At 32.4% G+C, this 68,205-nt stretch overlaps 5 protein-coding genes and 1 pseudogene across 5 annotated transcripts; 3 read left to right on the top strand and 3 right to left on the bottom strand.

Annotated features, from left to right (window-relative positions):
- The first annotated feature begins 1,602 nt into the window (after positions 1–1,602).
- LOC129909966 (uncharacterized) lies at positions 1,603–6,363 on the top strand (annotated as a pseudogene).
- Positions 6,364–28,003: 21,640 nt separating this feature from the next.
- On the bottom strand, positions 28,004–31,952 carry LOC129909960 (uncharacterized). Its single transcript, XM_055987146.1, has 2 exons — positions 31,511–31,952; positions 28,004–28,116 (listed from the first exon to the last, which is right to left on the bottom strand). The coding sequence occupies exons 1-2, from the start codon at positions 31,950–31,952 to the stop codon at positions 28,004–28,006; spliced, it is 555 nt and encodes a 184-aa protein (XP_055843121.1).
- Positions 31,953–35,377: 3,425 nt separating this feature from the next.
- Positions 35,378–37,549, bottom strand: LOC129909952 (uncharacterized). Its single transcript, XM_055987135.1, has one exon. The coding sequence runs from the start codon at positions 37,547–37,549 to the stop codon at positions 35,378–35,380; it is 2,172 nt and encodes a 723-aa protein (XP_055843110.1).
- A 15,872-nt stretch (positions 37,550–53,421) lies between these two features.
- Positions 53,422–54,473, top strand: LOC129906580 (anaphase-promoting complex subunit 11). The gene has a single exon (XM_055982394.1). The coding sequence runs from the start codon at positions 54,081–54,083 to the stop codon at positions 54,336–54,338; it is 258 nt and encodes an 85-aa protein (XP_055838369.1). The 5' UTR covers positions 53,422–54,080; the 3' UTR covers positions 54,339–54,473.
- Positions 54,474–54,504: 31 nt separating this feature from the next.
- LOC129906569 (vacuolar protein-sorting-associated protein 36-like) lies at positions 54,505–57,631 on the top strand. The gene has a single exon (XM_055982381.1). The coding sequence runs from the start codon at positions 54,505–54,507 to the stop codon at positions 55,582–55,584; it is 1,080 nt and encodes a 359-aa protein (XP_055838356.1). The 3' UTR covers positions 55,585–57,631.
- An 8,894-nt stretch (positions 57,632–66,525) lies between these two features.
- Positions 66,526–67,890, bottom strand: LOC129906577 (uncharacterized). The gene has a single exon (XM_055982389.1). It carries the CDS (start codon positions 67,743–67,745, stop codon positions 67,212–67,214), a length of 534 nt encoding a protein of 177 aa, XP_055838364.1. The 5' UTR covers positions 67,746–67,890; the 3' UTR covers positions 66,526–67,211.
- Between the last annotated feature and the right edge of the window lie 315 nt (positions 67,891–68,205).

The raw sequence follows: 68,205 nt of genomic DNA, 5'->3' as shown, positions 1-68,205 counted from the left end.
CGGCGTATTTTTTGCACGGAATCTTAAAAGAAATGTTGAAATTTTGCACAGAAAAGATGATGGTATAATTTTTATACCATCTTTTTTGATAAATACACCATTTTATTCAAATTTCTCAATTTTACACCAAAATTAATGATTTTACACCAATTTATACACCAGTGTGCTACTTGAGCTGTTATTTTAACCGAGAAAGATAACACTGCCACAAAACACACACAAACATTTTCCAGAACGTTGTTTATCATTTATCACTAAATGGAGGGTGCTGATTCCGAAAACAACATTAGTTTTTTTCTAGCAATTTTAAATTATTCATACATGAAAAGGTATACAAACTCATAAAATTTTTTTGTTGTTAAATTAAATTAAAAAAAATTTTTTTTTTACTTACTGAACCGAAATATATTACATTTTTTATTTTTTTTCAGTGGGTAAGTGTTGAAATCTTCAAAAGATTCTATGAGGACCGAAAAACGCGTGCTCATAGATATGTGGGATCTTAACCACTAAAACCATCTCCTTCTCCACTAAAAATATTTCTTCGCGAACCGTGAGGATTCCAAGATCCCAGTGAAGATCTTCGTTTTTTATATACCACGGCGCATTTACAAATGATCTTAATAATTTATTTTCAAAAGTTTTTAATCTATTAAAATTTGTATCGCGGGTACAACCCCAGACAGGCTTAAATTGTTGCTTGTAAGCTAATAATTTGTTTTCAATACTAAAGCCTAGTACGCAGATCGCGCTAAAATTTATCTTTCATACAAATTTTCTTCAAAGATAAATTTTAGCGAGGATTTTTAGCCAGGTAGTACGCAGTTCACGCGCTAAATTCGAATTCTCATCTACTACTTTTGAAAAAAGTCTCCACTCAATTTAGCTCGCGAAATAATGCTCAGCGCATTTTTTCACAGATAAATTTTGACATTTTTGTGGTTGTTGTTGTTGCTGCAAGGAATAAGAGGCAACAAAAACCTTGGAATATATAAAAGAAGAGGAATAAAACAAAATGAGAGCGTAAAAAAGGTATTCTGCAGGTAAAAAAAATATGTAATTTAATATTGAATGTAAACTGGTATAAGTAAATGAAACTGTGATTCAGCCGTTATTTTTAGATTTAAATTTATCTTGGCTTTTAGCGAACGCGTGTAGAGATAAAAATTATCGAGATAAAATTTAGTTTAGCGCGATCTGCGTACTAGGCTTAAGTCTAGAATGTTGTCCGAGCAACCAGTACATTTCTCTTAATTTCATATTTAACTGATCACATTTATTTTTAACATGCGGTTTTCATTTTAATTTCGCGTCGAGAGACATCCCGAGATATTTTGCCTCATTTGCAAACGGGACCTGAGTAGTATTAATAAAAACAGATAGTCTATTTATTTTCTTATACGTAGAGTCCACTTGGACTGACTTAAATTCGTTAAGCACTATTCGCCATGTTTGTGTCCATTCATTGACATTATTAAGAGCATTTTGCAATTTACTTGTCGATTCGTTAATTGTTTTGCCTACTGCAAGTATTGCGGTATCGTCAGCAAAAGAAGCTACAATTGTGTTTGAGGTACATCGCGTGTGAATAGAAGATACAGAATGGGACCTAAAACATTACCTTGTGATACCCCAGCCACTATTTCCCTAAAGTCTGAGTAATCATTTCCGTGTCTAACGCGGAAAATTCTGTTTTCTAGATATTCTCTAAGAACGGTAAGGAGTCCTTGCTTCAGGTAGGACTTGTCTTATTGATTATATTAATTTGAGAACCTCGCTGAACAAATTTTCTTTTCTTCAAAAGCTTTCTCAATGACGTCGGTGATTTTATGCACTTGATCAATCGTCGAGTGCTTGTATTAGACGAGTATAAGTCGAGTTCCGGTATAAGACCTTTTTCTTCTATTATTGGCTGAAGAAGCTGGAAAAAAATATTCTCTTAAAGACCTTTGACACTACAGGAAGAAGTGAAATGGGCCTGTACGATTTGTTTTCGTGAGATGGTTTTCCAGGTTTCAATACTATTATTACTTCTGCGACTTTCCATTGGTTTGTAATATTCTAACCTAAGAGTGGCATTCATTATAAAGGTTTATTAAACCTTTCCTGGGAGCATTTTAAGAATTTCCGCAGTAATTAAGTTCTTTTTTTTACTTTAGCTTCTTAATTTCTTTGTTTAACCCTTTGTTCCCGGAGTAACTTTTTTTTTTATTTTTTCACAAAAAATTACAAAAATCTTGAGAAAAAGTTTTGATATTTTCTAATTATACACCAACACGAAAAAAAAATGATAATAAAATTGTATAAGGAATGTTTTGAGCTGAGAGTACAAGTTGAAGTCCATTTTTAAGTAAAAAAAAAAACTAAAAGATGGAAATGCACGTAAAAACCAACGTGTTTTACCAAAAAGTCTTATTAAACTACTAATAAGCAAAGGGTTTTCTTGTGATGAAGCTTTCATTTGACGTTATATTCATATTTATACTGTCATTCAATGCTTGCTCATTGAATGGTTTGAATCTTTCCTCTAGGTCATCAGCGAAAACGTTTGCTTTCTCTTTTTCGGTTCTTGCCCATTCATTTTGGTCTTTCATAATCGGAGGTGCTGGAGAAGCTTTGGTTTTTTCGTGGCCTTTATCGCTTTCCATAGAGAGTAGTTAGATTCTTTACCTGCCGTCGAATTTTCTAGGTAATTTTTAGCTTTGGGGTTCTTAAAATCTGATATCATCTTTTTAAGCAAATTACTGAGGTGATTTAGATTAGCCTTGTGTTGAGGAGCTCGAGTTTGTTGCCATTTCTTTTATCTCTTGGGGATATTTGCGTCTTTGTACCCTGAAATTTCTCTTTGGTAAGGGGTATTGTTCCATGCGGCTTTTTGAATAATATGCACAAAATTATCTATCGCTTTCTCAAGCTCAAGAAGTGTTTGTAGTGATACCCTTAATTCAACATTATCCTCAATATCTTTCTTAAAGCCTTCCCAGCTAGTTTTACCGTTTGTTAGCCTAGGTGGTATTTCAACTTTAACAAGACTTTCGCTCATTGTGAGAATAACGGGAGAGTGGTCAGAGAAAATATCAAAGCATTCCGGTATTTTAATTTTTTTGGTAATTCCCTGACTATAAAGAAATCAATCAGGTCAGGTATTTTCGCGGTATCGCCGGCCAATAAGTTGGTTTCCCAGTAGAATGAAAGTCACAATTATTCTCCATACCGGCTTCGTACACTCGGCCCTTTTGAGACATACATCTAGGGCCCGAAAACGTGTGTTTAGCGTTAAAATCGCCACCAATGATTAATTTTGGTTTAAGTGATTTTAGTAAGTTTGAAAATTCATTTTTATCAATTTTGTACCGCGGAGGGCAGTATGTAAATGAGATATTAAGTACTTATCGAGTGTTTAATACAATCTTTTATATATAATGATGCTCCGCCTCTTGCTTTGTTCGACGGATGAATTGCGTGGTAATCAAGAAAACCGTTGATATTGAAATTTGATTCTTTTTTTACATGGGTTTCTGATATCAGACAAATGTCAATATCTTTTTCCCGCATAACCATTTCTAATTCTCCAAGTCTTTGCCATAATCCAATGACGTTCTACATATGTTATAATTTTAAGCTTTTCCATTATTTATATTTTGTATAGTGTTGGATAAAATAAAATCTTTGAGTTTATAAAGCCTTTCAGGCATAAATTTATTAAGTTTCAACTGATCCTGGAATTTTGACAAAATTATAGCCAAGCATTGAGAAAATACGCCATTTCAGCGTATGAGTTTCCATTACGTTTCTTTGGAGACGTCTTTGATGTTGTTGGCGTTTGATTTTCTTTGCCAGTGGCGGGTTTTATTGTATTTACCCTTTTAGGGGTCTTAGAGTACAACGACGTCCTGAGCGGAAAAACTAAATTAGAACGTATGAAAATGTATGGGGGTGGCCACATACACCCTGAGTGGCAATCCTGAGCGGCTGAGCGACGTCGCTCAGCCGCTCAGCTTTGTTCTATTTTTTTTTTTTTGAAATCCTCACCGGCGAACTACATTATATTCTAAATTAACACGAACACATAACACATTTTAGTAAGTGAAAATTATGGTTTCTTGTGAAGAAAAATATTAAAAAATATTACTTTTTTTCGTTAAAATAAAAAAAAAAAAATAAATAGGCCCCAACAGGAATCGAACTTTAAAATTAAAAACAATACTGACAAGCTATGGAATGAAGAAGGCAGATTATATGTAATTGTTCAGGTAAGTTCTTTTTAATAAAATTAATACAAATAAGTAACATATAGCTAGGTATGTTAATGTTCCCACAAATATTTTGTAACTTCTTTTATTATATCCAATGCTGTTTGGGTGCTCCTGTTGGAAGTGGATGCACTGGTTTCTTGACTTTGTGTAGTTTCCTGAACTCCATCAGTACTCAATCGCCTTACGATTTCAATTTAATCAAGGTCACTGTCACCTTCTCTGGTTCGTACAAAATTATGCTAAATACATGCACATTTTATGAAGTTTATAGCGATATCTGGTTTCGTTTCGATGTTTTTTTTTTATAAAAATCGCCATTTTTGGGATAAAATTCCAAATGCGCATTCAGTACATTTTCTGGCTGTAGAAAGCCGGGCGTTAAAATGCTCATTTAGTGGTTTTAAATTTCTCCGAGGATATGGTCTCAGCAAATAAGGTTTTAGTGGGTAAGCTTCATCTCCTATTAAAAAATTTGGCACAATTACGTTTGAGCCAGGCAATGGTTGCGGGGGTGAGACATTAAATTTTTCAGTTTCTAGCAATTTAAATAAGGTTGATCCGGCAAATGTTCCACCGTCTCTTTGCTTTCCTCTACCTCCCACTTCTATTGCAATTAATTTTTTATCAGCATCGGCCACATCTTGCAGTACAATTGAAAAATAATGTTAATAATGAGACCCAGAATTTGGAGGCCATTTAATTTGACAGTGCTTGCCATCGATGCTGCCAAAACAGTTTGGAAATTTCCAACGCCTGTAGTAATCGTCAATTACTTTTTTTAATTGATCGTTTGGGATAGTTAAGGTTAAGTGTAAAAAAAAATCGTTTATAATTTCAGGAGCAGCAGCAAAAGCTAAATGGAAAAATGTAAAGGACACTTTCAGAAAAAATCTGAAGAAGCTGCCAACATCTAAATCTGGTTCTGAAGCCATTCCATTGAATATTAAATGGACATTTTTTGATATGATGTCTTTCGTAAAAGACACAGTTATCTCTGATCCCACTCAAGGGAACTTAGATGATGCAGATTAGAGCTGGGAAAATCGTTCATTTCAAAAGATCGAATCGTTCAAAGATTGATTTCACCAAAGATTCGGTCTTTTCTATCAATCGTTCTTTCGTTCATTTAATCGAAACCATTTCTTTTTCATTCATTTCGTTCTGAAAAATGAGAGAAGAAATAAGAAATCGCGTATAACCTGAAATATTAACATTTCAATGCAACCATATAAAACAATTTTTCGTTTATATTTTCTATGAGAGTTTTTTTAAAATCTAATTATCTCCGCTTTTTTTTTGAAAATATATTTTAGGAAAATTTTAATGGTAAATTTGATTATTAGTAAGGCCCTATGTCTCCGCCAAGTTCAAAACGTCGAAATAGATAGATACATCAAAAATAAAAAGAAGTCAAGGGCATATATTCGATAGAAATTCCCAATTGAATCCGATTCAATTCAAACTCTGAACCTGATTATATAAACTTGTATCAGTTGTATGCATTGAATCGAAATGATAATTGAGAATGAATGGAATGAACGAAATCCGAGTTCTGAGAGATTTTTTAGATGATTTTTGATTGTGAACGATTTGGATGAACGAAACGTTCTTTCCCACTTCGTGGTTTTTGATTGTAAACGATTTGGATGAACGAAACGTACTTTTCTACTTCGTACTTTCTTATTTTATGAACGAGATTGATATAAGGATTGATTGATTTGGTTTATAGTGATTGCAATCACTCAGAATTTTCGGTGAACGGGTCAAAAAGACCGAATCAATCACGATTGACACAGCTCTAATGCAGATGATACCATCGTGTTTGAGAATGTTCTCCAAATGTTTCTATGTCTCCTCCTAATATTCCTACATACACAACTTCAAAAAAAAAATCACTTCAACTAAACGTAAAAGAGCAAATACAACAGATGTGGAAAAAGAATTACAAGAAATTGAGAGACAACGCCTAGAATTGTTAAAAAAGGACATGAACAAAAATGAGGAAAGTGCAGATCTCAAATTCTTTCAAAGTTTATTACCATTTATGGAAAAATTGAATGAAATTGAAAAACTTGAAGTTAGAAGTGAAATGCAAAAAATATTGTTAAATAAATTATGTACAATTGAAAAATTAATAAAATTTAATATTGTAATTTTTTTTTTATTTACCTTAATGTTAACACGAGTCTCTGGGATAGCCTTTCCATGTTTATTAAATTTACTACGCACTTTTTCCAGTAGGAAATCAAAAGAATTCTACGACGAACCGCGCTGGGTAAAGGCATTTTGACAACTTCAACTTCACAGCCTCTATAGCTTGCCTTGCAATTAATGCACTTTGCTGGACTCTTGCTATTTCCGGTGCAATCTGTGGTTAAATGTTTTTCCGCGCATTTCACACACCTAGGTTCTTTTTTACAATAGGTTTGCGTGTGGTTGAATCCTTGACAGCTTTTACACTGAGGGACTTGTTTTGTACGTTTTTTTAGAGGTTCAATCTTAACTACGAGGCTAAGTATTGTTTTGATTTTGTAGATTTCCTCTAGTTTTTCTGTTTTATCAAACGTGAGTATAAATAGTGGAAGACCACGTTGTACCACAACTGTTTCTTTATCTTTTTGTTGTCTTTCTTTCTTGATTATGTTTTCAGCGTCTAAGATCTTGTAATTCTTTTCTTTAGGATAATTAATGTCGTTTTTTGGCATGAAGAGTGTAAGCACCTAACCACGACGCGTAGAGGTCTTTCCGACTTGTTTTCGTGTGTGCACCATACCACTCTACTTTTTTTGACGTTTAGTCTTCGCGAAAGGAGACGATTCTTTCCACTTGTTGTTATTAAGGGAGATAACTTTGAGATTCGTCGGCGGTAACGCCTTTAAAATGGTTTGTAATTTATTGAACTCCGCAACTCCGACAGCTTTAATCGGTGGCGGTGGCCTTATTTTAACAGGTTTTTCTTTGTTGTTTTTATCATTTTGTTTATTTTCTTCTACATTCACTTCTTCCGTTTCGGAAGAGGATGCACACTCTGGTGAGGACAAAGCTTTTTATATTCGTGAATATCCACTTGCTGTGGAGTTGTTTTTGTTTCTTGACATATGTGTTCGAGCTTTTTTTAATATATCATTTTCATATTTCATATCATATTTATTAAGCGTTCGAATTGGAATAACTGGCTCTCCACAGAATCCATAGAGTCGACCACCGAAGAGGGTGGATTTTCGAGAAAATCTGAATTGCCACCTGGGGTATTATATGTTTCTGTTTTATTCATTCCATATTTTTGTATACTTTATTCTCAGTATACGAAGGGTGGATTTAAGTCGCCTCTTACGACAGGCATGCCTACCTCGGGTATATTCTTGAACCCCTACCCGAAGGGGTAGTAGTTTTAGTGAATATATGCTAAAATAGCCAGACCTAACATTTAAAATATGAATTTGCAGTTGAATTTGAAAATAATATTGGTGGTCAACATTCATTACATATTCACAACAACCATTTATTAGCATACATGCACCTTTCTTCAAAACGGAGTCGATGTCCTCTCCGTTGCGAAAACTGAACGGACATTTCACCTCGACTGGAATTTTGCCACAGCACTCGCATTCAAAAATGGTGCGACTCCGGCGCAGCGTAAAAACTCTTTTCCTTCAGTATAGATTCCGCAGGCAGTCATTTTAGAATTCAAATGCATTTTTCCAAGAAAAGCTTCTACATACTTAACTGCCTGCTTTGCTGTGCGTTTTCCATAAGCTGTTGCGGCTGTCGACAAAGTTCTCGGTTCGCAGATCTCTGACAACAGACTCATGGCAGGAATTTTTTTTGTTCGTTCTACACACTTCCTTGAAGACTGACGCAGTCACTCTCCCGATCCGAAGTTTTTGTCAAATATCATCGGGAGATTGGCTTTGTAGCCTGGTCAGCTTCTCAATTCTCTCCGCAGACTGAGGCGAAATTGAAAAATTTAAATTTTTCCCTAACTCCTACAGACTTCCCTTGGAATAGTGTCTGTACTCTACTTTAAATAAATTCGCAAAGTAAAACTGGACTAAAAAAAATTTTGTTTCTGAATTGTCAAGGACGAATTCATTATAGCAAGTGGCAGCTGCAGGTAGGTATGCGCTATTAATAGTTTTTAGCATTTCCAAAGCCTTTTTGCCGTCGATGTTGGGACGACAATTTGGCAATGGGTTTGATGGCGGTTGCTCCTCCTCTGAACAATTCGTCCGCTTTTGTAAGGCTATTGCTGTTTTTATGATGGTTTCCAGTGTATGCCGATGTACCTGCAATTAGAAATTCATGTATTTTAGAAAAAAAAACATTTAGAGGAAATTCTTTCGATTTGAAAGAAAACAAATATGAATCCTTCCCAACGTCTTCTATTTTGTAGATATAAGGAGTTTTCGTTAATGGATCCAAATTTTTACACCAAAAAAAAAAAGACAGTAAGAGATATAAAACTAACATTTTTGAGTGACAAAAGTCGTCAAACAATTAAAATATAAATTTTGATATTATCATTTCATTTTGACATTTTTTCAATATTAGATGGACAGTGAAAATTTCACAATTAAAATATCAATGTTGACTAGATGATACCTATTTCTTTCTTTTTCTTTTTTATTATTTTTATTGTTTTAAGAATTTACCTTTTTTCAAAACATTACTGAAAATGACTATTCTTTACAAAATAGTGGTTATATTATTTTTTCTATTATAGCTTGTTTTGTTATTTTCTCCCAAACTATGTAAAATCTTATTGCCGATCTAATTTTCTCAGTAAATCAAACATTTTACTTCGAAAAAACACAAAGTGCCTTTTCAAAAATGTGATATTTAAATATCATCCTGATAATAAAAATATTGTTTTAATGTTGTAATTATCATAAAACTTATTTTATAGAGCATTTTTTGCTCTTTTTTCGGTGTAGCATATTGGGAAATCTCCATTTTTGTCGAAAAAACTTATCCGTATAAAGAAAGAGATGAAAAGATTGTATCGGCCATACAAAAATTTTAACGTTCAATGTAAACAATCAATGTACAAACAATGTAAATAAACAATAATTCATTTTTGATATTCGATGTAATCTTTCTCTCTTTTTCTTTAAGCATATGAATAGGGAGAGAAAAATGTAGACCAAAGGTGTTATCCCTTTCTTGATGTGATAATTTTTTGGTTTAACCTTTGTTTTCCGTTATAACAGTAAGAAATCTCCATTTTCGCTGTTCATTTTTTAAAGTTTTTATTACATTAAACAAACATTAAATTCAGCTCAATTTTTTGTTATAAATTGCAGTATTTGTGACGATATTTTAATTTTTTAAAGTAGCCTCATTGAGATAAGAAATATATAATAATATATGAATATCAGCTCAAAAATTAACTTTGTTATTAATGTAGTAATTAATAATAGTTTCTTTTTTTCCTCCTGGCGTTTAATGAAGAAATATTAAAATATGTCTCATCAAAGTTTTTATTTTGTATGAAAAAAGTTGCCCCGGGCAAGAAATTAATATAAAAATTAATTAAAATAAAAATAAATTGTACCTGCCGAAAAATATTTAAAAAAAAGTGCACTCCAAATTTGTTTTTAAGTTTTTTACGTATGCAGTTTTCAAATCTATCATCTCTCATTGTGTATATTAAATCTTTAGATTAAAAAAATTTTTACCGGTTTTTGTTTAATGGCATCAAAATATTTATTCTACCTTCTACTAGGGGTGCCAGACGCCTCGATTTAGGCGGAAAAGTCCCGACTTTTGGACCCTGTCCCGATATCTGCCCCGATTTACAAAATGTCCCGATTTTGTCGATTTCGTTCGAAAACTTTGGGGAAGAAAATAAAAGTGACTGGTATATTTTTTTTTTTTTTTTTTTTTATAATTAACGCGCACTAAAGGAAGTTAAATACCCTTAATATGTTAAACACAGTGCGAGCTTCAGGAAAATAGGGAGGGATTTAAAAGGAGAAACCGATGCACATTAGTTTTAAAGCTCTGGACATCAAAATGGCAGGGAAAAACAGAGGCGGGTAATATATTCCACATTCGTGTGGTGCGGCTAAAGAAAGAATCTCTGTATTTGACGGTACGTCCGAAGTTGGGCTCAAGGGTAAACTGATGAGCATTCCTAGAAGCGCGAGTATTACGGTTAAATTTTTTCAGGGGAGGAATGCAACTAGCTATTTCATCTGAACATTGTTTATAAAAATAGCGATAAAACAAGGAGAGACATGACACATTACGTCGGTGGTCTGGGGACGCAATTGTCTCAGTTATCGATCTATCATCTATCATTTTGAAAGCACGTTTTTGTATTCTGTCCAAGAAACTCAAATACGTTATCGGAGCACCAGCCCAGATGTGACAATTGTATTCAAGTTTTGGTCGAATGTAAGCTTTATAGATTACAGCTAGATCAGAAGATGAGAAGAATTTCTTGCATCTTCGGAGAAAACCTAAACATTTCGCAGCGTTTTTGGCGACATCGAATATGTGTTCGTTCCACAGAAGGTGGTTTGTTACACTCATACCCAGAATGGAAAGTTTCTCAGTTTCCTCGATGCAAGTGCCACTCATTGATAGTGGCATGGGTGGAAGGTTCCGTTTTAATGATAGTAAGCAGCATTGTGTTTTTGATGCATTAAATTCTACACGATTTCTTATTCCCCATTGAACAATGCTGTCAAGGTCAGAATTTAATGAGCTTATCATATTTTGTCGTTGAAAATCCACATCCGAAGGACATGGGTGTGAATCTTCAAACGAATATGAAAAGCTGAGGGTACTATCATCTGCGAAACAATTTAATGGATTAGAAGTTTCAGAGAGCAAATCATTAATGAAAATGAGAAAGAGAGTCGGAGACAAAACGGAGCCCTGGGGCACACCAGCGTTTATTTTGTGGGTTTCAGACTTTAAACCATCCAATACGACTTGTATTGAACGGCCCGAAAGGTTATTTCTAATCCAATGAAGAAGAGAATCATCGATACCGAATGCATGCATTTTCGATAAGAGAGCTTGATGCCAAACTCTATCAAATGCCTTTGAAATATCAAGCGCAATAATCTTGCTTTCTCCAAAACGATGCAAAGATTTGTTCCACTGTTCGGTGAGATATACCATCAGATCACCAGTGGACCTATTGCTACGAAAGCCTTACTGCCGGTCATTAAGAAGCTTCCGTTCTTCAAGATATTTCTTAAGCTGGAAATTAATCAGCGTTTCCATGACCTTGGAAAGAAGGGACGTGAGTGCAATTGGTCGATAGTTGGAGGGTGAGGAGGATTCGCCTTTTTTAGGGACAGGCTGGACAAATGCGGTTTTCCATCCACTCGGAACGAGTCCAGTAGAGTAGGACAGATGAAAAAGCTTACGCAGTGGTTTTGCCAGCGTGGAAGAACACCTCTTCAGAACGATGGGAGGGATACTATCCGGGCCAGCGGATTTGTGTATGTCAAGGTCTTTCAGGACTCTTGCCACTGTACGAGTGCGAAAGAAGATTCGTCCCATGGAACCGTTTACACACTCAAGTACTGGAGGAGTCATGACACTATCTGGCAGTGTAGAGTTGGTAGCGAACTGCTTTGCAAGGAGATTAGCTTTCTCAACAGAGCTTACAAAGGGAGTGTCATTGAAGACAAGCGTTGGAACCGCAGATGACGAAGAGTTTTTAATGTTTTTAGTAAATGACCAAAAATTTTTACTCCTTGTGGGACATTGAAGTATTTTTTGTCTTAATTTTTGATCATGCAGGAATTTGGTTCGTCGGATATGGGCGTTGCTGACCTTTCTAGCCTGTTTGAACTTTTTCCGGTTTTCCTCAGTGGGATTGGCTTTATAACAACGGAAGCTTACCTCTTTATTCCTGATAACCTCTTTACAGCTCGAGTCAAACCATGCATTCTCTTTCGGTTTGATTGTTTTAACCCTATTCGGGATAAAATTTCTCATTCCGGAGAGAATTAAATTTGTGATCATATCTGCACTGGAATCAACGTCACTATCGAGGAAGCATAGCGACCAGTTAAAGTTTTTAAAGAAACCGTTGAGTCCCTCCCAGTTGGCTTTTTCGTATTGCCAAACAGTTCTCTTTGGTGATTTTTCTTTAACTGGATTTTTGAGACATGAGAAATTTGCAATGATCTGACTTGCCTAGAGGCGATAATACACTAACAGTGTATTTATCAGGGTCCGAGGTAAGAAACAGGTCTAGAGTGTTTTCAGCTTGGCCCACAACGTCCGAAATTCGAGTTGGCTCGTCGACAAGCTGAGTTAGATGGTTTAACTCAGCGATGATCTCAACATACCTTCCTTCGGGTGTTGTCTGGCCAGAATAGCGAAGCCACGAAGAATTGTGTACATTGAAATCGCCCGTAATGACGATTTCAGTGCGAGGATACAGGGAAACAATCCTTTGGATGGAGTCGGACAGGGCATCAAATTCGTTAGAAGTTGAATTACTGTCCAGGTTGGGGCTTCGATAAACGAAACATGTATGAATGATGCGTTTATTAACCGTGAATTTTAACCACATGAAATTAAAATTTGTGTTTACACACAGGCCGTATTGTGGTTGAAGTTGATAAGCTACATCATTTCTAATATAAATGGCGAGGCCGTGGTGAGAAAAGAATAATGGCACCAAGCAATACCCATTTAGATTAAATTCAGAACAATCTGAATTTTCACTTATTTGAGTCTCACCTAATGCCAAAACAGCTGGCCTGTTTTGTACAGTATAAATGTACACATCGCAGAAGTTCGATCTAAGCCCACGAATGTTGGCATAATCGACCCTGAATGTACCTACCATTTAAATATACCAAAACTTTTAAAAACCTTATCCGACAATTAACTATATTGAATATGTTATATAAATTCCAATTTGGGCTTCAACAAAACAAATAATCACTAGTGTTATGCCTTAGTGATAATTTGTATCGATCCGCCCCTGGTTATTTATCAACACACACAATAATCTATCTGGAAATCAAACTGATAACGATTACGGCATTTTGAGAAGAGGTTCCACTCGCGAAACCATAATCGTTATCAAGTTAGACTGCAAGAAGGATGGGGGGAAGGAAAAGAAAGGATTCCTCGTATGCACTAAACACTGAAGACAATTTGGGAGACGCGAGAGTTTTTGTTTTTTTTTTGAATAAGCTGTTGTTGTGTGATGCTATTGCAGTGGTTGTTTCTATTGTTTTTGCACTTGGTGGGTATATGAATTTTTTTTGTTGTATTTAACACTAGGTATTTGCAAAGTGGGCATTTGTTGTTATTTTTTTTTCTTTTATTTCGGGAGAGGTATTTCGGTGTTGTTGTTGTTGGATATTTTTTTTTTTGTTACACTCGCGATGGATTTGAGAGAATTAATTTTATTTTTGCATTTATTTATTTTATTTTTTTAATTTGAATAGGGCTATTTGTTTTTTCTTTTTTTATTATATTATTTTTTCGGGGGAATTTTATTAAAAAAATTTATTTGACATAGAAAAAACACTATTGGACTATAAACAATTAGTGACACGATACAATTTTTCTTTTCCGACGGGACAAGACTTAATACGTGCGATGCCGATGGGAGGCAGATCGGCACTCTATGAAAATAAATTAATTACATTAGACTATTATAGGAGCTCAAATGAGATAATTTTGCAAATGATGTTAGTTCAGATTTCAAATTCAGTTTTTTTTTTCTTAAGAACATTCGCAGCATGTTTTGTATTGCTTTCCCTTTTTTTTATTACATGTGTGTAAAGAAAAATGATTGGCCCATTATTTTTCTGTTGTATATTAAAATTTTAAACATAAAAAGCTTTTAGCTTCAATTCATTGATTCTCAATTATATTTAAAGTCCACATTAAAAATAAAAAAAAGACTGTCAAATCGCATACAATTTTTAAGACTTCCTCTTTCAAAAGGCAACGTTAAATTTAATGAAAATAGTTTGTTGTTTTTATTTTTTATGGATGAAGACTTTGTTATTTCTCTTTAAGTTTAGTTTTCAAAAAATGGAATTTTTACCAATAAATTGGTTCATACTTTTGCATAAAATGTATTAGAAATTAAGTCAAATGCATGTTCTATTATTTCTATGTCTTTTTATGTTTATTAATTTTCAATTTCTTGTATTTTTTTGCTGTCCCGATTTGTCCCGATTTTTAAGACCTGTTGTCCCTGGATTATTAAAATTTTATCTGGCAGCCCTACCTTCTACAGCTTTTTCTTTATTGTCGGCTTTTACAATAATCGTGTAGATTTTGAACATTCAGATTTTTTTTAGGCATTTTGTTTTAAATTTATAATTTCTTTTAGTTAAATGTTAAAAAAAAATTAATTTTAAAATTATTTTATCAGATTTTTCCTTTTTCAAAATATTTTTTGTTTTTATTTTTCAATTTTCTCATAAACTAGAAGACATAGAAACATATAGTTTTTACTGTTCGATAAGGAATCAATTGAGGCAGTTTTCTGTGTGAGTAATTTATTTATTCACAGTCTGGACAAAAATAGTATAAAATGAGTTTTAAAATTTTTTTTTCGCCTATTTTTAACTTATAATTTTTTTTTATTTTGATAAGGTTTTTTTAGAAAAATGCCCCTCCCACCTAAACGGGGAGAGATAGACCCCTTCCCAAATAAAAAAATGTTTGTATTGAGCTCATCTACAAAAACCCGTTATCAAATCCTGGCGCCCAAGTTATCCTACTACGTGCCGAAACAACATTTTTGTTCTATACCTAAAAGTTCGAAAATTTTTTTTCTAAGCCAATTTTGAAGTGATTTTCATAAAAAATACCTCGATTGATTGGGAAATAGATAAAGTTTTAGAATATATTTTTTAAATAGCATGTTGTTTTGAAAACGTATACTTTAAATTGATGCCGAATTTGGGCAAATGACGAAAAAAATGGAATTTTTGAACTTTGACAGCTTATAAATTCTAAGTGGTTTAACTGAGTTACATGTTTTATACATTGTTTAAAAGGTATATTTATCTTCTATCGAAAATCGAAAATGGGTAAAAAATTGTCGAAGCTAGAATTTTTTGAATGGGTGTAGGTCCACAAAACCGTTTTTTGTCCGTAACTCCAGATTTTGGGGGTGTTAGGGGGTTTTCAAATACCGTTTCGTTATCGGTGCGACTAGCTCTACAAAACCTGATAGGTCTCCGCCCGCGTATATTTTGAGTGTTACACGGTGATATTAATTAATTAAATTAAAATATAAAATGGCTAGTAAAAATCAACTCCCTCTTCTGGCCTTGATCTGCGCATTTTATTTAGGAACCCGACATAAGCAAAATCATCGTCAACGACCTAATCGGTATCTTTGTTTGCAGTCAAATTTAAGAATATTTGTTTACAAATACATACTTACAAAATGTCAAAAACCACGTGATGTTTCTAAAATGTAGTAGTATTTTGTACTAGATTAGTTAATTTCCCCTCATTTTTTGACACAACTATCGTTAAGTTAATCATCTGTGGGAATTCGATTTCACTGCCCAACACACAAAAATTTTCCAAGCCGTTGTTTATCATTTCTTACTAAATTTAGGGTGCTGATTCCAAAAATAACATTAGCTTTTTTCTAGCAGTTCTAGTTTTTAAATTATTCATAGAAATTCATACAATTTTTTTTTTGTTAAATTTTTTCTTACTTAAATTTTTTTTTTATTTTATTTACTGAACCGAAATACATTACATTCGAAATAAATTTTTCCAACTAAACTTTAAAAACGCTTGTAATAATAAAATCTCAAAAAATAGTATGAAATTGCCCCAAAAATGTAAAAAATTAAAATATCTAAAAAATAGAGCTCCTAGAAAGCAACCAGTGTGATTTTTTGGCTAAGTGAACCCAAATGCATTAGGTTTGATAAGAAAATTTCTGGAAAATGTTAACAAACAGTTAAAATAAGCATAACTTTAAAATAAGTACGAAATTACCCCCAAAATGTGAAAAACTAAAATATTTAAAAAAAGAGCTCCTAGAAAAAAATTAATGTGGTTTTTAGGTTTACTGACCCAAAATACAGTGAATTTAATACAGTAAAACCCGGATAAGTGCCTCTCGCTTAAGTGCCTAACCCGCATAAGTGCCTTTGTTTTTTAGAACCAAAATTTTAAGGATTTTTTCATATAAAACTCATCTTTTAAGTACCTTTCGCTTAACTGCCTTTCCCGCTTAACTACCTTCTATTTTAAATACTTATAATTGAATTTACTTGCAGGAAATTCTTTTAAGTACACATTTGAAACAAGTTTCAGCAGTAAGAAAAACTTCATTTGCTAAAGCGCTTTAAGATTCAAAAATTCTACTAAAAGTAGAAACTAAGTAGTTAGTTATTTTAAACTTTCAAAGTTATTTTGTTTGTGAAGATTCTGTTTTTAATAAATCAAACATGTTTTTTTTAATTTTTAAGTAAATATAGAGATAAGTGCCTATGAGCACTTAAGCGGGTTCTTGTAAGTAACTTACCCGCTTTAGTGCCTAACAAAACGGGGCATTTAAGGTGAGGTACTTATCCGGGTTTTACTGTATAATTTTTTTCTGAATAAACGCTCAAAATAACAAAAACTTAAAAATTAGTATGAATATTTCCCCAAAAATGAAATATTTCAAAAACTAGAGCTGCTAGAAAGAAACCAATATTATTTATGAGGTAACTGGGCCCAAATCTATAAAATTTGATATAAATCTTTCTGGGAAATTTTAAAAAGTTGAAAATTGTTGGCCAGAGTTATAAATACAAATTTAAGCAACGTAGCTTAAAGACGAATTAAATATTTAAGTAAGCTTAACTAAACAACCTTTGAGAGCCAATTTAAGCAAATGTAATGAATATGGCTGTAAGACTTTACGTTTTCATATCTGTGTGTTCGCACAACAGTATTGTTCGTATCGCAAATGGATCCGTTTGACGACCATAATGGTGATAAGAAGGTAAGCACAAATTATAAAACTATCATGTAGTTTGTTTCAAATTTCAAAACATCAGAAGCTTGGAGCTTGAAGCACATTTGCATTATTTTTTTCCTTTTTAATCATGGATTTGTTTATTTAGCTTGAATCATTCTCAAATACGGGTATATACCTGTCCGAAAACCAAATAAACTTGGCTGGCAACCGCAAACTCAAAGCCAAGAGATTTGGTGCGATGCCTGATTGATTGCATTCTAAAAAAAGAGGAACTTATAAAAACAAAAACAGGAGAGAATTTAAATAAAATATACAGTCACGAGCATAAGTGAAGGTTCTCTATTATTATTTTAGGTAAAATCCAAAAGTATACCAAATGAAAATAAAAATGCAAGTCAATATTTAAGTTTTAATTTATTTTATTAAAAAACAAAATTTTGGCGATGAGGGCGAACTCACAAAAGTCTATGTATCTTTATGTATAGAACATAGCAATTTAATGAACAACACTTCAAATGGAGACTGTTCATTTAAAAATTTTAGAATTGGAAGAATTGATGAGAAATTTTCATTTGAAAAACCTTCCGTCACTTCTCCGCCTAAATTTTGTTTTGGTACACCAGAGGTGAACCTTTCGAATGTTCGAGAGAAAGGCTCCTCTTGGAAACGGACTGAAAAACGTTTCACTCAAAGTTCATATGCTTCTGACTATGACTTGGGGAATCGTAAATTTAAATTTGAAAAGGAAAAGACTCCTTTAATAAAAAACTCTTCCATTGACATTAGTTCTACTAAAGATTCGTGGTATGTAAACTTTACGTTTGGTAATCCAAAAGTTAGCCTATCGGAAGAAGTTCGAGAGGAATCTACCATAACGAATTCTATCAGTGATAATGACTTTAACCTGAGAAGATGTAATAAGCTTCAAAATGAAGCAGAAAACAGGAGATTTTCATTCGAAACTCCATGTGCTAATAATCTACATATTGTAGAAGAGCACACAAAACGGATTCCCTTAGAGGAAACTCCAATTACAAGGCCAGTTATAACAGGTCATAATGTTAAGAAGCCTATTATAAAGGCATCTGTAAATTCAGTTTTTAATTGCATTTTGGGATGTAAATCCTTTCATTCCACACATCAATGCCATAAATTTAATAATTTGAGTATGAGGGAAAAATGGAGAAAAATTCTGACTAACAAATTGTGCTTTAAATGTTTAAAAGGTAAACATTCAAGTAAGGATTGTCACGAGCGTGGCTGTGCAATTTGTCTCGGCAATCACAGCACCTTACTCCATAAAAATAAGCTGATTTCTGAAAACACTAAAGTTGATGTGATTCTGAGTGATCATACGGTGAAAGAAAAGGCCTTATATTTGGATGAGGTAAGTTCTTATGAAGAAGAACTTGACGTGAGTGGACTAGCAGTAACAAAAAATCCAACTCACAACAAATTATCTGACAAAAAGGTACATGATGTGATCCATGCTGGTTCAATGGTGGATGACAATATAATTTTCAAAGAAAAAAATGGAAGTGGGATTTTCAACAGCTCCAGAGTTATAGAAAACTCAATAATGTATAACGAAATAGATTCTCATGAAGAGAAACGCGATATGATCCTGAGTGATCAAAGGGTACAAAACTTACCATTTCGCAATGAATTAAGTTCTGGTAAAACAGAACTGGATATATTTTTAAATGACACGACTTCTATTCCTATACATTCGAATTTAGAAAATGATAGGATAGTAAGTGGTCCAGTAATTGTTGAACCTGACATAAGAAGCAGAGAATTCAATGAAATACCTGTGAATTCTGCCTTAGTAGAAGATGAACCAAGCTTCGATACTAGTTCAAATGAAGGACTAAAATCAATTCGTAGTGATTCTGAAACGGCATTACATTTAAATTTGACAAGTTCTAAATTAGAACAAAGAAAGATCTTGAGTGGTTCAGAATTCTCTGAATATGTTCGAAGCTGCAAGGTATTTTACAATAAGAAAGGAACCGTTCAGGAAGCAACAATTGGAGAAATTAAATTTAGCGAAAATTAATCTCTATTTAAAAAGATATTCTAATAAATTTCTCTTTCCAGGTCCTATGAATCAAATGAATCAAACCAGACATTTTGAATTTGTTTCGAAATTTAAAAGAAACAAATATTTTCAAATTTATTTAAAATTTAAAAGAACAAAATTGAATTGTCTTAAAAAGAGCATTTCATCCACAATAAACTGCACTTTGTTGTTTATTTTTTATAAAAATTCTCAAATTCCAAAAAGGAAAATATATACCTATGCGCTGGGAAAGTGGCAGGGTATCAAAAAAGATCTTTGGCAAAATTGGCCGTTATCAAGAACTAGACGCAAGGACAAGCAATGGGATTTCGACAAATTCGATTTACGTTGCTCGTCCTTTTCCTAGGGAATACCTTGTATCAATTGTAGAAATCGTTAGTTAAAATATTTTGTAAACATTGAACAAATTAACTATGCAAAATCTACTTTTTTGTAAGTTTATAAAGAAAAGCATATTAATGACAAGAGTAATCAAACTTTTTATAACATAAGTACATTCTCACATTGCAATGTTCATTTATTGAGTCTAAAATACAAATACATTTTAAATTAAAATCTATTAATATTTCAATATGTATGTCGTAACAAAAATTAATGTAAGAATTCAAATTAATTCACTTTTGTTTCTAAATATTTAAAAAAGAAAATAGATTGGTTAAATAATTATACTTAAATTTCAAATAATTCGTATTAGTTTTGTTTTTATTTCTTTAACCATTATTATGCCAATATAAAAATGTATTCTTGTATATACATAATTGTAAGTTTTTCGAGTACCTACCTCATAAGCATATTCAAAACCAAAAGCAGTGACGTATTCAGAAAGCATCTACAAGAACAAAGGACTTGGAAAATCTAAAAAAATGGTTGGTGGTCGATTCGATTATTTTGTGCATGATTGGAAACTGGAAGATACCTGCGATTACAAGGAAAGGAAGAATAACCATTCAAGTAATTCATGACCTTCGATCTTGCACCTATTTACTTCAATAAAACAATTCTTGAACAACCATATTCGGTATATATCAAGGTTTTGACGAAAGGATGAAAAATCACAGATATAGATAAGGGACAAGCTCTTGTCGACTGTTTAAATCCTGCAACAAAATCTTCAACATGAAGCAAGCAACCTGGAGTTCACTTGTTAGCTGTTCACTAGTTTAATGAAGTCAGAAGGAGAAACTGCTGGGACTCACGGAGTCTAAATTTCTCGTAAGACAGCATCTGAAGACATCAAAATGCCCCCTTGAAATTAAATTATAATAGAATGGCAGAACGTCTCATGTGCAGCTTTGAAGATACTGGTAGACGCTTGGCAGAACAAGATTGTTTGGAGATTTATTTGCTTCGAATTTCACACGTTGAGATACCTTTGAGAAAGTAATGAAGCAACATCCAACATCATCAAAATAATTCGAGTCCTACCAAAGCACCACTGCCGAGTTCCCACAACGGTATTGCTACAGGCCTGCACTCATCACTTAAATTGACACATTTGCAATGATGTCAATGGCGGGAGTATGTTGAATTATCTAGTTAAGATTATACATATGCGCAGGTAGCTTTCATTGAGTAGGGATAGATAGACTATGTGTGCCGTGCTGATCCTTTGTATACCACAATAAAAGAATGCATAGATTGGGTTTATGACTCACATCTGGAAGCAGCATGTTGTGTCTACAAGGGATGCAGCGCGTCATACAGTCGAAATCCCTATTCAAATAGAGATAAGATAGGTTAAGAAATATTTGTATTAGATATAAGAAATAGCTGTAATGTAGTTTAGTTTTACTTAAATAAAACAGTTCAGTTTTAGACACGTCGAAGAGCGGTCGTTTTATTTGATATAATATTGGTGTTAAAATCTTCAGCAGTCTTTTAAAATTTGTTTTTTCGTTTTTTTTTTTTGTTTTCTTTCTTTGTTTTTATTTTTTTCGTTAGTATTTTATATTTATGATTCATTTCGTCAGAAAAAAAATGATAGGCTGTAGTATTGATTACACTGTGCAAGTCGAAATTCTTGACAGGCGCGCGAATAACTGTTTCGCCCTATTTCGGACCCGAGAAATCGATTGACGTCATTAGTTTTTCGATTTATCGGTACGACTTCGAACAAAATTTTTTTTGAAAGATTTTCAATTATTTTGAGAATTTTCCACTTTTTTTAGTAATTTTTCAACCAAAAACAATATTTATATTGCTAAAAATTCTGCTCAAACATTATTTCCTACCAGTAGGAAGACATTATAAACTATTTTGAACAATTTATTTGAAAATTTAGTAATTTTTTTTGAAAAAATTAAAAAAAATCGAAATTTTTTACATTGTTTATCGTTTTTTCGCTGTTTTTGTTCTCTTTTGCACAAATACATTGCATGTTTTCCATTAAAAATTAATTTAACTGTTAATTTAGTTTTGGTTAAACTTTGACAGTCTATCGATAGCATCGATAACAAAAAAATATCGAGTATATCGATACTTCACAAAACTATATATAGTTTCAATACTTCCAAATTATTGTACCACAAGGCTACCGATATTATCGATAGCTTTGAAATTAATTAAACACAATTTGAACTACAAGTTAGTTTTCGTTTGACATTGGATATAAACAACGAATTAACATATAGTGTTTGGTAGATATCCATAGTTTCCATTATCGATTGTATCGATAGTTTTGAGAAAAAACTATCGGTAACCTTGTGGTATAATAATTTGGAAGTATTGAAACTATCGATAGTTTTGTGAAGTATCGATATACTCATATTTTTTTGTTATCGATGCTATCGATAGACTGTCAAAGTTTAACCAAAACTAAATTAACAGTTAAATTAATTTTTAATGGAAAACATGCAATGTATTTGTGCAAAAGAGAACAAAAACAGCGAAAAAACGATAAACAATGTAAAAAATTTCGATTTTTTTTAATTTTTTCAAAAAAAAATTACTAAATTTTCAAATAAATTGTTCAAAATAGTTTATAATGTCTTCCTACTGGTAGGAAATAATGTTTGAGCAGAATTTTTAGCAATATAAACAGGGGCGTACACACCATTGGGGCAAGCGGGGCGATGCCCCGGGGCCCCCGACACACCAGGGCCCCGTCTAGAGACAATGCAGAGAAGGCAACATATTTAAAAAAGTAACAAGCAAAAAGATTCAGTGTAATGCCTAATAAATTGGTAGCTAGCCACATATTATTCCATCTAAACAAAAAATAGTACCTGCCTCAGGGGCCCCAAAAAAATAAATGGATAAATGAAAAATTATATGTATAGGTATTATTTTATGGCCCCAAAAATTGATACTTGAAAAATCTTAGCGACCGATAAATGGTACATCAGGGGCCCCAAAAGCGAAGTAGGGCGTATACGTTCTTTTTTATTTGTTCTTATTTTCTATATTAAAGGGGCGCCAAGTATCAAAGAATCCCCAAAATTTAGTCTTGCTCCGGGGCCCCGGCAACTCAGCGTACGCCTCTGAATATAAATATTGTTTTTGGTTGAAAAATTACTAAAAAAAGTGGAAAATTCTCAAAATAATTAAAAATCTTTTAAAAAAAATTTAGTTCGAAGTCGTACCGATAAATCGAAAAACTAATGACGCCAATCGATTTCTCGGGTCCGAAATAGGGTGAAACATTTAATCGCGCACCTGTCTCAAAAAAATTTTTCAAAAAACTTGCACAGTGTTATAAAAAAGTTTACAGAGTAGTTCTCTGTCTTTTTAAAGGTCCTGGCTGCGACTGAGGATCAGTTGCCAGATTGAAAGATGCTGAATTGGAACAGTTGTAACCAGCGTTACCGTTAAGCGACTTTAGTCGCTATTAGCGACCTTTTTGAAGCCTTAGCGACCAAGCGACGACTTTTTATTTAAAGCGACCTTTTCAATATTTTCATAATAGCGACTTTTTTTTCTTTCTGAAAATTGTATTTCTTTTTTAATTCTGAACATTTAGAGCTTCAAATTTGTGTTTCTTTTTTAGTTCTGAACATATTCTGAGCTTGTTCAGAGCACCATCGATAGACTCAGATTAAATTAACTGAGTAGACCGAGTTTAATGCTGAACACAAGCATTTAGCAAGTGAAATTGAAAAAAAAATTTCAAACAAATAAAATAATGGCGCAAGAGTGCAGTAGTCGGTCTAGTTTTTTTATTTTAGTTTAAGTTTTAAATTTTATTTCTTGTTTCTGTAAAAGAAAATTACAAGTAAATAAACAAATGTTCAGGTGTGTTTCAAAAGTAATTCTGAGCACTCAGAACAAGGTTTGTTCAGAGGCTATTCAGAGCGTGCTCAGAATGTACTGGCTCTGTTCAGAGCTTTTTTTAAGTTAAAAAAGAAAAACGCCTATCCTTAATCCATCCATTTTCTTACCCACCACCACAGTACCCATAATAAGGTAATATCTTCCGAACGTTGTCAAAATTTGTTTGTCAAAAATGGGCACCAATCTGTCAGGTCGGCCTTTAATGTAACAGCTTGTTCAGTCGGTTGTCGTGTTGTGGTATCTTCCAAGCAAAACTCAGACACAAAAGGATATTTTAAATAGTAGTTTTATTGAACAAACGAGGATTAAATGATTTACAAAGTTTGGTACTACTTCTTTTGAAAGAGTATTATTATGGTGTTCCTACCCTTTGCTATTATGCGGTTGGTGTTCCGCAGTTATTACAGAAGGCGTAAGGAAACACTGTAATAATACTTTCAGAAAAGAAGCCAAGGTTAAGAAGCGGTAAGTGTTACCTCTGTAATATCTTGACTCTTTCCTGGTCAAGTCGAAAGTGATTTAATTCTAATTTTGGCTCTCCTTTTATAGCAAGAAAACATTGATAAATTATTTAAAAAATAGGAGGCTTTGAAATTTAGAAAAAATATAAATAATAATAATATAGTCAAAGGTGACATTGATTTCAAACTTATATAAAATAAAATATAAAAATAATAGGCAAAGGCGGTACTGCATGCTAACAACAATAATGTGTTGTTACATTCTCCCCCTCTGGAGCTGAAGTCGTCTCGACAATGCGACAGGATTATTGAAAGGTCTTCTTTTTCTTCTTCCTGTGTTTTACTTGGGTACTTCAGTAAATACCCATTCTCACTTTTCGGAGATAGACGCTTTTCTCTCCCTGGACCAAAATATCTCGGTATGAATAAGTGCTGCCATTTTGATTTGGTTTGTTCCATAAGGTGGATCAGGTCCAAAATGGTCTTCAGTTTAATATAATGAAGATTGTTGCCAATTGTTGTGCAGTTAAATGAAATTGGTGCTAGTTCTTTTCGCAGATTAGGGCAGTTGTAGCGGACTAATCTTGGAACCTTGCACGTGTAACAATTTATTTCCCTTAAGAGACAAAGGAATGGCTTGAAAGCATCGGCATCACTGATGGGCTCAATCTCCTTGTAGATATGTACTTCTTTTGGCGATGAAACCTTCCAAGCTGGGTAGGTTTCTCTGCCCTTGGAAACCCTCATTGTAATGGTCGAAAATACCATTTGTTTTGGAGTTTTCCAACAAAAGTTCTTGGAGCTGGTCTTCTGTAAGTGCCATGATTTAGCTTTCTTTAAAAATATTGATAAAGTAGTTCACTTCGACATTGAATATCCAGTGCGGTGCCTTCGGTTTTCTCGGGCCACTAGGTTGGGCGCCAATGTAACAGCTTGTTCAGTCGGTTGTCGTGTTGTGGTATCTTCCAAGCAAAACTCAGACACAAAAGGATATTTTAAATAGTAGTTTTATTGAACAAAGGAGGATTAAATGATTTACAAAGTTTGGTACTACTTCTATTGAAAGAGTATTATTATGGTGTTCCTACCCTTTGCTATTATGCGGTTGGTGTTCCGCAGTTATTACAGAAGGCGTAAGGAAACACTGTAATAATACTTTCAGAAAAGAAGCCAAGGATAAGAAGCGGTAAGTGTTACCTCTGTAATATCTTGACTCTTTCCTGGTCAAGTCGAAAGTGATTTAATTCTAATTTTGGCTCTCCTTTTATAGCAAGAAAACATTGATAAATTATTTAAAAAATATTAGGCTTTGAAATTTAGAAAAAATATAAATAATAATAATATAGTCAAAGGCGACATTGATTTCAAACTTATATAAAATAAAATATAAAAATAATAGGCAAAGGCGGTACTGCATGCTAAAAACAATAATGTGTTGTTACAAATATTTCAATCGCAGTAAACAGGAAATTTATTTTTGTTTTAATTTATAAAATATGTCATTTGAAAAAATTATAAATAGGTAGAAAAATAACAAATTTTCTTTGTGTTTCTTGTCGGAAAAACATTTGGTTTTTGTCGGTTTTTCGTCGGTTATTTAAAACAATTAAAAATAACCTTAGCTGTCACTATTCTTCAAACTGACGTTGCATTGGTCGAGAAATTTTCAAAACATGTGCTCGGAAGATATTACCTTTTTATGTTTATAGCCGAACAAAAAGAGGGAGTTTTTTAAAGGAATTGGAAAGGGAAAATTATGTTGGAAAACTTGAAAGCCTTTTTTCATTTAATATTTTATTCTTGTTCAAATTAAATGTTTCAAACTTCAAATGTTACGGGACAAGCGTAGCTTCCAACTAAATTTAAGTTTCTAAAATGAAGACTGTTTTTTTTAGTTTCTAATTTAGTTATTTTTTTGTTGTTAATAAAAACTTTGTTTCAAGACAACTTGTCTTTATTTTTTTATGTAAAAACATATGAAAACGGTTTAGCGACTTTTTTTTAAATAGCGACTTTTTCGACAAAAAAGCGACTTTTTTTCAATATTTCTGATTAGCGACCTTTTTTTTTTAAAGCGACTTTTTTAGCGACCTTTCAAAAATTTTCAACGGTAACGCTGGTTGTAACTCTGTAATGGTGTCAATGTTGGAAAACCTTCATCGAATTCATTGTGGTCAATGATTTTAGTGACTTCAACAATGTTGGTCTCTGTCGACGTTTACATAAGTGTGGTTGATCACTTATTGGAGTGGAACAAATGAAACATCTGTTGGCAAAATCGAAAAGTGTTACTGGACTTGTATCTGCAAATACGGGTAGACTATTAGAACTAATACGGCGACGAACGACATTATCAGTTCTGATGCCAGAAAAATGTTTGTAACAACATAAATGTACCTAATTGAATTTCTGATACCCCACTTAAAAAGGAGTAGTCAAGGCTCTTGGCACTTGCCCTTTCAATTAATGATGTAATTCCCCTTTTTTTAACAGTCGTGATTCGGTCATATCTGACATTTTAATTAAATCGTTTAATAATAAAATTGCTTCGGAAAAATTAACGTGCAAGCACTATTAAATACTTTCCACAACTAACTGCAAATATAGAAAAAAAAAATCCTTTTAGAAATAATAAATTCAATTTAATTATTTTCCTCCCTTTTAAGTGTTTTTAATTATAATTGTAATTCTCGCTTTATTTAATAAATTATTTTTCAATATTGGCTCTATTAACCGAAGCATAGGTACTGATAATGCAGTAAAATATCACGGAAGAAATTTATAAAAAAAAAACGTCAAAAAATAAATTTTTACATAAACCCATATTTTGGAGCTCAAGATCAAAATTATTAAAAAAAAAGGATATGGAATTGTTGGCAGTAAAATTATCTTCATTAACTTTCTTCATAAAATTTTCCCTAACAATTTAGGAAAGTTTTTTTTGTCAACATGACAGCAGATTGTTTTATTTAGCTCTGATTTTTCAATCGTCAGTTAGACTATCAGAAGAATAAATGTCAATATAAAAAAAACTTTTATTCCTAGGAATAAGCTCTATCTGAGGTTTATCTGACTATTGAAAAATTGACCCTTAAAGAATTAATTTAGCAAAATTAAATTTATTTGTGTGAAAAACAACTAAAAAGTGCATTATCGGTTATAGTTAATTTTATTTATTCATAACAGTTAAGTGAAATTTGGTGTCTTACCCATGCGACCGGTAAAATTCTTAAATAAATTTCGAAATTTGACAATAGCATCACATCCAAACTAATTTAGTCAATTTACTCAAATTTCCGTTCAGAAAATGACGTTGCCTAAATATATAGTCCCTAATATTTCCTGAACGTGTCCATTGTAAAAATAAAAAAAATTATTTCGTCGAAAGAAATTCTAAAACAAAATTGAAATAAATTTGACAAAGACAATTAACATATTTTTGTATAAATTCGTCATCTCTTTCTATATTGACAACATAGAAGCTTTTTTCAAATGACGAAAAATAACAAAATCGCAGATTTTCGGGTCCAGCACTGCTAAACCAAGTTGGACTTGGCCATAATATTGATGTTTTTGTTTTAATTTAAAGCATCCATTAATATTTTCCAAATATGACAAACCTTGCTGACAGCTCTCTACCAGTAATTGGGGATTTTATTTCGACGAGCCGCCACTCATCGCCGTCATATGCCACACCATCCGGACTTACTGCAATGAAGGGCAGATGGAAGGAAATGACCAATCCTACTTCATACAGTAAGTACCTTTTCCCGTAAACCAATTTAGCTTCTTTTTCAGCATAGTGTCCATACCGCGTAGCTTCGTTGCCCCTCATAGATAGATGTTAGTTTTTTCTTCCAATCCGGGGCTTTATTAAAAGCGTAAGTATACAGAGCATAGCTCATGCTTCCTGTAATACGAAGCTTCCGCTGTATGAGAAACTGTGCGCTACATTTGGAAACGGTACTTTTGTAAATCTCAGCTATTTCTTTTAACCCATCAGAGTTGGATTAAAAAATTCACCATCTTCCTCTCTTACCTCTGATTCTTCTAGAGATGATCGGTTAGCAAAAATTACTTTGCTAAGCTCGCAATCAGGCTTAACTGAAATATGTAGATTAAGATTTCATTTATTAATCAAATTACATTTATTATTATGAATTAAGCGATTAAGCTACCTGCTGAGAAATAGGTTTTAATTTATTGACGAATTAAAATGTTTGCTACAAATCTAAATAAATTTGCATTGCATTGTAAAAGCTTTTGAAAAAATTTAAATCTTCTTTTCGTAAAAAAATAAAATGAACACGAATTCACCTTACTTACAAACTAAGAAACAAAAATTTGACTAAAACCTTTTTCATTCTTAGGCCTTTAAATCTTCAACAAAAATGTACCTGCTAGGAGGTCCTTAAAAATCTCGTCTTACAGTTCTGCCGTCACCAAATCATCCTTCACGCAAATCTTTTTGCGAGTGTGGCACATTTCGGTTGTTTTGACTCCGCTGTACTTTTTGGCAAAATCTTTGCCCACCTTACCCCACTTTTGCGTAAGTTCGGTCGAGCTTACTCGTCCAAGGTTGTCTAAATTTAATTAACAAATTTCATAATTTGTTAAAATCTAAACAATAATTAAAATCGAGATCTATAAATACTCTTAATTATTTTTTTATAATGATAGTTTTATTGATTTATTCATATAAGTATTTTGATAAACTACCATCTGGCTATTTTACATAAATGACTACTTACCTGTTAATTTTTTAAAAACACGCAGCTTTGTGCTTGCATTTTTGGCCACTCCCAGCTTCGCAGGAGCAGGTACACTCCCAGGAACTGCTTCCTTGTGAGAGGTTTTTTAAATGCTTCGAAGTTATTGCAGATGTTTGCATTACCAAACCAACAATTTTATCATTGTTGGACGGAGGAAGTGAAATCCAAGGGCATATATCAACTCAGCTTTCAATATTTCCTTTCCCTCTCTAATGGACCTATTGAACCCCTCAAAATATTCTACAATATCTAAAATAGATAATTGTATCGTTGAGGCTGTAGAGAAGGCTGAGCTTGTGGAAGCCATCTCTATAAATTTAAGAAAAATGTATGCATAGTTCATCTTCTGACTATTTCTATTACAAGCAAGTTGAAAAACACTTACAACAATATACACGATCACAACATTTACACCACAGCTAATATACACGAAACAAAAAAACAACGTCACACGTTATTTTGAAAATTTATATTGATATGTAAAGTTATTTTTTTTTTTTATAAAATTTGCACGAATGGTTCGCACGTATTTGCTCTTGTACTTCAAGATGCATAATTGGTAAACCATTTGAAATGTTAAATTTTATAAGAACTATTTTCATTTAACTTTAAAATAAAATTTGTTTAACCATTAACCCATTTAAGCTGCAGCTTCATATACTAACAAACGGACCGACGAAGACGCTACGCACAGACTGGAGGACGGTTAACGGTATCAAAACGCTATTTAAATTTTTTATTTTCAAATCAAATCAGCAGTACATTTTGCAAGAAGATGATTTTACAGAATTCTGCAAAGAATAATTCTTTAATTATTAAAAAAGGATTTCGAAACTGTTAAAAAACGCGCGGTTTTAAACATTTCCAAATCTTTTTTCTATTTTTTGCAGAATTTTGAAAAACAGAAACTTTAAAGGAAGAATTTATAAAAGTATAATTTTGAAATTTTGACCCCGGCAGAATTTTGACTCCAATCGGTTTTTTGGTGTCCCAATTTTTTAACCTATTGTCCCGATACATTTTTATCTGGCATTCCTACAAAGGAGCTGCCCTAAACATACAATATAACCAACCGTTTAAAATAAAATGTTTACAAAATATTTTTTTATATTTATTATTTATTTACTTTATTTATTTTTTAATAATCAATACTTAATTTAACAAAACCAAATTTTAACTAAACATATAATTTTTCATTTTCATTACCTTTTTGTTTCCGAAAACAGTCTTTGATTATTCACCACAGGACCACTGTAAACATATTTAAAAAATTCACTTGCAAAAATATTTACAAATTTTATTTTTTAGCATTTCTTGAAGATCAAGTTCTTGAAGTTTCAAGTCTATTTAAATTGAAAAAAAACAAAAACAAAATACAATTTTAGGTTTAAATATATTATTGAAACAATTTTCCCCCAACAAAATTTTAGTTCCCAATCTGTTGTCTAAAAGCCTTAGATAACTATTTCCGTTGTGCGAGTTTCCATAAGATTGCATGAGTTTCCAAAATTTTGAAGCCGTTTTCCTCAAAACTACAATATATCACCTAGTAATTATACTTTATTATTAAACATTTGTAGGTTTTCGTCCTTGATTCTTGTGGGTGTCACTACACACTATTGTGCAGTATCAGTCTTCATATTATGAAGAACAGAATAAACGAACAAAGGGATTAAACAAAAAAAAATGAAAACAACAACTATAAGAACAAGAGAAAAAAAGAAAAAAAAAACGAAACGTTGTTGTATTTTAACAAAGAATGGATTAATTTAATTTAACAATAAGAAAAAAAATTAACAAAGAAGGAAACATTAAATGAAAGTAAATGCAAATTAAATGAAAAGGCAACCATAAACATCGTTGAAATAATTTTTGTTAAAATATTTAGGCGCTTTGAAGAAAACGTCGTAAATAAAAAAAAAATTAATTAAACGAATCGAAGTTGTCTTATTATCAGGGCCTCTGGAGTAATATTTTTTTGAGAACGCTAGCGCTAGAGCTAGGCAACCTTTAACTTTTTTATTTTATTGGAGATATCCGTTAAAAAAGAGACATTAAAATAAAATAAAAACGGCTCCTGGAAATCACGTACAAATCGTCTGTAACAAAATGTGTTTTTATACAAAATTTACACATTTAAGCAACGTTGCTTAACGATTGCTTAACTTAAACGCCATTCACCGCGTTTAGAGCTTGCTTAGAGCCATTTTAAGATTGATTTGACCAGATGTGAATTATTACTAAGATCGTGAGCTCAGTGCCATGGTAATAATTTATCTAGGGTGTGGGCGTATGAAATTATTCCCTAAAAGGAATTTGAATTTAAAATTAAAGAATGTTAAAAACAAAATTAAAATGGTTAATACAAATAAAAAAAATCAATGCTCTCTGACTTTGCTCTGTGCATTTTATTAAGGAACCCGACGAAAGCAAAATCATCGTCAATGACCTGATGTGTTTTTTTTTTTTTTGCAGTCAAGGTTAAGAATTTTTGTTTACATACCCTCAAGCTGGTAAAAACCACGTGATGTTTCATAAATGTAATAGTATTTTGTACTAGATTAGTCAATTCCCCTTCATTTTTTGACACAACTATCGATTAGTTAATCATCTGTGGAAATTCGATTATAAATAAAAATTTAAGCAACGTTGCTTAAAGGCGAATTAAATATTTAAGCAAGCTTAACTAAACAACCTTTGAGAACCAATCTTACTTACTTACTTACTTAGGGTGACCAGCACCGTAAGGCGGCTACGACGTTCACATAGTACGGCAGAGAGTTTCTTATATGAGATGTTAAGGAGGCTGATTCCTCTGTAGTTGGCGCAGGTTAGAGGGTCTCCTTTCTTAAGGATCGGGCACACGATGCTGAGATTCCATTCTGTGGACATGCTTTCCTCCGACCATATTCGGCAGATGAGCTGGTGCATACTCCTAACCAGGTCATCTCCTGCTGCTTTAAATAGTTCGGCAGCAAGGCCGTCAGCTCCAGCGGCTTTGTTTGACTTAAGCTTGGATATGACTGCCTTCACTTCTTCCAGGTCGGGGGGACGGAAATGTTGGCCTTCATCGTCGATATTGAATGGTGCAATCTGTCTTTGGGCGGGGTTGGCTTCGTCATCGCCATTGTAGAGATTGCAGAAGTGATCTTTCCATATTCTCAGCATCGCTTGCGTCTCTACTACGATGTTTCCCTATTGGTCCTTACAGGCTTCAGTTCTAGGTTTATACCCGAGATGTTCTTTTTACCTTCTGGTAAAACTTACGAACTTCATTCCTGTTATAGCATCCCTCTATTTCCATGATCGCTTCTTTCTCGTGTTGCCTCTTTTTTCTCCTGAGAAGCCGATGCTCCTCTGTTCTTTTCCGCTTGTAGAGCTCATTGGCAGCTCTGGTCCTTCTGTGCAGCGCCGCTTTGTATGCTTTCTGTTTAGCTGCATGTGCTTGCCGGCATTCATCATCAAACCAGGGGTTTCGTTGTGGTGGCCTTGTGAAACCCAGCACTTCAGAGGCGGCATCTCTAATGGCTTCTTGGCAGTGCTGCCACTGGTTATCTATACTTGCTGCTGGCGGCGTAGGACTTCTTAAGAGGTTATTCGAGACCCGATCGGAATAGGACCTGGCAATCTCTTGCGATTGTAGTCGTCCGACGTTAAACTTCCTCACAGTATTTCCTTGTGTTGGCGATGGTCTGGAAATCCGCATCCGTACATTGGCTACAACCAGGTAGTGGTCAGAGTCAATGTTGGCTCCTCGGAACGTTCGGACGTCCATAACACTGGAGGAGCACCAATCTTAGCAAATCTAATAAATACGGCTGTGGCAGTATAAAAAGTACAATTATTGGCAGTGACAACGATTGATGTCCCGAGCGACGTCGCATCGCTCAGCCGATCAGGGCAGGCGCGGATCTAGAAATTTGGTTTGGAGGGGGTCACAGGACTAAAAAAACTTACTTCCAAGATAATCAAAAAAAAAAATGGTCAAGTGCTCAAAATATATGCTTAATTTTAGCTGACATACAAAATTCTATCCAAAATCTTAGATCAAATGTATTTTTGAGAGGATTTTGTTTCGGAGCCGGAGGGTACATGCGGTAGTGTCAGTTGTAGGATGTGTCAGTTTGGAATTTTTTTCATACAATTACCCGTACCGCTACCGCATGTACCCTTCGGTGTGGCCAAGCCTTTAAAGCGTAGTACGCAGCTGAAGCGAAACGAAAATTGTTTGAAAGATTGAAAGTCTCCAAAGTGAACCGGGAACATTTTAACAAAAAAATACCATCGGGTATTATAGCAACATAAAAATAATAGTAATTTTTCAAATTTTCAAAAAATTCAAGAAAAAACATCAACAAAAAAAAAAAATTTATTTCGTTCAAGATTTAGCTTACGAAATTTTGTATGGAAAATTTCGTTTCGCTTAAGCTGCGCACCAGGCGTAAGCCTTAACGACAATGACCTAAAAAGTGAAAAAGTGGGAAATTTACAAAAGTTCCTTGCACATTTATTTATATAAAAAACTACAAAAATTGTTTTTTAAACCAAATATAAGCTTTCTTCATCATTATTTTTAATTTTGTGGTCGGAAAAACTGTCACAAAGTGAGTTTGAAAATTTTCACTATTTGCCGTTGTAATTATACCTTTAATAATCCAGTCAAATAAGGGTTTAACCTCGGAATGAATGTTAGTAGAAATTTTTTTTGCTCAATATCTTCCTTTTGCCATTCTATAACATATCTCAAAAGTCTAGAAAAATCTCATGTCCGCTTGTCGCGATTTCAAGGTCAAATCGCGAAATGGAGATTTTCAAAATTAGCAAAAATAGGCTATGGTATTATATACACATATGATACATGATTTCAAAGTATTTTTTAATGCTGATTCCAAAAAATCTAAAATCAAGACAATCTGACGTCTCTGGAAAAAGTTATACCTGTTTTTCATCTGTCAACTCATATTATTATAACAGTTGCAAACTTACTGCCGAAAAACCCTTAAAAGTTATGGTAGATGAACCAAATTTTGCATGAAGTTTTTAGAATCCATCATTATTTAAAATCAAAACAATCCATTACAAAAAATATATATACCTACGAAATAATGGTATTTTTTGATGGAGGGGCAAATTTTAGGATATGCACTAAAGAAGATTCTTGTTCATCTTAGGAATAAGTGCAAATAGGCTAATTTTTTCATTTTAATCTTTGTTTGGATATTCTTTAACTACCCTCAAAAATCTAAAAAAATCTCATGTCCGCAAGTCCTAATTTTCTTGGTTTGAAAATAAGGTGCAGATTTTAAAAAATTAAAAAACTACACTTCAGATATTTGTGTCAGATTAACATGAATAAGGTGCATTACTTTTCAGGGATGGTCAGGTTGACTTGTTTGTGAGTTTTGTTGGAATAAGTGTTAAAAAATACCTTTAAACCATGTCGCTTATGTTGGTATACATATAAAAATTTAAACTTTTCTTATTAATTTTTTAAAATCTGCACCTTATTTTCAAACCAAGAAAATTAGGACTTGCGGACATGAGATTTTTTTAGATTTTTGAGGGTAGTTAAAGAATATCCAAACAAAGATTAAAATGAAAAAATTAGCCTATTTGCACTTATTCCTAAGATGAACAAGAATCTTCTTTAGTGCATATCCTAAAATTTGCCCCTCCATCAAAAAATACCATTATTTCGTAGGTATATATATTTTTTGTAATGGATTGTTTTGATTTTAAATAATTATGGATTCTAAAAACTTCATGCAAAATTTGGTTCATCTACCATAACTTTTAAGGGTTTTTCGGCAGTAAGTTTGCAACTGTTATAATAATATGAGTTGACAGATGAAAAACAGGTATAACTTTTTCCAGAGACGTCAGATTGTCTTGATTTTAGATTTTTTGGAATCAGCATTAAAAAATACCTTGAAATCATGTATCATATGTGTATATAATACCATAGCCTATTTTTGCTAATTTTGAAAATCTCCATTTCGCGATTTGACCTTGAAATCGCGACAAGCGGACATGAGATTTTTCTAGACTTTTGAGATATGTTATAGAATGGCAAAAGGAAGATATTGAGCAAAAAAAATTTCTACTAACATTCATTCCGAGATTTACCCCTTTTTTCTCCTTATTTTACTGTATTATTAAGTCTAGTACGCTGCAAAAGCGAAACGAAAAATTTTCAAGTCTCCAAAGTCGACAGCGAAAATGCTAACGAAAAAATATCATCGAGTATTCTGTCGAAGTCAAAATAAAAAAATTCAAAATTAATTTAAAACCAAGAAATATCAAAAGAAAATAATTTTTAAAGCAAGATATAAATGAATTAAAAGTGAAAAAAACCGTCAACGCTGCTCTTGGATTCAAGAAAAATGCACAGGACAGCCTTTAATTTTTATATTTCAATCGCAGTAAACAGGAAATTTGTTTTTGTTTTAATTTATAAAATGTCGTTATTAGGGTTTTCGGATTAACCGCGTTTTATATACATAAATATAAAGTGAGTTCAATTCAGTACTCACCCCGAACGTTTCGCTTCAAATTACAATGAGCGTGGTCACCGGGAAACTGCCAGCGAGATGTTATATGCGATTTTGGCTACGCAAGTTGTAACGGGGCGTAGGGGGTTCCGTGTTTTGTTGTAGTTGGGAGCAAACCGTACTCACTATATCACTGTTGGTGTGAAGCGGCAATTGGATAGATCGTGACGAGTTTATTAAGGGGTCCCACGTACGAGATAGCTTAAAACTGTCGTCACGGTTGAAATTTTGGTGTCGTTTTATTTCGATCGCTTCACGAACCAGGCGCGGTATATAATGAGCCTCTTTTGCTAGAACCTTAGCTTGATCGAAATGGATCCAGTGGTGTTCATCTGGATGATCCAGTATATGCTCACATATGGCAGACTTTTCCCTTTGTTTTTTGCTAACAGCGCTAATGTGCTCTTTTAGGCGTGTAGCAATACTTCTCTGCGTCTGTCCTACATATGAAGCACCACAGCTGCATGGTACTGCATATACTCCTGGTGTTTCAAGGGGAAATTGATCCTTTGGTGATTTTAGGTAGTTTATCACCTTTTTTGGTGGTAAAAATATGGATTTTACACCATATCTCTTTAAGATTTTTCCCACTCTATCAGTTACACCTTTAACATAAGGCAGGAAAGCTTTTTTGTCGAGTTGGTTCTCTTTCATTTCCTGTGAAGAAAATGGCTTCCACGATCTTTGTTTTTTACTATAGCCATTCGCTTCTAGGACTTTGTCCAACAACAAAAGTTCTGTGCTGAGATGGTCGCTGTCACAAATTCTATGAGCACGTTGAAAAAGTGTGGAAACGACGGAACTCAAATTTGCTGGGTGGTGGTGGGAGTCAGCATGAAGATATCGGTTAGTGTGGGTGCTTTTTCGGTAAACCGTGTGTCCTAAGGAGCCATTTTGGTTGCGCATCACTTTTACGTCCAAAAATGCAATGGAACCTTCTTTTTCTTTTTCCATTGTAAATTTTATCTTTGGATGTAGTGCGTTGAGATGTTCTAAAAAATTCAAAATGGCGGAATTTTTGAGAATGCAGAAAGTATCATCCACATATCTCAGCCAGACTCTTGGTTTTTCTTTCGAACTGTCCAGAGCTTTTTTCTCGAAATTCTCCATCCAAATATCTGCAATCAATGGAGCTAAGGGCAAGCCCATAGCGACGCCATCTTTTTGCAAATAAAATTGTCCGTTGAAGCAGAAATAGCCCGAAGAGAGACAGAAATCCAAAAGAGGCAAATAGTTCTCATTGATGCCGGCGGTTGAGATAAGCTCACGGATGATGACAAGAACTTCCTGCACTGGCACATTCGTAAAAAGTGACTCAACGTCAAAACTAACCATCATTTCATCATTTTCTAATCGCAAACCACTTAAAATTGACACAAAATGTGCGGAATCCTTTATGTGATGTTCAGACCCGCCAACCAAAGGTTTAAAAACGTCAACTAAATGCTTTGATATCAGATAACAAGGTGAATTTATTTGACTCACAATTGGCCGCATTGGATTCCCATTTTTATGTATTTTTGGTAACCCATACAACTTTGGTGGCTGCGTACATGATGGAATTAAGCGTTTAGGTGGTAAAATCGCTTTGTTTTCATTAATTAATTTTGTCACTTTTCTTAAAACACGCGCTGTTGGGTCGTAATTAACAGGTAAATAAATATTTACATCTTCTACCAAAACATTCATTTTTGATAAGTAATCGCAACGATTTAATACGACCGTTGCGTTACCTTTATCAGCAGATAGAATGAGTATGTTCTCTTCTCTGCGCAATTCATTCAAAGCTAACATTTCATCTCTACTTACATTGCTTGCCGATGGTATTTTTGTTCGCCTTACCATGACCGCTATGTCTTGTCGTATTGTTTCAGTGTCGATGCTGTTGAATTTGTTGCGAGCAATGCATTCTTCCACACTTCCAATCAGACTTTCGATGGGCACACGTCGCGGAGTGGGTGCAAAGTTCAACCCTTTGCTAAGAATGCTTGTCGCTGCTGCACTCAGTGTAGTGTTTGATAAATTTACAACGGCTTTAGTTAGGTCGATCGTGTTGACTGCTGGTTGTGTGGTTTGCGCGTTGGAGAGTTTGTCAAACTTTTGTTGTTGTTTTTCAGTGCATAGTTGTTGGGTTTTAGTTACTTGCAGAGAAGTTATTCTATCACACACTATGAAATCTTGTTCACTTAGAACCCATGCAAGATGTTGGTGCATGTTATATAGCTTCACTGATATATTGTTTAAATCACTTCGATGGGAGCTAATTAATCGCTTTAATAATACCTCGCTCGCCGTCGTTAGAACTTTTTTAGAACCATGTATATGTTTCATTGGTTTTAATTTAACACAGATGGGAATTATGTTGGAATCACGACATCTTTTAAGAAAAGCTAAAGCACATAAAAAAAATTTCTACTAACATTCATTCCGAGATTTACCCCTTTTTTCTCCTTATTTTACTGTATTATTAAGTCTAGTACGCTGCAAAAGCGAAACGAAAAATTTTCAAGTCTCCAAAGTCGACAGCGAAAATGCTAACGAAAAAATATCATCGAGTATTCTGTCGAAGTCAAAATAAAAAAATTCAAAATTAATTTAAAACCAAGAAATATCAAAAGAAAATAATTTTTAAAGCAAGATATAAATGAATTAAAAGTGTTAGCGCTGTTAGCAAAAAACAAAGGGAAAAGTCTGCCATATGTGAGCATATACTGGATCATCCAGATGAACACCACTGGATCCATTTCGATCAAGCTAAGGTTCTAGCAAAAGAGGCTCATTATATACCGCGCCTGGTTCGTGAAGCGATCGAAATAAAACGACACCAAAATTTCAACCGTGACGACAGTTTTAAGCTATCTCGTACGTGGGACCCCTTAATAAACTCGTCACGATCTATCCAATTGCCGCTTCACACCAACAGTGATATAGTGAGTACGGTTTGCTCCCAACTACAACAAAACACGGAACCCCCTACGCCCCGTTACAACTTGCGTAGCCAAAATCGCATATAACATCTCGCTGGCAGTTTCCCGGTGACCACGCTCATTGTAATTTGAAGCGAAACGTTCGGGGTGAGTACTGAATTGAACTCACTTTATATTTATGTATATAAAACGCGGTTAATCCGAAAACCCTAATAATGTCATGTATAAACAACCGCGAAAGCCTTAAAAGTTATATTATAAAATGTCATTTGAAAAAATAATAAATTAAAAAAATTACAAATTTTCTTCGTGATTCGTCGCGGAAAATGGTGATAATTTTTTAAAAAATTAGTGGTGTGCGTGGTTTTTCGGTTTTTGTGCGTTTTTCGTCGGTAATTAAAGAAATACGAATTTCAGTAGTTGACATTGGTCGCCAAATTGTCATATTTTGACAATTTGGCGACCAATGTCAGTTCGGAAGATATTACCTTTTTATGTGTACTGTGCACAGGACGCACTCCTCTGTTTGACATTTGTGTGAGCATTAGTTGTTGTTTTAATTTTTTTATACGCTCAGATTTCGTACACAACTACAAAACTAAATTTCAAATTTTATTTGCAGTGGAAAATCTGAGATTTTTAGTTTTTTTTGAACTGCCTTGGCCTTCCAAGTGACCAGTTGAAAACGAAATTTGGTTTGATTTGAAACAGATTTTGAATTAAATTTTAATTCTGATTTTTTATTACATACTTGATTAATTGACATAAGGCATCTGCTGTTAAATCTGTTTTCGTTTTAATCGATTATTTCAAAAACTATTGGTAATATTATATTGATTTAGAAATTAGAACCAAATGCACAATTTTGCCTTTTGGAAATGGTATCATTTATTACTGTAAGTGTTGCCGTTGTTTTTTAATAATTTTTTTTTATTTTGATAATTTTTTTTAGAAAAATGCCCCTCCCACCTAAACGGGGGGAGATAGACCCCCCTCCCAAAGAAAAAAAATGTTTGTATTGAGCTCCTCTACAAAAACCTTTAATCAAATCCTGGCGCCCAACTTATCTTACTACGTGCCGAAACAACATTTTTGTTCTATACCTAAAAGTTCGAATTTCTGTATCTGGGTTGAAATCGAAAAATTTTTTTTTCTAAGCCAATTTTGAAGTGATTTTCATAAAAAATACCTCGATCGATTGGGAAATAGATATAGTTTTAGAATATATTTTTTAAATAGCATGTTGTTTTGAAAACATATACTTTAAATTGATGCCGAAGTTGGGCAAATGACAAAAAAAATTGAATTTTTGAACTTTGACATCTTATAAATTCTAAGTGGTTTAACCGAGTTACATGTTTTATACATTGTTAAAAAGGTATATTTGTCTTCTATCAGAAACTGTAAAAAAATCGAAAATGGGTAAAAAATTGTCGAAGCTAGAATTTTTTCAATGGGTGAAGGTCCAAAAAACCGTTTTTTGCCCGTAACTCCAGATTTTGGGGGTGTTAGGGGATTTTCAAATACCGTTTCGTATTCAGTGCGACTAGCTCTACAAAACCTGATAGGTCTCCGCCCGCGTATTTTTTGAGTGTTACACCGTGTTATTAATTTAATAGTTTTAAAAAATATTAACTTACGTTTTTAATAATTGGCTTCTCAATTATTGTAGCTATGGAAGTGAAAAACTGAAACTCTTCATCGGTTATTTTGAAATTTACTGACGTTTGACAGATGTCAAACCCAAGTGATACCAAGTAAACCTTAATTAAAAATGATCTCAAAACGATCACCTTACACAGATGGAATATAGTTGACTATCAAATTTGATAGTAAAAACTATGATAGTCAAATATCATTTTAGCCGATTCCACCCCTGGTTTAAGGTCGTCTACAATGATGATAGCCGTGGAATAATAATAAAGTGAAGTATTCTATAGCTTAATTAAAAAAAATCCAAAGAATTCGTCTTCAAAGACCTAATATTTGTAGGATAGTGATTTCAATGAAAAGTGTTTTTATTTGTTATACTTTTAATATTTATTATGTTTTTTCATTAAACAAAATTCTTATAAACTAAATGAAGTACATTTATGGTAATTCATTTGAAATATTTACTGACTAATATTTATTTAAAAATCGAAAAAAAAAATTTTTATAATTAAATATTAAGTTTTAAGATTTCAATATTCAAAAATAAAAACTTAACTAATAATACATAAAAAAAAAAAACTCAAAAGCCTGGGGTAGGTATAGTGAAAATATGACTAAGGACTGTATATGTAGGTAAAAAGACATAATTGAACTTATATTGAATTAAGAAGTTTGTCAACATTTTTTTTTTGTTTTATGATTTTAAAAGATTGAAAATCACGATTTTTTTTTATTTGAAAAAAAAAATAATAAACTTACTTAAATGCACGTTCTTAGAACAAAATTTAATAGGTATCCAAGTTGTCGATATGGTTCAATTAAAAGCTTATAATCGAGATTTTGTTTTTGATTATAAATAAAATGAGTAAAGTTTGTCATTAATATTATGCTCTCTAATACAACTCTCAGTCAAATTCTTGAAGATCATCTTCTGAATTCGAATCTGAGTCATCAGTAACTTGAGGTGTGTTCGAGGCTAACAATATTTCTATTGTTTCTTTGGAAAAAGGGAGTGATTTTTTTTTGGCAATGGGCGAAATCTTGTAATCAAAGGATCTGAGGTCAATAAAAGTCTGTTGAGAACGTCCTGATTACACTGCTCTCTTGAAAATTTTCGGGCAAAACTGTATCTATATGTTCGAAAATTTTTATTTCTTGCCTCAGCAGCCTCCTCAGATAACAAGCCAATCGGTAAAATAGCCTTTTCCATAACTGTTGCACCATGAATGAGGAGTTTGTGTAGTGTTGGAGTCATTGGGTGCCAGGGATATAAAGCAATATATAACTGCTGTCTCAAAACCATAATTTGCAAATTTCTGCAAATCCACCTTATGGCCACTTGAGATTACCTCTAAGACGATTTTAAGTCTATAAATAAGATTAAAATCAACTTCCGTTATTTCACTGGCCTTATGGGGATCAGCAAAAAATCTTCGGCTAGTATTGCCGTCATTGGTATTACCAAAGCCGTACATCTACCAATAGACCCATTTCAGACCTAAATAGTCTTTGAATTTCGATTTTTCTTTCTCTCACAGGGATGTTATCGCTTTCACACCTCAACTGCCATTTTTTTACATTAATTTTTTGTACGAAAGATGTAGTATGCTTTCGAATACTCGAATTCTTGCATGTAGTATGGATAGTCCCATAGTTAGAGCTTCAGTGTCTACATCTTTTCTGACACTCAAATCATTGAAGGTTTTTGATGTTGCGCCGCAAATATAGCACTTCATTGTTGAAGTTGTTTGGGTTGCAGCGTTACAGACCTTTGCGTCAATCATGGTAAATAGCATCGTATGCTTTACACTTACTGATAATTCATTATTTTGAAAATTCGTATTTTGCAAAGAGTCTATTTGATTTTTTACATATTCGATTTCGTCATTCGTAATATCGGTTGATTCTTTTACAAATCGTATTCTTATTGGCCGGCAATAACGGGGCGATGAAGGAGTTGGGTTTTGCCCAATGACTTTCCTATTAGAACAACAAATTAACTGAAGAGGAACAAGGCAACTTTGAAAAATATTGGAATCTAAAGATTCATCATTCTGAAATTTTTGTTTGAACTGGGATTGTTGTGACCCGTCACAACCCCACTTATAAATGATTTCTAAACCATGACTTTCATTCTTGTTTAAAGATTCTAAAATTTCTTCTAAATATATCAATATCCTAGTTTCAGTGTGATTTACTAGATCTTGTAAATTTATTTCAGCAGATGTTTCGGTAACATTATAAGATTCCTTCGGTGGATAACAATCCTCTTTGGCCTTACGAAGGACGCTATAACATGGATAAAATTTTTTGTTCGATTTTCTTACAACTTCGTACTGCTCCCTTGTAAAATTACCTTCCACAAACATAATTAGCGAACGCAAAGGTGAAAGTTGAATTTCTTTAGGGCGTAAACTTTCCTTGTAAGCTTTTCGATAAATATCCGCACGTTTTGGGGACTTACTAACATCAGTAATCAAATTCGCCACATTTCTTTTTCCTATTTTATGAAGACTACTGGTTGTAGCATGTAACAACATTTCTTCAGGCACAGTTTTCCTTAATTCCTCTGTCTTTCGCCTTTTGCTCCGATCACTTAAGTCTTTAAAATCCTTATTTGGTCGACCCGTTCGGTTTAAAGCCTTCGGAATCATGAATGATTTATTTAACCAATCTTTATTTAATTCCAGAAATTTTTGATTTGATCGAGCTGCTTTAGCCCATTGTTTTTTAAATCCTACACATTTTATAAATGCAATCTTAGGCTTGAACTGCTTAATTTGATATTCGGTATAGTTTTCACGGCTTAGGAGGAATGTTTCAAGATTATTAATTTTATCATCAAAACTATCGCCATCAAACCCATGAATTTTATCGTACAACCATTTTCTTGTAACAACACTACTGTTTGAACCACTAGGGGAGTCTGAAATCAATTAATTATGTTGATTTAAGAAAAAAAAAGAAAAATACCTTTTTCATACTAATAACGATTACAAGGGAAATACGACACGAAGTTGCACTTAGTTGCACCTAATTTTTACGGAATTCACTAGCTAAAGGTTCAACCTTACAGAAACACTTAATTAGAACACACAATAACATGAAATTATATAGGTAATTTATTACTTCACGAAGCACAAAATAATTTGTTTTTTTAGTGTTTTTTATATTCACTTTAAACATATCACTATTTTTTCAAATAAGTATTTTTACATCTCTTTTTAACAGTGAATTTACACTACCTTACCTATATTTTGATATTCCATTACAATTTTTTTTCTAAACAGAGCACACAAGAAAAGCGACCTACTTAAGCACGTGTTGAAAAACGATTAAAAATTAATTTTCATTTCTAGACTAAAAACTGTTAACTTCAAACCGAAACCGTTATCCACCAGCCAACTCAATCAAGCTAAAAGTTATGACACAATGCTCAGCAATATCTCTAGTTTTAATAGGGTGTTCATTTTTAACCTTGGAAATCGTTTGAAATTTCGTGTTTTGGCCGCCTAAATCGGCGAAATACCCCTATGTGCGACGGATGCATGGACATCCATCAACAATCTAAGTTTTATTGCAGTGACGTGACGGCGCATTATGTTGACATTCAAACTTCAAAACTCTGCTCCAACCTGCTTGGTTGCAGTGAGTTTGGAGAGAGACACACAAGTTCAAACATTTGCAACTTCCTGAAAGACCAAATTTCTAAATGGCAAATTGAAAAAAGCGTTGGGGCAATTGTTAGTGACAACGCTGCAAACGTCATTGCAGCTGTACAACTTGGAAACTGGAGATCCATTAGTTGTTTTGCCCACTCCTTGAACCTATCGGTTCAACCAGACTTGCAAGAAATTGCTGTGCATGTCCAAAGAGTCAAGAGCATTGTGGAGATTTTTAAAAGAAGCACCCACGGCTTGCTTAAACTTCAGGATATGCAAAGGCAGATGGATTTACCAATACTTAAGTTAAAACAAGATGTACCGACCCATTGGAATTCCACGTTTGACATGCTCCATCGGATTTTGAAGGTGAAAAACGCTGTAATTGCGACACTAGCATTAGTTAAGAACCATTTATCTTTGAATGAAGATGATTAGACTGTCATCGAGAGAGTGGTCCCCATTCTTCAGATATTTGATGAGGTCACTGTCGAAATATCTACTGAGAAGAATGTTTGCTTATCAAAAGTTATTGTGTTCTGCCGATTATTGAAAGAACAAATAACATAATTTTTGAATGAGGTGGACACTCACTCTCTCGGTGGCGCAAACCAAGTTCCAAGTTGCGTTCGAAAATTGCTGGTGACACTAAGCGACCACTGTCAAAACCGGTTTAATAGCCTCGAAAAAAAATGTTCTCTATGCAGAGTCAACCATACTAGATCCTCGATTCAAGAGCAAAGGCTTTAGAGACCAACTCAATTTCAAAACAGCTTTTGAAAGCCTGAAACATAAAGTTGCGTCTCAGGCCCAGTCAACACAGCCAACCAGAACTGCTTCTGTCGTGGAAGAAGTGATACCCTCAACTTCATCAGGAGTTCGAGGAAGACGATTTTGGGATGCCTTCGATTCTGAAATCGAAAACTTAGTTCCCCAGAACATAACAGCTGCTGGAATCGTGGAGCTAAATCAATGTATTAACGAGCCCCTACTAAAAAGATGTGGAGATCCTTTGCTGTGGTGAGAGGCAAGGAAAAACGTGTATCCAGTTCTGCACCGACATATGCTGAAAAGGCTAAATCTAGTTGCCACTTCGGTGCCATGTGAACGCATATTTTCCAAGGCGGGTTTGATACAACCAATCGTCAGCAAAAATATCGCAATTGCTTTTTATCAGCTACAAATTTATCGAACTGATGTACATATATATCTTTTTTTTTATTTTCTTGTTTTTTTTTACTAGTTTATGTAACATTTGTCTTAAAGACAAAATTCTTGTTTTTGTTTTGTTATTTTTTTTTGTGGATAAAATAATTTTTCAAACTGATGTATAGATGTATACATATAAATATTTATCTCTTTTTTTTTTTCATTTTCATGTTTTTTTTTCATAAACTTGTTTTTTTCTTACTAGCCATTAACATAACATTTTTTTTAAAGACTCAATAATTCTTAATTTTTTTGTTTTTTTTTTTTTTTTTTTTGATAAAATAATTTATCAAACAGACCTACATATAAATATTTATCTGTATTTTTTTTTCATATTCTTGTTTTTTCATATTCATGTTTTTTTTTTCGTATTCTTTTTTTTTTTTACTTTACTTACGGTTATTCCAAGCCCTGTGTTGTGCACCCTGAACTACTGTTTTACGAGCTCTTAAGATTTTTTGGCATCATAACTTGCAGGAAGAACTAATGTTTAGGCATTTCTTTCTCCTTTTATGGGGCCATTATCGACTCCAACATCTCTCCATTCTGGAAAATATTCATAAATCCCGTGATTTGGTGTACGGGGATGAGCCTGCAGCTGAAAAAATTTAAAATCATCACTGATCCTCTGCCGTGCTTCAAGTTAGGGAGCATATTTTTTTGGTTTCAAACATGTTCATGTTTGAGCGCCTGGCTGCCATTTTACAATCGGAATAGAACAAGTTTAAAATGCATCGAAAAACATATTGATGTTTTGTAAATATAACCATGATGAAGTATTTTCGTTTAAGTATTATCGAAAAAGGTTGGCAGAAAAAGGATCTTAAGAGGAAAGGATCAGGAAAAAATATTCAAATTCATGGAAGGTAGGTTTCATACTATTTCCTTTTTTGATGCATTTTCCTCAAAAAACTCAAATTCTTGATAGTTCCGCGGAACTAGTTCCAAGAACTAGTTCCTAGGACAGTAAAAAGTATGTGATATGTGACAAATGAGTGAAAACTCTCCAATTTTTCGCTAGAGCTGCGTACTGAAAAACGAAAAGCAAAACGAAATTTTTAGTTCAAGATTTCGTTATCGAATTTTTGTATACATACAAAATTTCGTTCTTGAATTTTTGTATTTATATTTTCATAATTTCTACTTTGCTATAATACCCGATGGTATTTTTTGTTAACATGTTCGCTGTTAACTTTGGAGGCTTCAAAATTTTTCGTTTCGCTTCAGTAGCGTACTAGGCTTTAAGATTAAAAAAAAGAGGGAATCGAATAGCATGATTAACATAAATTTTTTTTTTCTTTATGTTGGAAATGTGTTAAAACGATATCTGTTTATAGAGTTGTGGTAATTACCGACATTAGACTTGTAAATTTAATTTCAAGTTCAAAACTGAGCCACTAGTTAAAAACCAAAATTGCACTTTTATTTTTAGGTTGCCATGATTTTTTCAATTTTTTAATACTTGTTGTCTTCTGTGAATATGTACTTTTTCCAAAATGTATCTATTTTATACCGAAACTAAATAAAAATTACTCTTTTACGCAGAAAATAATGAAATGTATATGGAAAATTTAAGAGTTTTTGCAAATAAAACATTTTGATTGAATTTTACACCCCTACTCTGGCAAATCTCACAAGTTATGCGAATCTCACAAGGTGAGCTGTATTTGATTTTGCGAGGATTTGCGTCACAAAAACTTTCGAATTTGTCATCTGCTCTAGGGGTTTATTACGTAATACGAAACGAGCGGCAAGTAAACGTTAATGAAGTAAACGATAGTCATGACAAAGAGCGATTATGTAAAACAAGAAAGGCATTTGGCCAAACTTAACCTAACTTGAGGCTCACACATATTCTAACCGCAGAAGCAACAATATTATTACACCTAAACGAAAACGAAAGTCAAACGATAGGAAAATGGGAGTCGTTAAGATTAACGAGTATCGTTAAAATAAAACGATTACCGTAATGCGTAATCGCGTTTGAACGATAACGAAGTAGTTTCAACGACAATCGTTTAACAAAGTATAGGGCCCCTGAAAGAGGTCACAACTCTTAAGTTGTATTTTTGCTAATAAGAAGTTCGTAAAAATAAATCCTCACAGAATCGAGTTATGATCCCCTTGTGAGGTTTGCCAGAATAGGGGGTTATATTAATTTCTCGTGTGAAAGAAATATTTCATACAATTTCACCCATTTATTAGATTAACTATAATGCTCGAAAAATGGCAATATTAGGGAACCCGGAAGAACAGCTCTGAATTTGATGATCTTTCAAACGTCGGTTATTAAAAATACTTTAAAGTCTATAGATTAAAATTTGCCGTTTTGATTTTTTAAAGGAGAATGGACATTTTGGACGGTGAGCGGCCATTTATGAAATTGGTATCAAATGAAAGAGCTATATCTTAGGAAAAACTTTAACATTGGAAGTTTCGCGGTATTACTTTAAGAATGCAAGATATTGCAATATTAGTATTGTTAATGCATCGTTTAATGTGTGAAGGAAAAATTAATTATAATTTTATTTTAAATATATAATATGAAGCTCTGTCATTTTCCCTGACCCTGAAAACATTGATATTGAAAATCCGACCAATGGAACTCATAATACAAAATTTTTAAGCCAACCACTTTTGTTTTTGTTCGACAGTTTTTCAAACGATTCAAACTAACACAAAATTGAACATGAAAACTCTCAAAAAAGGCTTGAAATTATTGTTTAAAAAAGCTTATAGATTGGGTTCTAGTGGTTGGATATTCAAGATTTAGATCTTCAGTGTTAGGGAAAATGACAGAGTATCATAACATGCACTTAAAATAAATATTAAAGTTGCAACATAGAGAAAATCTGCATAAAGTGTTAAATGCAAAAGTGCATTTTATCCGTTTCTGAAGTACGTCACAAGGATACAACTTCTGCAAAACACATATATATACAAATTTGTCTATTCTCCTTTAATTGAAGATTTTTGTGTACAAAAAAAAAAAAAATCCAAAAATTTTGCTTAAATTTCATAAATTTAATAATGCCGAAAGATTGTCTAGGCAATTAAAGGAAAACAACTATATGGGAGTGATTGACAATCTTCCATCGTTAGGCTATAAATGTAATTTTCTCACAAAATGACTTCAAACACAAAAAAAATATTTGAACATAACGGCAACACCCCTACAATATTTAAATATACATTTTTAAAAAGCTAGAAGCTTGTTCATATTTAAAAAATTAAAATTAAGTAAATTGAGTGAAGGGTTTTTGAACAAATGGTAATTAAACTCAGATATTTGAAAAAAAAAAAAAAATTATTGGAAAAATTTTAACATGTCCTTTTTAAAACTTTTTCGTAACATAAAATGCATTTATTTTTCAAATTTTTAGGCCAAATTTATTATGATTTGAAATATGTGTTACAATTATTAAAAAGAATTAAAAAGTATTTTATTTTCGAAGAACTTTTTTTAATAGAAGTTTTGAAAAAAAAAAAAAATAAAATAAATAGCAAAAGTTTTAAGTTCTTATTTGCCAAAGTCTTTGAGAAAATCAATTATTTCAATGCATATATTCAGTTTTTAAGCTTTAATTTCGTAAACGAAATCCTGAACGGAAAATTTCGTTTTGCTTTTGCGATGCGGTGGTACTAAATGTTAACATTAAGGGCTGAAACTTTTACAGTATTTTTTTTCGTCATTTCCAACATTTCGGTAATGCTTTGAACAAAAAAAAAATGTTTTTTTGAATCAGTCTAATATACAGGGTGTCCCAAAAGTAATGGATCAAACGAAAAATGCAGATAGGCCTACTTGAGGGCTCTCAGAATTTGGTAACTTGTTCATACCAAATCCTTACGGTTTTCGATTAAATGCAGTTCTTGTGAAATTTCGAAAAATTCCGACTTTGCAACAGTATTTTGCTTCCTCCGCCCACAATTGATTTTTGTTTTTTACAATTCTTTCACTAAAACATTGCCTAATAATAAAAAACAATTAATTAATCAAAATATTTTTCATTTCATACGCCATTTTGCTGCAATTTAATTAACAGTTCCAAGTTTTATAAAAAATCAATTTCTTACTTTTATTTCAGACCAACACGCTGAAAAAAATTTGTATGGTATGACACAGGTTTATTATTTTAAAAACTTGCCGTGTTATTGCAGTGTTTAAAAATATATAAAAGTTTCCAAAGTTGAAATTAGAACGAAAGATATTCTAATTTGAATGCAAAAAAACAGGGCTTTTCAGAGAAAAATAACAAAGAAAAATAAACACATTTTTTCGACTGTTGTTTGTTTATTTCATTTTGAACAAAAGCCTCAATTTTTGTTTGTTATTTTGCTCTGAAAAGCCCTGTTTTTTGCATTCAAATTGTAATATCTTTCGTTCTAATTTCAACTTTGGAAACTTTTATACATTTTTAAAAATTGCAATAACACTGCAAGTTTTTAAAATAATAAACCTGTGTCACACCATACAAATTTTTTTCAGCGTGTTAGTCTGAAATAAAAGTAAGAAATTGATTTTTTATAAAACTTGGAACTGTTAATTAAATTGCAGCAAAATGGCGTATGAAATGAAAAATATTTTGATTAATTAATTGTTTTTTATTATTAGGCAATGTTTTAGTGAAAGAATTGTAAAAAACAAAAATTAATTGTGGGCGGAGGAAGCAAAATACTGTTGCAAAGTCGGAATTTTTCGAAATTTCACAAGAACTGCATATAATCGAAAACCGTAAGGATTTGGGATGAACAAGTTACCAAATTCTGAGAGCCCTCAAGTAGGCCTGTCTGCATTTTTCGTTTGAACCATTACTTTTGGGACACCCTGTATATGACCTTGAATGTGTAACTTTCAACTTTTTTTGTCCAAAATTTGACTTTGAAATCAATTATTACAAAAAGTACCTATTGAGTAAAATAACTTGATTTAAAATTATATATAATTTGCCTTTTGAAAAATGTATCACTCATAGCTGTTGGTGTTGCCATCGTTTTTAAATAATTTTTTTTTATTTTGAGTTCCTTTTTTGGAAAATTGCCCCTCCCTCCTAAATGGGGGGAGATAGACCCCCTCTCCCATAGTAAAAAATGCTTGTATTTAACTCCTCTACAAGAATCCGTTACTAATTGAAAATTTTTCGTTTTGCATCAGCAGCGTACTAAGCTTTATCGAAAAATACAATGAAATTGGATTAATTTTCAATTTTTGTCAAAACTATCTTACTTATTACCTTTTCTTCTTCGGAATTTAACTAATCATATCTATGGCCAAAATATTTTTAAAAATAAATTCATATATTATTACGAAAAAGTTTGAAAAAAAAGTCTTTTATATTTTTTTTAATAATTTTTTTTTTTTTCAAAATTGTGAGTTTAAGGAATTTTTTTTTTAAACTATTCTTTAAATTTTGTGAATTTAAATTTTAAAGATAGGAATGAGCTTCTGGCTTTTTTTAAATGTGTTTTTATAATATTGTAAGTGTTGCCGTTGTGTTCAAAATATTTTTTTTTTTGTTTAAAGTTAGAGTTTAAAGTAGTTGTTAGAAAATTCGATTTATCGCTTAAACCTTAAAAGATGGAAGATTGTCTGTTACTTCAATATATAGATTTTCCCTTAAATTACCTAGAGAATCTTTTGGTATCATTTATTTTATGAAATTAAGCAAAAAAAAATGGTTTTGTTAAAAAAAAAATTTAATTTTAATTTAAAAAAGCAATACGGCAATATCAGCAATTTTTAACCTATAGACTTTAAAGTATTTTTAAATACCGACGTTTGAGAAATAAATTGCACGACTGGGGTCGCTTGCTCTTATGCTTAAAGTAACAATAATGTTAAAGCTTTTTATTCAAGAAATTTAAAATTTCATAAGTAGTATAAAAAAATTAAATCTGTTTTTATAATTAATTAAACTCCGTTTTAAATTATCTTAAAAAAAAAAATATGCCATTTTATTTCTTGTATAAAAAGGTATTTTTAGAAAAAAATTTTCGAAAATTGTAGGAGCCGTTTTTTAAAAAAATAATTTTTTATATATAAAATTTTTTTAACATTTTTAAAAAAAAAAGTTGGTATGCCATTTTGAAGAAATAATTAATTTACACCATAAAAACTAAATTTCAAAATTTTTCATTGATCCGTTTTCAAAAACTTGGTTTTTCAAAAAAAAATTTTGAAATATTTTTTAAAAAACCAAAAATGCGTTTTTTGAAAATTATCAAAAATTTTATTATTATCTTTACTTACACACTTTTGTATAAAAATTTTCATTTAAATCGGGTTAATGTTATACGAGATATTCAGAAACGAGAAAAACCGTTCTATGACAGGTACCGTTAATAACGGTACAAAAAATATTTTTTTTATTTCAAAAGTTGGCTCTTATGTGTAGTACTACACACAAAAATTTTAATCAAAGTCGTTAGAGCCGTTTTTGAAAAAAATTACTTTTTCTATTTCCGTTATATGACAGGTACCGTTAGTTTTGGTCATAAAAAAAAATTTCAATTTCCCCTCTAGGGAATCACCAAAAACTGCTAACTACCAAGTTTGAAGAAAATCACTTCACTCGTTTAGGCTGTAGCTCTAGATAGAGACAGACACACAGACAGACAGACAGACAGACAGACAGAATTGCCGGACCCACTTTTTTGGCATTCTCCATCATCGTAATGTCATGTAAAATTGTTATCTCGAGTTCGATTTTTTTTTACGAATCCTAAACTTGCCCTATAGTACCTATATCGCAAGTAAAAAAGATCATCAAAATCAGAGATGTTCGGCTGGGTTCCCTAATAATTTGCTTCAGTTACTCCAATAATTTCAATACAATTTTCAGTAGAACTAAAAAATTTCATTTTCCATCCCTGATCCCAATATACTCTGTGGCAAATCGTCGGCAATGTAGTGTACTAAAACTCAACCACTGAACGGGTACATTTTCTTGTCTTTTTTTTTCTTGTTGTTGTCAACTTGTGCAAATACACATTGAACATGTTTGAAGTTTATAGAGATGAGCTAAGTCGTGATTTTTCAATCACAGGTATACCTGTGACTGTGATTTTTAATTCACGGTGATTCTAACCTGTGATTTTTAACCGTGATTTCAATTTTTTTTTTATGAAAATCCCCCCAAAAAAAAAAAAAAAAAAACGTAGCATTTTTAACGTTTGTATTTTCGTACGATACTTACGTAGGAAGTACTATTGAAGCTCAAATACGAGTATATTTGAAACAATGGAGCTGATTTTACAAGGAAAACTGGTTTAAGCAAACAGATCCGCGATTTACCAAAGCCATTAGTGATTATACTGGGGAAAACATTATTTTGTCTAGGCGACTCTTGATTTTACGGAAGAAATTTATTATTTCACGGGAAAAGTAACTTTTAAACCCCTTATTCTAATCAGGGCAACCTGCGATTTCACAGCAAATATTCGGGTGCAAACCGTGATTCTTCTGGAGCCATACGTTATTGTGAGGGGTTAACAAAACAATTATTTTACCGAACGTGCGTGAATTTCGGTAAAAACAATTCACGTTGCAAAAAATTGTTTTATCCAAAATCACAGGTTAAAAGTAATTTTCAATGCATCTGCGTGAATTCCGGCTAAAATAATTCACTTTTACACTGTTGCAAATAGTTGTTTTGGCCAAAATAAAAGTCATTTTCAATGCATTTTCGAACTCTGCTTAAAATAATTCACCTATACACTTGACCTGTTGCAAAAGTTGTTTTGGGAAAAATCACAGGTTTGAAATAATTTCAAAGCATTTGTGAAGTGAATTCCTGTCAAACCAATTCACGTTTACAAAAGAACTATTGCAAAAGTTGTTTTGGGAAAAATCACAGGTTAAAAATAATTCCAAAGCATTTGTGAAGTGAATTCACGTTTACACAAGAACAAGAACTATTGAAAAGTTGTTTTGGTAAAAATCACAGGTTATAATTTCCAATGCACTTGTGTAAATTCCAATAAAAACAGTTCACGTTTGCACAAGAACTGTTGCAAAAGTTATTTTTTCCAATCAAAGGTCAAAAGTAATTTTCAATGCATTTTCGTGAATTCCGCTTTAAATAACTAACGTTTACATAAGAATTGGTGCAAAAATTACTTTGAACAAAATCACGGGTTTAAAAAAATCCTAAACATTTGCGTGAATTCCGGTCAAAACATTCACGTTCACAAAAGAACTATTGCAAAAGTTGTTTTGGGAAAATCACAGGTTAAAAATAATTCCAAAGCATTTGTGAAGTGAATTCACGTTTACACAAGAACAAGAACTGTTTAAAAGTTGGTTTGGGAAAAATCACAGGTTATAATTGTCAATGCACTTGTGTAAATTCCGGTAAAAACAATTCACGTTTACACAGTAACTGTTGGGAAAACGCATTGAAAATGACTTTTGACCTGTGATTTTGGAAAAAATAACTTTTTGCTACATGTCAAGTGCAAACGTGAATTATTTTCCGCGGAATTCACGAAAACGCTTTGAAAATGACTTTTGACCTGTGATTTTGGAAAAAATAACTTTTTGCTACAGGTCAAGTGTAAACGTGAATTATTTTCCGCGGAATTCACGAAAACGCTTTGAAAATGACTTTTGACCTGTGATTTTGGAAAAAATTACTTTTTGCTACAGGTCAAGTGTAAACGTGAATTATTTTCCGCGGAATTCACGAAAACGCATTGAAAATGACTTTTGACCTGTGACATTTACTTTTGACAAACATTTTTGCCTCACTTCTAGTGTAAAGTGTAAACTTAAAACATAGAGATCTTTTTTATGATTGATCTATGAGATCACGCCATATCATAAACGAACTTGTCGAAAATGACATTCGGGGTAAATGCTCTATTTGAGCGAAATGCGAACTGTAAAGTGAAAAGTAAATACCCAATTCACGGTTAAGGTAATCACAGGTTATTTGAGAACTGTTCACAGGTAGTGATTGTGATTTGTCAATCACAGGTTAAAAATCACAGGTCGTGATTTTTTGCTCATCTCTAAAGTTTAATCATGTACATGGATTTGTGTGACAAGTTTAACGTTTATAAATCTCGAATTGGTGTTGGAATTATATTGCTATATTGCTTGCTCTGTTGGTAAAAATCACGAACATGGAATCGACGTGAAAGTGTGTGAGCATTGAGCATCCTCGTAAGCGCACGTTAGCTTTAGCTTTGTTCGACCTATTTTTGCTATTACTCCAATTTTTCATAACAAGAGTCATATCTCAAGCATACTTACGATTATAATTCAATGGATTTGTCCACCAATCTTATGCAATGAAAGTTAAAATAAAATCTTGGATGGGCGTTGCATCTTGGCGCTGGATTGCTAATGATGAAAATTGTGGTATTTGTCGTATGTCGTTCGAGAGTACGTGTCCAGAGTGTTCACTGCCTGGCGATGATTGCCCACTCGTTTGGGGTGTTTGTTCCCATTGTTTCCACATGCATTGTATTGTAAAGTGGCTCAATTTACAACCCTTAAATAAGCAGTGCCCAATGTGCCGACAAGCTTGGAAATTCAATATTCACTGAATGTATCTAAACTATTTTAAATGATTATATTTAAACAAAAAACTACTTGCACTGTTTAAGTAAGTACTATATTATAATTATATATCTAAAAAACTATAGACAATACAACAACAAAAATTATACATACTTGGAAATTATAACAAGTGAATAAGAAGTTGCCACCGTGATGTCTTATCCCGACTTACCACCTCTACCAAAAAGCCTCGCTGCTGCTGTTTTGCCCGAGGGTTCGAACTTAATTCATGTCGAAACGCCGAGTACATCGTCGAGTGCACGCAATTTGCCTCAACGAGACACTTCCGATGGACCCAATAGATACGGTAGCTTATCATCGACAGCCGATTCCGTAAGCAGCGGCGAAGCTAGCAAATCACCAACAGTATCATCGACAGGAACAACGTCAAACGAAAGTAATATGGACACGCAATTGGCAACACTTCGGCAAGAAATGCACAATTTACGACAAATGGATTTATCATTACTCACTCAGCTGTGGGCCTTGAACGAATCGATCCAAGGCTTTCGGGCTCGTTTAGAAGAAAGCAAATCATCTCGATCGCCTTCACCAAGAAAATCGTTTGGTTCGGAAGGAGAGAATGACTTTAAAAGCATTTCTGCTGTTCCACTGATAGAGCGAGAGTCTGCTTCTAGCAGCAGTAGACACATGCAACATGGCGGCTCGCGTGGAAATCGACCGACAACGATGCCGACAAAACCTAGAGGCGATGTGCCACATTTGATGATGGGCGGTAATCATTTTCCCGAAAAGGCTGCTCGTAAGTCTCGTCCCAAAAAAAATCTATACGATTATCCTTATGAGGAAAATCATTTGCTAACTGAGACAAAACACCAACAACAACAACAACAGCAGCAGCAACAACAGCAACAAGCCAAAGTTTGTACACGAAATCGTGTTTCGAATGTTGTTGGACAGCAGCAACAAATATGTTCAAATAAAGATCTTCCACACTATGCAATTTCAAATGTTCATAACTTGCAATCGCCTAGTGGAGCCATTTTGCATCAGCATCAACATCAGCAACTGGCACAAAAGCAGCCGCATCAGCAGACCCACATAAATCATAAACTGCCTGTGCAATGGGTGCCACCTTCTTCGAATTCGCATGCAAATAATAAACCATCTAAGGGCGCCATTCCGAAAATTCTATCAATATTACAACGCAAACAACGAGCTCCTCCGCCACCACCTCCATTCCTACATAAATCGCCACAAAGACCTGTTTGATCATCAAAGGCTAATTTATGTTTATTTCCTCAACATCAATTATATCTTATTATTACTTTTATATTATTAAATTAAAACGAAAAAATTATATATCACCCTCTTCATTGGGCCCTTGTCAATTAATTCTAATCCCTAAAAAAGTTCCAGTACTTATTTACAAAAGTTACAACTCTATAAAAATTAAAAAAAAAAAAACAAAGATAATAGAATCGCAATCGAATTGCAAAAGCTATAATACGAATACATATAGCTATTTTCTTTTATAAATTACCTATTATAGTATATGCATATATATTACAAAAAAAAAAATAATAATTACAATAATAAGGTATAATGCAGTTGATTTTTTATACCGAATTATTATTCATGGTTGAAAAAAAAAATAAATAATAATAAATAATTAAATCTTATATGTATAACATTTTTGAAAAGCTTCATCATGTTACAAAAAAAATAAAGTAAAAATGTAATCAAATTATAAATAACACTAAGCGACACCTTTAGCATATAGCATTGTTAAATTCTCATTACTGTTTAAGCTAATTAATATTAATATAAAAAAAAATGTCATACTGATTATAAAGAAAAAAACCAAAAACATTAATTTATTTAATATTTAAAGGAAAATAAACTTTTAAAAAGTCAAGTTTATTACACAATCTATTGTAATCGTTATTTTTTAACTTACCTTTAGAAAAAAAGAACTATAGTACAGTACCTTGCCATATTATTAGGCCCAAGCGGAGAAAATACAATTTTTTGCTTCATGTTGCTGAATATTTAAAGTTTTTGTCGAAATATCTTAAATTTTTTTCTGTATCATTTACTTACACTTATCATGTAGATACGGATTGACTTAAAAAAAGTTAAAGAATTCATAAATTTTGATATAAAATAACGTGCAAAAGGGAATAAGCTCCAAAAGAAGTTTCCTATGGAATTCATGACCGGAAAATTTCCAAACGGAACCAATACTTTAATTTTGGTATCGAGGTATGACGTGACTTTGTTAACTTTATGGCAAAAGTCCCTTTTTGCATAATATTCTTAGATTTGGGGCAGGTTTTTCCTTCGACGAGCAGAGCTATTCACAGTATTTTTCCAACTTTTTTTAAGTCAATCCGTATCTACTTGGTAAGTGTAAGTAAATGAGACAAAAGAAAAAAGGAATTTTGGACAAAAAGTTTAAAAAATCAGCAACATGAAAAATTGTATTTTTTTTTCTCTTGGGCCTAAAAATATGGCAAGTTACTGTATTCGTAAAAGCAATTTCTTATGAATATTCATGAGGAAATGATTGGAAGTTCTTAGTTTTATGAATTCGAACAAAAATGCGATTGCGATGGATGTTGTTATAGATATGACTGGCTAGATCCAATTCAAGTTAGATATTTAGAGTGAATTCAATTCCGAAATGCATTATTTGTTGCGTTGCAATCTTGATGCTAGTTCATTTTTGTCAAATATTCATTTTGGATCGATTGTATCCTATTGCAAATTTGTATCAACTGATGCGCAAACTTCAAAGAAAAGAACATAGAGAAAATTCTGAATGCTTTGTTGCATCATCACTGCAAATGACGTTTATGAATTTACTCTTAGTAACTTTTACTTCATGGTGCCCCGAAGGATCAGGCCTAAAGAAAAAAACATAAGTTTTTGTTAATTGACTTTGGAAACTCATCAATTATATTAAAGTACTTTTACTTTACAAACAAAAGTATTTTATTTTCTGAATCAAAGTTGGAATCTATTTTCAATCCTATAAAATTGAAAGGTTAAAGTCTGATTCGACTCGCCCTGAAATATCTTGTTTGGATTGGACGTTGCTTATATCAAAATTTTATAAAATTAAAATTAACTGTGTTGTTTATTTTTAAATATTAAGTCATTCACTAAGCATAGGATAAATTCATTTGAATTAAATTCCATTTTATGTATTTGCTAGCGCCATGCCTCTACAACAGGTACAAGTAGATAATTTTAGGGGACTCAAGAAATAATGTATTGCGGATTTTGATAGAATAGTAAAGAAAAAACAAATGTATTCTTTACTTTGACTTATTATTTTAGTCGTGTATGAATTGGGTTAAATTTTTAGCCGAGGATATAAAACAATTATATTTATTAAATTTATGAATTGTAAACGAAAAAGATCGAACGATAAAACAAAAAATTTTGTTCAAAATAGAATTTTACAATACCAAGTAATTTTCGATGATGGTGTATCGACAAAAGTCGTCTATCGATAGACAAACGACACTCGCTATAAGGGCCTAAATCTTAGCCAGTCAACTTTGGGGCCGGTTATAGCGATCAGGAAAAATTTTCAAATTGATATGTTGTGATGTTTTCGATTTGAAACACAAATAATGCTATACCAATCGATTATAAATGACATAATTATTTATTATTTTTTGCTTAAATTGTATTTATTTGTTTTCCTGATGCAAATTCATCTTCCGTGCCAGCTGATTGACATTTAAAACAAAATGAAACAAATCGTTTTCCACAAGTGTTTCCTGTTCCACTGCAAAATAAAAGACATTAGGCAGATTTTGTATTTGTCACCTGACATAAGTTTTCCTGATCGCTGTAAACGACCATCAGGAAAAAATGTTCAATTTCATACTGTTTCTCTGGCAGAGAGCTTTTGCCGTGTCATTTAGGATTTGCAAAAAAAAAACTTTAATATGTAACACTCAACATTGAATTTAAATAACCTAATCTAATCTACTGTCTTTTACCTAGTTCGCTTTTGAATCTAAAATAACAAAAGGTTAAGAATATCGAATGAAAGGAAGAAGAATTGTTAATCATCTTTCATCAATAACTGCCCAGCTCAACCTTAACATATTAAGAATATGTAAATTCAAGTTATGCCGTTTTCCTTCACTCCTTTTGGGAGTATACTCCAAATTCACTCTTTTTTCTGGAGTGAAAGAACATAATTAGAGTAATTTTCCTTTTTTTTAATGTACATACATACATACAAATGTATGTCACAACAACGTTTGAAGAAAATGGTGATACAAATTATTATTTTGTGACATTAGAAAATCGATTCAGTCTGCTTCTGTGACTTTTAGAAGCCATATTGTAAATTTTTGAATGAAAAAACGTGGATATCGTTTTCAATATGAACAAATTTTTTATAACGTTTCCAGTAAGCATGTATGTGCATATTTAAAGGAAACTAACATTAGTTTGAATATTGGAGGCTATAAAGAAGAACCCTTTTAATTTCCTTCTTTCTCGAGAAATTCATACAATCATTAAATTCAACATTAAAGAAAGTTTATTAAGAGCCTGCTTTGGGTTTGCGTTGTTTTACGGTCGCCATTTCCGGTCAAAATACCGAAAGGATAGGTTTTTCCACTATTTTCATTCACAAACCTCTGCTAAAACGCAGCGTACAAGCTATTACTTTTCAAGTATTCATTAAGCTTTTTTTATCTTTTAAAAAATTAGCATTTTAATACTGCGAAAAATACAAATTCAGTTCTGCGAGGGTACAAAAATAACTTAATATGGGAAAATAACCTAATAAAAAAGTCGTATTTTTTAAGAAAAATATTTTTGTTTCCGCTATTTATTAAATATTCTCAACAATGTTATACTATTTTGAAAAGAGAATTGAACACACCAACTTTATAGTTAACTTACCAAAATTGAGTGCATGTTTTTACACTACGGTTCATTGAATTAGGGTTATGTAAAATGTTTGAGTACTAAGCTGGACAAAAAAGTGATAATTTTAAATGCAAATTGAGAAAATTTAAGATTTGTAGTCACGGCACATGAAATACCGTCACAGGGTGACCATTTTGTCGTTTTTTTTTTTAATGCCAGTAACTCTATGGCTACGATTTTTTTATTTTTCTGATAACTGTCACAACCTACAATTATAGGAATTTTGTAGTGACCTCTTTAAATAGTATACAGGGTGTCCGGTAAAAAATGGATAAGCCTGAATTGGCTGATAGCTAAACTTATGACTGTACTAAAACCAAATAGAAAAAATTTCTTTCGCAACCAGTTTAGAAAATATTAGCTTTTTTTCGTTCAGTGTATCATCTTACGTTTTCGTTCACCACAACCACTAATAAATGCATTTTTTAAATTTCTTTTATTTATAATTTTCTAAAATAATTGACTAAAACCATAAGCATTTAAAAGTTTTCATAGCTATTGCACTTTTTCTTTGAAAAAATATTGAAGTTCGTTTTTCGATGCAAAATGTAAAAAAAAAAATGTTTTATGAAAAATTTTAAACACCTGTGGTATAAAAAAATCTATAGGAATGTGTTAAAAATATGCGCGTCCAAAGGGGATTGCAGGATGGTAATAGTTTTTATCAAATCTACAGTTACCAGGAAGTTATTGGTACCAAAATGCAAATATACAATATATGTACATATGTATATATATTTTTTTTATATTCGGCCCTAGCGAGGTATTTGTCGGAAGCACACCTCGAAGCATGATTCTTATTAAATCAGAGAATTTTTCGCTCCGACTGATACCTCGCTAGGGCCGATTATTAACATTGAGGTTGATAATTAATATTATCTTTTTTGATTCATGGAAGTCGGTTTTTTTTTGATAAAAATGATTATTTTTTATTTTATAATCCGAAAAATTGATACTCACCAAATATGAACTCTTAATATTAAAGGGAATATCCTCCGCAGTTTTCCATTTTAAAAATTAATCTCATATTTACAAAAAATCATGTTTTTATCAATCGACATTTTGGTAAATTTCTTAACATATTTTTGTAGGAAATTGAGTGCTCTACAAAATAAAATGTACGACTGGGTCACACGAACTTGCTTTTAGAGTTCAAGATGCTTAAATTTTTAAGACTTTTTATATAGAAATTTGGGAAATGTCAGGTACAAAAAAATGAAATGAAAAAAAATATTACAAAATCTGAAATCAATTTGCCCTCCAAAACAAGTATGAAGTTTGAATTGATATATTAAGATGCATTTTTAGAAACAAAATTTTTAAAATCGTTAGAGCCGTTTTAAAAAAAAAAAAATAATTTTTTCTAAATAATTTTTTGGAAAAAAAGTTTTAAAATAAAATTGGTATGCCATTTTGTAGAAATCAATAATCAACTATTAAAAACAAAATTTCAAAAAAATTCAATCACCCGTTTTCGAAAATTTGATTTTTCAAAAAAAAATTTTTTTAAAATCCAAAAATTATTTTTTTCAAAATTTTATTTTTGGCTTATATTAAAATTATATAAATGCTTGTTCACAAAAAGTTTCGTTGAGATCAAATAAGCAGTTTCGGAGCAAATCACATTAAAAAAAACGGTTCTTTGCCAAGTACCGTTAATAATGATTTAAAAAAAAATCATTAGATGATAGAAATTGTCTTAAATCTTCCAATTGAATTTTTTAACCAAAATCGTTGGAGCCATTTTTGAGCAATTTCAACTTTACTAAAACCGGTATATGACAAATACCGTTAAATTTGTTCAAAAAATTAATTCCAAAAACCCTTCTGGAGAGTCGCCTAATAACGCTACATACCAAGTTTGACATCAATCAGTCCATCCGTTTAGGCTGTACAGACAGACAGACCCACTTTTTTGGTATTCTCTATCATCGTAATGTCATGGAAAAATGTTATTTCACCTTTTTTTTTACGAATGCATAACTTGATATATAGTACCTATATCGCAAATAAAAAGCCTTACACACTTTTTTTTTGTTTATCTAACTGTTAAAAAGATATTTGAGGTTCAAAATTTGGGAAAATCATTAATAATTACACTGGTTAACAAACCAGTTTTGAACTCGAATCTGAAGTTAGAAAAAATTAATCAGCTCCCATTTTTGAAATATTCCCGTTAGAAAATGCAAAGAAACGTACTTTATTATTTCATACAAGAAAAATTGTTTGAACATAATTAGTAACGGTTTTATAAGAACTGTTTTCCTTCTTTCAAGACCTGTTTAAATCTTTCCGATATTTTTTTTAATTGCCGAGTTATCTTCAGTTGTTTGGCATATTATGTATCTACCATAAAAATTATAACGTCTTTATCTCCTTTATATACAGTGATGGACAGTGATGATATACAGTGATGGACAAAACAATAAGACCATTTCGTCTTACTTTAAAAACAAATCATAAAACACACATTTTTCATTGTTTTTAAAAGAAAAAAAATTATTAATATAAAATTTACAGTATCAGGAACTTAAATCAATTCATTATCTAACAAGATTTTTTGTTTAAATAAAAAAAATAAATAAATACGAAAATAAATTGATTTCTAAAGCGGTCAAAACAATAGGACCACTACTCAAAAAATGGAAATTATTTCATATTTCAATTCTTTTTCTGGTCAAAACTAATAAATTCTCGAAAAGCTCTTATTTGCTATCACCGCACATACTTTTGGAGGCTTTAATTCCACTAATTTGCGAGAAGTTCGTGTCGGTATTACATACCAAGTCTCTTGAAGTTTTTGCCACACCTCATCCTTATTTCTCGACTTTTTTGCACCCAATGAGTTCTCAACGATAGCCCACAAATTTTCAATTGGACTTGGGTCCGGCGATCGGGCAAACCAAGACATAACATTAATTCTATGCCCCTTAAGCCATATTTGAACTGGACCCAATGTATATTTACGGTCATTATAATGCATAAACTGCCATTTTAGGGTCATTTTCCATTCCGTATAGGGAAAAAATCTTCTTTTAAGAAATTGGGATACAAATGCTGGTCCATGTTTTCTTTAATCCAAAAAATTATACCTACTACGTGCCAAGAAAAAAAACCTCCACACGATGATGTTTCTACCACCATGTTTAAGCGTTTGTCTTGTGTATTGCGGTTTGAATTCTGCGTACTCTGGACGCCTTATCCATCTTTTGCCATCTGATCCCATTAATTTGACTTTACTTTCGTCGGGCTACAGAACATTGCGCCATTTTTCTTCATTATCTGACCTGAAAGTGTCTTTTTATGACAATCGCATTATTTTTTTAAGACGTGTTTTTGTGAAGTTTTTCGCTTTGTTCCTATTTTAAAATTTTCTTTTGGGGGCTCTAGTGCGTTTAATACAAACTTTTTTAATTAACCAATAGTTTCGGTAATTTACCGTTCTGATTTGCCTTCTCTTGTCAGTTAATGCATCAATTCTCTCACGGCTGAAGAACAATGGACTCCACGGCCCATTTTATTGTTTTCTTAACTTTTTTTTTTGCTCCACTAATATTAAATGATCTCACAAGAGTATTCTATTTAAAATATTGTTTAAAGTTTGAATCCTAGGTAATACAAAAATAAATGACTTCACTTGGTCCTATTGTTTTGTCCACACGATTCGAGAGTTCTTTTTAGTTTATACATTTATTTTTTGCATCAAATAATCTGTGCATGTTCTTTTTCTTTTATTTCATTATAGTTCCCTTATTTTAAGCAGAATATAGTAAAAAGAACCTTTTTATATAATTTTAAAAAGAGATAGAGAGAATATTTTAAGAGTGATAGAGGTGGTCTTATTGTTTTGTCCGTCACTGTATGAACCCAAACCCACTAACTTCATCTAAAGATATCTCGGGCAATAAAAAAGATATCAGAAAGATTTAAACAGGCATTGAAAGATGGAAAACAGTTCAGTTCTTATAGAAACCGTTACTAAATATGCTCAAACAATTTTCCTCATAAAAAAGAATAAGGTCCGAAGTACTAAAAAAAAGTTTGTATGCATTTTCTAACGGTATTATTTCAAAAACAGGAGCTGATTAATTTTTTCTGACTTCGGATTCAAGTTCAAGACACTGAAAACCTTCTGGAAAGTATAATTTTGTTTCGGCAACAAAACCCTTGTAAGCCGGTGTAATTAATTATTAGCGAACTATTATTCCTTTTTTTCTTAATTTTGCAATATATTGAAAAATTATAATAATGAAATGGACAAGACATGTTCTTTTAGGAAACAGGAAAAGTAAAAATTTTCGAAATTTTCTAATTCACAGAGAAGTCATCATTTTCATATTACGAAGATGTTTTTTATAGGGTCTGAAATGTTCTACAAAAAAAGTCCTTGGTATTAAATCGATTGTTTTAACCGTTTAGAAGATACCCTAATGCCCACTGATTTCAATAGTTTGTTTATGACCAATATGCTCCTTAACTAATGACTTTGACTAAATATTTAGTCCTCGAGTTTCCAGAACGATCCCAATGCTGCAAAAAGAGAGGAGAGTGTTGCGTTTTTCCCAATGTTTTTCATTAAAATTAAACCGTTTTAAAATCGTCAGGCAAATCATAATACTGCGATTTTTCTACAAATTGAATTCATTTTTATTCTAGTAATGTAAAATAAAAAACATTCTTAATTCCAACTTGGGATTCTACCTAAGGCTTGAAGATGCAACCTTGTCATGTGAACTGACACAACTTATAAATTGGGCAGGTTCAGAAACGTTAGGGACTAAATATTTAGGTAATTTTCCGGTCTCTGATTGGTCAGCTGTCAAAAAAAATCCTTCCAATTTAAGTAATTTTATTGGAAAGCCGACTGGAAAGTTAGGCAAGAAAATTTTCCCTAAAATTTTAGGAAAGTTTTTTTTTTGTCAACATGACAGCAGATTGTTTTTATTTAAAGAATTAATTTAGCAAAATTAAATTTATTTGTGTGAAAAACAACTAAAAAGTGCATTATCGGTTATAATTAATTTTATTTATTCATTACAGTTAAGTGAAATTTGGTGTCTTACCCATGCGACCGGTAAAATTCTCAAATAAATTTCGAAATTTGACAATAGCATCACATCCAAACTAATTTAGTCAATTTACTCAAATTTCCGTTCAGAAAATGACGTTGCCTATATATCTAGTTCCTAATATTTCCTGAACGTGCCCATTTTATCTTGTATAAATTTATCCACATAACCTGCTTGTATACTAGGGTGTGTCAAAATTCTCAACTAAAAGTTGCATTGCTTATCAAAATTAAATTCTGCGTTTACAATTTTCATTTTTAATAATATCTTTGGATCGCTCAAAATATAGGAAGAAATCGAAGAAATTTGGATTTTTGAGATACATTTTTTTTTAACTGCACCGTTTGGGTAAAAAAAAAACAATATATTACATATTTTTAGGCTTTTTTCGTAAAAGATTATTCCAAGATAAAACTTTTAAGTTTATAATGTTGAAATTGAACACTTAGTAAGGAAGCTGCGAAAAAATAAGCGAAGGAAAAATAATCATTTTTTCATATAAAAATCGTTTTTTTTTTTCTTAACAACTTCAACCGATTTGAGCGAGCCAAAGACGAAGGATATTATAATTTTTTTTACAATTATTAAACCTTAGACCTTAATACAACTTTTGACCACTATTACATTGCAAAATTAGAGTAGTTTTTTTCGACACACAAAAGTGACACACCCTATTGTATACATAATCATCCATAGAAAGTAGAAAACACCTTTGTCGACACTATAGTGTTAGATTTCCGTGAATCTAATAGCGTTTTCGTTTGGGAATTCTTAGAAGCGTCCGGGACTGTCCGATCCGGAATGCCAAACGATCAGAGTTGGATACTTTTTTTTGATTCTGAAGTTTGGGTTTCTTTGTATTTGTGAAACATCAAATGCGAACGTCTGATGAAAGTTTTGTTTTGTTTATTTTTTTTATTATCATTAAGTTATCTATTTTTGTTTTGTTTTCTTCACATTATTTTAATATAGTTTAAAGTTTGTGCATAGTTAAAAATCTTAAAATTGAGAAATGAACAACAAAGAATGACATTTCATTACTTTGACGTCTTAAGTGTGAACATGTGTGCGTGATTCTGGTTTTGATTCTGCCTCAAAATTCGGAATCGATTTTCTCTTCTTTTCAGAATTAGAACTGTCATTGAGTGCCAAACGATCAGTTTCAGAATCGTTCGGGAGAATTCCGGACAGTCCCAGACGACCAAACGAAAACGCTAGAAAATGCACTTCCACAATGAAGTTAACGATGACCGTCTTGTCAGGGGCATACATATAATTGGGGCAGCGGGAGATTATGTGAAGAAGAAACTTGTTAACATAAACAAAATAACGAATCAAAAATATCTTATGTTCACTCAGGTCTTGAATTTTTTCATATGACTTATCTAAATAACATGAATCACAAGAAACAAAAGAAATACAAATTAGTATCCTTTTACTGTCTGAAAAAAAAAAAAAAATAAAGATTTTGGGCCACTGCAAGATTGCGTAGTTGATCTTTTGAGGGCTTTTCTCTACAGGGTCCCCAAAAATTTTAAAAAGTAGACATGCGAGCATATTTATAGAACTGGCAATTAATATTCTGTCATCTTTCGTTTCAAGAGGCCAAGATAATAAGTAGAATCTGTTGCTAGAATCAAGGTCACCATATGAGTATCTCCAATATACTTGTTCACGAATAAATTTTTAGTAATTGTAGCTTTTCAGAACATAATTTTTGGCGCAAACCCTAATTTTGTTGCTCCAACATTATTTAAAACTCAAAGCTAAAATCCTTGGCAAAAAAAAAAAGTTCAAAAAAGTTTTTCTAATTTTTACGCCATTGGAACAACGAACCCGAAGTGCATTTATTAAACTTCAAATGGAAATAAAAACTGGCCGAAAGAAACTACAATATGTTGAATGTGGTAAACTAAAATAAAAAGAAAATTACAATAATTTCTTCAAAAGAAAAATTAAGAGCAAATGGGTCTCCAAATGTAGTCTGATTATTGAGTCATTCGATGTTAACACCATCATCATCGTCGAACGATATCGATTCGCTATGATCGAGTTACTAAGTAACTCCCCTTGTTTTAGTTTAAGTGACGAGTAGGGTATACCTGAATTCGAGAACAATTCATTAATTTTTCTTCACAGTAATTCAAACTCCACTTGATTCTCCAATGACAATGAGACACTTAAACATAATTTTGTTTCAATAAAATATTTATTTCTTGAAGCATACAAAGTAATAAATTTATATATATTTAAGCTCATTAGTAACTCACAAGACCTTATCTTAACTCTGGCATTGGGTCGTGTTTCATGTATATGTGTAGTTTAGCAACTAAATAGTAAATATAAAATTAAAGGAAGTGACTAGACACATAAGTTCAATAATAGGATTTTTGTTGATTGGTATAATTTTGAATTAGCCAAACCAACGTCATTCGCAAAGGCAATTTACATTCAGTCCTATTCTGGATTGGATGAAAATTGTCAGGGAAACGGCTTCCAATCGAAAAACCTCGTAGAATATTGTTACTTTTCTATTTCGATTTTGTTCCCTTTTCGTTAATAATGATGAAAAAGGAAGTAAAATTTACTTAAGCTTTTTGATAAGAAGCCCTCTTCCGAACAAATTTCTCGGGAAGTTTTCATTTAGAATAGCGCTAGTTATAATTTAATGGTGCCTATCTAGTCACAGCTAAGATTGAATTCCAGATTTAATAGAACAAAAAAATATCGGTAGTAACCAATTCAATGTGAGATATTCGTATTATTTTTTTTTTATTAATAAAAATTAGTGTTGCATTGAATTCGCATAAATAAATAACTATATTATGTGGGAATGTGTTTGTTATTCGACATTTATAACAATAATTAATATAAACTAGTTTTCTTCATTATTCTTAGAAACTCCTCTTGACTGACCTCTCCATCGTTATCCAAATCAGCTTCATCGATCATTTCACGTAACTCTTCGTCGGTAAGATTCTCTCCTAGTTCACGAGCAACTCGTTTCAAATTTTTAAATGAAATCTTGCCAGTGTCATCGTCATCGAAAAGACGAAAAGCTTTGAGAATCTCCTCTTTGGTGTCTTTTTCTGCCATTTTCATTGTCATTAGCTGGAGGAAGTCAGCAAAGGATAGCTTACCGCTGCCGTCTTTATCGATTTCTGCAATCATTCGTTTGATTTCCTCTTTTTTGGGCTCAAAGCCTAGAGCACGAATGGCAACTTTTAGTTCTTTAACCTCAATGTAGCCAGTGGAATTGGTATCGAATAGGTCAAATGCTTCTTTGATGTCAGCTTTTTGTTCTTCGGAGAGCTCAAATTTTGGTCCTGATTTCTTACGCCCACCAACAGACGGTTGCAAGGGTTTCTTACAGCTGGTCTTTTCCATAGCGTTTGGCATTTATTTAAACAAAAATATTTAGGTTATAATTTGTTGTATTTGATTGAAAAGTATTTAATAGAATAATTGTGGTTTGTTTTTATTTATAAATAAATTGAAATGTGTGAATTTGCCAAAGTTTGATTAGTGTATTGGATTGAGAATTGGGATTCGGCGACACAATTTTGAAGTGTCATTTGTTGTTTGTGTTTGTGTACGTGTATCTGTATGTTTCTCAAATATCGATTGTTTATCGATAGTTCTTGACTATTGAAAAAAATCGATATGTTTTTAAAATGTTATCGTGTTAGAAATATAAACAAGGATTTACATGGACTGTTTTTTCGAGTATTTTCTTTGCACACTTAAACACTATTTACATGAGCACGACCAACGAACGACGCAAAGTGCGGTATTTTGGTCTAAGACCTAGCCAAAAATATTAGGGCACATTAGGTGTGTTTTTTATTACCACCGGTCT

The sequence above is a fragment of the Episyrphus balteatus genome, chromosome 1 (assembly GCF_945859705.1).
Source record: "Episyrphus balteatus chromosome 1, idEpiBalt1.1, whole genome shotgun sequence".
NCBI lineage: Eukaryota > Metazoa > Arthropoda > Insecta > Diptera > Syrphidae > Episyrphus > Episyrphus balteatus.
This window is presented reverse-complemented; position numbering and strand designations above follow the sequence as displayed.

Coding starts and splice junctions, on each gene's coding strand:
- LOC129909960 (XM_055987146.1), bottom strand. CDS start 31,952: ATGCTGAGAATATGGAAAGATCACTTCTGCAATCTCTACAATGGCGAT. Junction 28,117..31,510: donor TACGGTGCTGGTCACCCTAA/GTAAGTAAGTAA, acceptor TACATATTTCAG/TTAAGCCTGATTGCGAGCTT.
- LOC129909952 (XM_055987135.1), bottom strand. CDS start 37,549: ATGCACCAACATCTTGCATGGGTTCTAAGTGAACAAGATTTCATAGTG.
- LOC129906580 (XM_055982394.1), top strand. CDS start 54,081: ATGAAAGTTAAAATAAAATCTTGGATGGGCGTTGCATCTTGGCGCTGG.
- LOC129906569 (XM_055982381.1), top strand. CDS start 54,505: ATGTCTTATCCCGACTTACCACCTCTACCAAAAAGCCTCGCTGCTGCT.
- LOC129906577 (XM_055982389.1), bottom strand. CDS start 67,745: ATGCCAAACGCTATGGAAAAGACCAGCTGTAAGAAACCCTTGCAACCG.